General features: G+C 37.8%; 1 protein-coding gene across 1 annotated transcript; it reads left to right on the top strand.

The window, feature by feature from the left end:
• The first annotated feature begins 18,955 nt into the window (after positions 1 to 18,955).
• GYPC (glycophorin C (Gerbich blood group)) lies at positions 18,956 to 60,514 on the top strand. The gene is made up of 3 exons (XM_039321771.1): positions 18,956 to 19,172; positions 51,330 to 51,380; positions 57,879 to 60,514. Exons 1-3 carry the CDS (start codon positions 19,136 to 19,138, stop codon positions 58,073 to 58,075), a joined length of 285 nt encoding a protein of 94 aa, XP_039177705.1. The 5' UTR covers positions 18,956 to 19,135; the 3' UTR covers positions 58,076 to 60,514.
• The last annotated feature ends 11,575 nt before the right edge of the window (positions 60,515 to 72,089 follow it).

Genomic DNA, 72,089 nt, shown 5'->3' with positions numbered 1-72,089 from the left:
GTTGGACTAGAAGACCTCCAAGGTCCCTTCCAACTATTATTATTATTATTATTATTATTATTATTATTATTATTATTATTATTATTATTATTATTATTATTATTATCGATCATCACACAGTCAGCCAGATGTTCAGACCGGATTTGTCATTTTGTCTACCTATCGAGTCCTTACCCAGGACCTGGGATAGGTAGATGTTTATTATTATTATTATTATTATTATTATTATTATTATTATTATTATTATTATTATTATATAAAACACAAAGGAGAGTAACCTGCAAAATAGTTTATATTTTGTATTTATAATTTATAGTTGTATAGTGAATCTATTGTATTATATTTATATTTTATAATCTATTTTACAATAAATATAGGAGCATAAGGAGAAGCAGGGAGAGAAAACGACTAGTCAGCTCCCCACATTTTTGTTAGTTTCTTTGCTTACCAAATGAAAAGAAAATAATTAATTTTTTTTATAGGATAGGTACTCATTTTCATTCTATTCTTAGATTTGTTATTTGATGGAACTCCTGTACCCCAGCCTCACACTGCATCAGTTTGACTTATCAGTTTTACTTCAGTTACCAATTATGAAGAGCATTTGGACAAGGAGTATGTCATTTTTAGAAGTTGTGCAGCTTTGATGAACAGCGCCCTGACATGCATAACGATCTTCCACCCCAATCTATCTGCCCTTTCAAATCATAACATCGCAATGACAATTCATTTTAACCTTCAGAGGGCAGATCTGATCTCTCTCTCTCTCTCTCTCTCTCTCTCTCTCTGTCTCTCTCTCTCTCTGTGTGTGTGTATATATATATATATATATATATATATATATATATATATATATATATTCTGAGGTTTTCGCGGGTATTTGTATGTAGGTCTTTGGTTGTTCGGGTTTTCTCCCGCGTAAAATTGGAAGTGTCTTAGAGTAAGTAAGATCCTCCATAAACACAACATCAAAACAGCATTCTGCACAAACAGAAAAATATCCACCATCCTTAGAAACCCCAAAGATAAAATTGAATTAGAAAATCAAGGAGTATACGAAATCCCATGCACCACTTGTCCCACCACATACATCGGACAAACCAACAGAAGAATAAGTGCACGCATTGAAGAACATAAGAACTCAGTCAAAAAAGAGGAACCAACAACTGGTCCAACACCTCAAAGCCACCAGGACATGAAATTGACTTTAAAAATACCAGAACCATTGCCAAAAGTGAACATTTTAATAACAGAATAATCAGAGAAGCCATCGAGATAGAAAAACGCCCACACAGCATGAACAAGCGAGATGATACCTCCCGCCTACCAGCCATTTGGAAACCCGCCCTTATTGACAAACGACTCCCTAACACAAAAAATGATACCAGACCCACACTCACAAAAACCACACAGGAGGTCACCACCACACATCCACGCAAAAAACAAACCCAAAGCCACACCGATGATGAGGCATGACCACAAACCAGAAGCCAGACCACAGCTGCATCATTAGCCACTTTAAACCCCTCCAATCCATACATGAAGCAAACTGACACCCTCCATGAAGAGGAGGCACGACCACGAACACGAAGCCAAAAAATAGCAAGGCAGCCCAAAATCTTAAACCCCTCTGCAACTCAGACTAACCTGAGCACAACCAAACAGAACACTCCCCCAGCCAATCAGAGCACAGCCAAGCCCCTAACCATTCAGAACACACCTCCACCCAATCAGAACACAGCCAAGCTCCCACCCAATCAGTTCATACCCCCACTGGCAGTTAAAAGGAAGAAACAGCTAAGACCACACATTGCTGCTCAAAGCACGAAGCTGAAAACACCAGCCTGAAGATGACGAATGGGACTTCATCGAAACGTCGCCAAGACACTTCCAATTTTACGCGGGAGAAAACCCGAACAACCAAAGACCTATATATATACACACACACACACACACACACACACACATACACACTAGAAATAAAATAGTCCGAGCACCAGGATAATATTAAAACAAAAACTTTTAATACAAAAGCTAAAGCTAAGCTTTCGTCGACCTACACTGCTGACATCATCAGAGCACAATACAAGATTACTGGGTCCTTTTTATATTGCCAGACGGCCCTGCGCCCGGCTTCTCGATCTAGTCATCGGTCCGTCTATTTTCTCTACTTGGTTTGTTCTTAAAGGGCACGCGTCTCTTGCTGTGTTGGTATCTTCCAAGGTTACTATTTTCTTTTTCCTGGGCTCAATTACTTTCTTTCTGCTAGCATACGCCGATTGATGGATTCTCAGTAAATACCAGGCCAATTCCACCCAATCTCATTCCGGTGCCAGAATGATGGGTCAAATACAATCACTGACTTTATGTTCCAACATACCATGTTTCCCTGAAAATATGACCCGGTCTTATATATTTTTTGCCTCCAAAAGAGGCACCGGGTCTTATTTCTGGGGGATGTCTTACTTTAGAACAGCTGCAGCCAGGCCTCCCATGCCCTGACACTTGTGGTGCCCCTGCTCAAGTTCTTCTGCGGTTGCTTGGGGCCACATGCCACATATCGCATTGCACCACCGCTGCTGCTCATGTCTGGATGCCAAGAGGCTCATCTCACTGATCGCACTGCTGCCGCTGCTTGTCACAAGCAGCGGCACTGGCATGATCAGCATGATGCACTGTGTGACTCCTGCCATGAGTGGCAGCACTGGCACGATTGGCACGATGAGGCTTGTGGTCTCCTGCTGCGAGTGACGGCAGTGGTTTGATCAGCATGACAAGCCTTGTGGCCTGCACCAGTGTGATGCACCACATGGCATGTGTCCGCAAGCAGCTGCAGAACTCAGGCAATGACGCAACAGGTGTTGGGCATGGAGGGCCTGATTACAGTGGTCCTAAGGTAAGCAATCGTGAGGCACCTGGATCAGCTCCATCCCCCCCACCCCAGCTTGATGTTTACATGTGCGCCTCATCCAAAACTGAGGCTTCTTTTGGGGGTAGGACTTATATTGGGCGCACATGTAAAAATCACACTAGGGCTTATTTTTGGGATAGAGCTCATTTTCAGGGAAACGTGGCATCATTTAATCAAACAATTAATTCTTCTATCTTAACCTTAACTGATTATTGATTGATTTATCTTCTATAACTAGAATATCTCTATTTGTGTTTATCAGTAAGGCAAGCAAATTATTGTAATAATAATTAATGCAATGTTTAATGTTTCAAAGAGGATTAAAAACCTGAAGTGCACATTTCTCTTTAAACCATGGAACTATCTGAATTATATTAAAACCTACTCCCCATTTCTCAACTTAACCCACCACAAAGTTTTTTTGCAAGATAAAAATGGGAAAGGCAGAATTATGAACTCCTTAGAACATTAAATTCCCAGCCAGTAACTTAGTTGGGAATTAGAGGGAGTCCAATAATCTGAAGAATACCTGACAGGAAAGACTATTTTAGAGGAAAAATAAAATGTAACAATAATAGGTGCATATGAAAGCCAGCTGGATGATTTTGGGCTAGTCACTCCCTCTCAGCGCAACCCTCCTCACAGGGTTGTTATTCTGGAGAAAATAGGAGGAAGGATTATTGTGTGTGTTCACTGCCTTGAGTTATTTATAAAAATAATAAAGGTGGGATTCAATAAACCAATAAGAAAAAATATACAGTTTGGCCTAGCCTGGCCCAACTTTATACTGAGGAATTTTAACCTTCCTTTATAAAGTTTGGCCTAGCCTGGCCCAACTTTATATTGAGGAATTTTAACCTTCCTTCATAAAGTCTTATATATTTGAAGTACACTTCCTTCTTTAAAGAAGTTTTATCAAGTTTATTATTAAACTAATGTTTCTCTTCATATCAGATATAATTATCATGCCCAGGTCAGCTAATTAAATCATTTCACAGCGTATGTGCCTTCTCTCTTTAAATCAGTGCACTTCTGAGTGGCCAGATAAGATGATTAGTGCTACCATATGCACATTAGTAGATAATCTATTAATCTGTACTATAAAGTCTTTGTGATTACTGAGGTTAATGAGACTGGGCTGCATCTCTTTGCTGTCATCTTAGTTATATTATCTTATTGCCAGCAATGATAGTACTATGATTAAAAAAGTGTTGTTGTTAACTGAGTATACTTTCAGTCAAGGCATCCAGGTGGTTGACATATCTAGTCAATTTTGGCTGATCTAAAACTTCTAAAAGTTCCTATTTTGTGAAGAGTCTCTCCTGAAATTTCAAACAAGAACAGGGACGCTTTCAGGAATAAGCTCATGTGACTAGATTATCTGGCTGATTTTTATAAAATAAATTCATGGAAGATGGTTATTGCCCTCACACAAGACAACGCTTTAGTTCTGTGGTATCCAAAAATAAACTTCAGTGGGATTGCACTGTAACTCCATGATAAGGGTAAGGTTGTCATCAAGACTCATTCCATATGTAACAGATTTATCACCTCATTGTTTGACCAAGGAAAACAAAGTGGCCCTACTTTGAACAATTTCTGTGAATCAAATCTTATAGGATGAAAGACTACATAGAAAAAGAGTTAATAGATAATCCACCACAGGTATTACTAGCAAAAGCAGGTAGCATTGAAAAGGATTGCTAGAAGAATTAATAGCTTTTTGCATGTTTCTGACAAGGCAGATGAGGGAGAATGATAAACCTTCCCCCAGTCCTCCTTATTAGTATAATATTACCTCATTATCACTAATATATAAGCTATTAGGGTAACTTAATTTAATTAATTTAATTGTTGTCCTTGTCCAATCCCTTTAATGAGATGTTCACTTCTACATAGGCTGCAGGATATGAAAATTGAAATTGCCAACAAGACCAGTTACTGTATAACAGCCGCAAATCTAAAAAGAAAACACACACACACACACACACACATCCTGCTATATCACATCAAAATCAATTGAATTGAATTCAGCATCTGGTTTCCAATAGAGGCCAGCTCAATGCCGGAGGCCCTCATGTAACCCCAAGCAGAGGAAGAAAACATTTTCCATTATATACTGCTCACAAAAATAAAGGGAACACAATCGTATAGGATACTATATGTTTGTGCTCCCTTTATTTTTGTGAGCAGTATTAAGGTGACCAACCGTCCTCCTTTAGGGAGGACAGTCCTCCTTTTGTGAGTTCTGTCCTCCCTTGAAAAGTGACTTCCGGTGGATCTGCGCAGGCGATGGCGGCTACTTTGTAGCCGTCCTCCTGGGTAAGTGTAATGAATCGCTATGAACAGCGGACACCAGCTGTTCAGCGGTTCAAAATCCCCCTCCCGGGCAAAGGGGGGGGAAGAGGGTTGTCTGAATAGTGGTAGAGCCTCTTATACACCCCCAATATTTTGGGGGGGTGAAAAGAGTGCTCCCACGGAGTTCAGACTGTCTCCGCTTCCCAGCTGCTTTTGTCCTTAGGGACAAAACAAGCCGTTGCAACCACCTCCGCGTTTAAAGAGATCTGGTGAGTTTTTTTAGAAGCGGACAGAGTTGACTAGAGGATTAGCTTTTGCTTTCTTTGACTTTATATGGATTTTTAGTTTAAAGATTTATTTTTACGTTTATATTCCCTCTTTTTACTTTTTACTTTTTGCTGAAAGGGAAATGGCGATCGGCAGACTTCCCGGCGTTTTATTTATTTATTTATTTATTTATTTTCTTTTGGGAAGCTAGAATGGTGATCGGTAGGTTTTTTGGTGTTTTTCTTTCCCTTTCTCTTTTCTTTTCTTTTTAATGATTGGAATGGATGTTTTATTCTTCTTTTTTTTTTTTGGATGAAAGTGAAAATAAAATGGCGATCGGCTTTTTTTTTGGATTTTAGAAGCATTATTATTTTTGTTTACTTTTAAAGGCAGGCTTTCTGGTGTTTCTCTTTCCCTTTCTTTTTCTTTTTAATGATTTTTTTTCCTTGCTGAAAGGGAAAAGAAGATAGTGATCAGTTTTTTTGGATTTTAGAGGCATTATTATTTTTGTTTAACTTTTCTGTTTTGTTTTTTGTATTTTTTAAAAAAATGGAATGGATTTCTTTTTATTTAATTCCTTTTCTTTCCTTTTTTTCTCCCGTTTTTTATTATAATGATCTCCCTTTGAAGGATTTATTGATTTCTCTTCTGGAGTTAATCTTTCTTTTTCTTTTGTTTAATTTTTGTGGCCCCAAAGTGTTTAGTATTTTTTTTTTTTGCAATAATGACCTCCTTTTGAAGGATTTTTTGAAATTTTTTTTTGGATTTAATCTCTCTTTTTCTTTTGTTTAATTTCTGTAATTCTCAAGAAGGAGTAAAGATTTTTTTTTTAAGATGGCTCCAAAGCGTCCAGGGATTCCTACAGCTCCTAAATCAATAGCTTCACCTTCTTCCTTGGCTCAGCCAATAATGGTGAAGGATCTGCAAGATATGATGGGAAATGTTATATCTCAAATTAGGGCAGAAATGAAAGAGATTTTAGAGGAAAATAATAAGATTTTGAGGCAAGATATAGTTTTGGCTTTAAAAGGAGTTGCCTCTGTTTTTGAAAAGCTGAATTCCTGTGTGGAAGAGGTAGATGAAAAAGTGGAATTGATGGAGGAAAAATTTGAAAGTATGGAAAAAGAAATGGAAAATGAGATTCTTATGCTTCAATATGGACAAATGGAATACGCCTTAAGAATCAGAGGCTTGAGAGAGTCTTTGCAAGGAGATCTGAAAGAGATGGTTGCAAAGGACTTTGCTATGATTTTGAATAAAGAAAAAGAGGAAATACTTAGTGAAATTGAAAAATTATTTAGAGTTAATTCTGTGGTGGCAGTGCAAAAGAATTTGCCAAGAGATGTGGTAATTTATTTTGGGAAGAGATCCCTGCACAATGAAATTATACAAGCTTTTTATAAAAAGAGATTTCAAATTGCCTTACAAGACGTTATAATTTTAAAGGAGATCCCATCTAAAATTTTAAGAAGAAGAAAGGAGTTTGCTTTTTTAGCAGATGAACTTAAAAAGAGACGGATCTCGTTCAGATGGCATGTTCCGATTGGAATGGTGGTGAATTACCTGGGGACAGGTTATAGACTTAATACTGTTTTTCAAGCAAAAGATTTTTATACTTTGGTCCTGGGGGTATGTTCATCGCCATCTACTAAGTTTAAAGCCTTGGAAGAAAAGAATGTAGAATTATACCCTGAAGAGCCTATACTTATGAAAATTGGGGAACCTCAGCTTGAGGGGCCTCAACAAGTTCAGATAGAGGAGCAGAAGATAACTTGTGCAACATATAACTGTAAAGAGAAGCAGCAACAGAAGATGGTTAAGGAAGCCTCACATCTATTGGTTTCTAAACCTGCGGGAGAAGCAAGACTTATAAAGTTTCGGGAGCAACCCTCAAGGGTAAAATTGCTGTCTGAAGAAATGGAAAATGGGAAATCTCAAGCTGAGAGGAAGGGGCGGAGGACAACTTGTGCAACATATAATAGTAAAGAAAAAGACCAACAGAAGAAGGAGTTTAAGGAATCTTCACATGTATTGGCTTCTGAGCCGGTGGGAGAGTCAGGATTTATAATTTCGGAGCAACCTTTAAGGGCAGATCTCAAAGCATTTCTTTCGAGCCTTATGGATAAGAGAGACTGATAAGGATGGAGATCGAATGAAAATTTTACATGGACAATCGAGACTGATAAGGACTGTGTTTTTTGTGGATGGAACCTATTATTGGTAAAGATTTAAATGTTTAATGTGTTTATTGTGGATGGAATTTATTATCGGTAAAGATTTAAATGTGTATAAGGGAATTTTAATGTTTTAAGTTTTAAGTAATGTTTAAATTTGTGTTTTGGAGGGAGTTTATAAAGAATGATGGATAATAATATAAGTACGATATGAAAAGGTTTGGAGTATATTATAATGTGTTCAATGTTTGGGTTTTTTTTTAATTACTATTATTATTATTATTTTTAAGATGGAATCTGTTATTGGTAAAGATTTTAAAGCGTATAAGGGGATTCTAATGTTTTAAGTTTTAAGTAATGTTTAAATTTGTGCTTTGGAGGGAGTATAATTTGTTTAATTAAATGTATTCAGATTTGCCTATGATTTATATTAGATTTTATATTGTAGGTATAGATTTTTAAACAAAGTAATGTTTAAATTTGTGTTTTGGAGGGAGTTTATATAGAATGATGGATAACATTATAAGCATATTAGAAAATGTTTAGAGTATATTATAATGTGTTTAATGATTGTAATTATTACTTTTTAGAGAAGATAATCTATTTAATTTAAGGTATCCAGACTTGTTTAGGATTTATATGTGTTTCAAGTTTTTCTTTTCTTTTTCTGGAAAATTTTAATTAAGCCTGTACTCAACTCTGGGAAGGTTGGAGGAGGGTTTGGGAGGTTTGGCGAGGTGGGGGAGGGTAAGGGAGGGGGGGTTGGGGAGGGGATTTGTTTTGTAAAATTTAAAAATTTTTTCAATAAAAAGAAAAGTACATCCTACATATCCTCCTTTTTGATATTTGAAGACTAATAGGAATTGCTGAGTGCACCAAAACACCCAGCCAGCAAACTTTGCACGTGTAAGTTGTCTGCAGGAACTTTGCACCCCTCCCTGCTACCCAACTACACCATCTCCTAGTTACTCCCAAAGATACCTGGAGGAGACTGGAGTGACAACGCCACAGTAACTTTCTCTTGATCTTCGGCCCTGCTAGGGCAATGGCTGTGAGCGCAAGAGGCAAGGGCGGTGGGGCTGCTGTGGGTGGGGCTGTGAGCGGCAGCGGTGGCTGGCTGCCCCCTGTGCTGTGGGAGCCAAGGGCCTGCTCTACATGGGGCTGCGCAGGGTGGGCGGCTGCAGGCAGGGTGTGTCGATGGCAGGCTGCCCCCAGGACTGGAACCGGCACAGCTGGTGCTTTGGGAGCCATGGGGCCCGCTCTACACGGTGAGGCAGCAGTGCTGGCGGGGCGGCTGCGGGCAGGGGTGCAGCATATAAGCATAATTACAATATAAAATGTTATTGTTACAAATGTTTTTTATTATGCATTTATCATATTATAGTGTATTCTGTGTTATTGTTGCAATGAATAAAATGTTTCTTTTATTTACAATATTTGTTTTCTTCAATTTATTTGTGTCCTCCTTTTCATTGTAAAAAAGTTGGTCACCTTACATCTCTTCTTTAGTCAATGAATTCCTGTAGGTAGGACTCTCAGTTGATATTCTCACAATGATATGGTAAAGCCACACTTGGAATACTGCAACCAGTTTTGGTCACGATACAAAAAATATACTGAGATTCTAGAAAGGGTGCAGAGAAGAGCAACACAGATCATTGCAGGGGCTGGAAACTAAAACATGTAAGACTTAATATAATGAGTCTTCCTTCCTTTCAGAAGCTGTTGCACAGTCCAATGGGTTTTCTACAAAATGGCGGAAGGAGTTTAATGTTATGATATGCCAACTTGGATTCTCATCCTATCCACAAGGGCTACTTGCCAGTAAGATTCCTCTCAACCAATATCAGTGTGCTTTTTAGATAGCAAGCAGGAGGCAAATGAAGAGACAATTATTTCAGATCCTGGAGGGGGGCTGAACCTCTGAATCATTCCAGTGTTTGAAGTTAACTGGCTTGTTGAGTTAAATGGACAAAAGCAATTGAGGAAAAAAATGCCTTGCCAATGAATACAGTGAGAAAGTGCCCATAGGAGATGGATAGTTCAAATGGATATTTTGCCTGTGGAGCTTTTAGTCTTAAAAAGGATCTTACAAATATGTGTTCTGATCTCTGATTTCTCCTTTGTGCACTGCACTTAATATTTTCCCCTGATCTCTGACCTACATGAGGAGAAACATCTTATCCAAATTTTCTGTTGTTATTCAATTTATTTTCCATTTAACTCATGTTGGGCAGAGGGAAGGAAGGATAGGGTGGCTCTTTTCTGAAGGAGGCCAAAGGAAAGATTGCATGAGAGGGCCAGCATGTGTCATAAATTCCAGACAACTTGTCCAAGAGAGTCAAGATTGAAAAAAACATCTGCAACAGCAATACCTCCTTCCCCCATTTGTTTACTTCAATCTGCATGATATCAGAGGAAGGGCAGCCCAGATTCCATCAGGGAACAATCTTTACAATCTTTTATTTATAAATCCTAACATAACAGTTGGAACAATGAAAAGCCCGCATGTCTCCTTGCCTTCCAGTTACCTTTAGTTATAATCTAAGGATTATATTTCTGGCAGACACTTCCCAATTCTGAAAAGAGTTCAACCTCATCATGCAAAGCAACTGGGTGGCAGATCTACTGAAAACAAGACAATCTTTGGTCCTCATCTTCTTTTTCCCCTCTCTTCCTAGATGCAGAAAATTCAGCTGCACCTATGAAATCCAGTATGTTCTGAAAAAGCAGGGGAGACCTAATCTAAGTATTGTGGAGGGATATGTTATAGACAGAGAGGATTTGTGTGAATCAGAGCAGTGTTTTGCATTGTGCATTCCTATGCTATGTATGATACAGAATTGCTAAACTTTAAATAACTTTACTGCATCCTAGCTGTGAATGATATAAAGGCAATTAAAAAAAACAGAGAGCCATTTTTTTTAAAAAAAAAACATAACCATAAGAATTTCACTTTATGGGCCAATTGCTTTCTTTTCTTTTCTTTTTGACTATTTCACCTTCAGGATGTCTATGGAGATTCTTAGTCATCCCCAATAGCCTATGCCTGTTTTCAACAGTCAAGAAGGCTCCACACACATCTGCACTTCTCAGGTGACCCTGAGGACACAGGCAAACCTCCAAAATGGTTTCAAGGACTTAAGGAATGCAAATGACCATCTGTCTGCAAGCAATATAAATCCTTCCACTCCCCACCACCTAGTCAGAGCTGAAGAAGCTTCTTAGATGAGAAGCAAAACATCTTCAAAAGAAAAAAGTCCAGTTGCCTCCTGAAAAAAAGCATCTTTGGCATCTTCAGGATCCAAGGACAGTCCTTAAATTTTGGCAAGAATGTTGAACATGCTTTGGAAGAGCTTTTCTCTTCTTGCTAGCCTCAAAAAACTGGCACAATTCACTCTAGCAAAAGAGCCAAGTTAATAGGCGAAATCTTGTGGTCACATTGGCATCTCCTGTTCTTGGGCTGCTGCTAGAAAATGAATGCATAGTCTCACCCCTGCAGGCTAAAAACTACCCTCTCATCTCTTCCCAAATGCTGCTGATTCATAAAGTAAAAAAGAGTCACAGCAGGTTGCAGCATCCTGCCCGTCTCACTGGATCTTGAAAGAAAGTTAAATAGATTAGACCTGGTTAATATTTGGTTGGGAGATCTGTGGGAAGTCCCAGGGCTACAAACTAAAAAGTAACAGGAAACTACTACTTCTGAATTATTCCAAAAAATGACATAGATGTATTCATATAAAACACCAAGCTCAGCTCAAAGGAATCTTCCTGTATTGCAGGGCTTCCTAAATGTTTTGCCATGACACACTCCTTTAATTCCCTTAATTCCCCGCCCCACCACAAATAATCCAAACACCACAATGAACACGAATGGATAATGAAATCAATACAACGAAACTTTGGAAAAAGTGGATTTATTGTAACAAACAAAAGTTTCTTCACGCCTACGCTGGACTTTATCTGCACCTCCCCAAGAGACATACACTGACAGGTTGAGAGATGGAGGGGGGAATGTTAAAGCATGTGGCGTGAATCCTACTGAATATATGTAATTTATTTATTTTACTAACATTTCCATTCCATTTTGTTTTTGTCCTGGCTCCACTGACATCTTGGAATTGTAGCTCTTGGCAGGTCTCTCCTGGCCCCAAAAGGTTGCACAACCCTGTACTAAAGTCATAAACAATGTGCTCAGTGTTTTAGCAGGGCTTTCATTAACAACTGGAGTCAGCAGCTCTTCATCGTATACCAGATGAAAAACAGGAAGTTCTCAGAATTAATGTCCTCTAAACATCCACATCAAGAGAGGCCTGGGGTTGACTATTATGAATATTATCTTGATGCCACTAGGAGGCTGATTTGTTTTAGGCAGTGGTTATAAACACTCTGGGCACAGTGCAAAATTTTTGTTCTTGGGCTTCTCCAAAGTTACCGTGTCTTGAATGGAAGCCAATCTGATACAACTTGAATGTGCCTCTGCCTCTGGACAAAGAATGATCGGTATGCAATTTATTATTAGAAACCGCCCTGCTAACCTTTTACTTAAACTGCATTCAAAAGATATAGGTCTTTGGATGGGTGGGGGGGACTTCTGAAGAGACTGAAAAAGGACACCAATGTTGATCATGTTAAAGCTACAATATGCAAAGTTACAAAAATTGTCAGACATTAGCATGCTAAAGCAGTTCCATTTTATGTTAGCAATCATCCCTCTTCCTATAAATCTCAAAACAGTGCAGTTCTCTAGATGTATCCTTAAAAATCAGTCATGCTATAAGGTCTGTGGCAGGTAGATGATAGCAGTCAGTTGAGATGTTTCAAGGTGTCACAAGAGATCCTGCTATAGTTTCAAAATTACATATCATGAATGAAAAATAGACAAGTCATGGTTGTTCATTCTCTTTCAATTAGTTCAACCTCGGTTTAGTCATCTGAATATGTAAAAAACACTTAATAGCTGGAATAATTTCAGCTATGACAAGATCATGATTTCCATAAACCTTTTCCTCAGACTGACTAGAATGTACTGTATATAAGCAGTTCCACCAAATTATGGAAACACCTTCACCCAAGAGAAAGATATCTATTCATATTATCATCCCTTTTTCTCTAGCCCAACATAGATGCTTATTTATTGGGAAATTTGATGAATAGTCTAGCTGATGGTCATTTACAAATTCCCTCCCCATAAATAATCTTTGCCATTTTGTAGAGTCTCCTGGGAAAGGGCAATGCTCTTTAGGCAGAAGTTGTTTGATAACCATTTTAATCATCTCTTTTACTGCCCATAGCTTCTAACTGGAAAAATTCACACAAGGAAGAATCTAAGAATTAAAGGGCATGACACAGTCCTTTTCTTGTTTCCTCATTGTCCATTTCTTGCCTACCCTCAGGGCAGTTGCAAAAAGAAAAGAGGAAAATTAGGCTTTGCTTTGTTCCCAGTTCTCAACCCTCTTCCTGGTCTAGTCTAGGTGAAGTGACACTGTGAATATGCCTCTTCTAACCTTCTTTGTAACAATTGAAGAAGATCTTTGAGTACTGGGGAGATTCTTGCTGAATCTTTTTAGGGACAAATAAAGGAGATCCTTGATACTTTAAAATGATTAGAGGGACAACTGTATCTGTACTTAATGAAAGAGTTGATAGCTTATCATCTTTTGACAAAGTTAGGAATAGCAACATACTGTTACTACTTATTTTGTCCCATTTGCAATTTTTCTTCTCTACAAGTGAATGGAATATCCTATCTTCGTTCATTTGCAAAGGAAGTGGAATCACAATTTCAACACCAACAATAAAGACACAATTACATCACATATTTATGGCAGGAAGTAGGTTTCACTCCCACCTACCTGTTGTTTCCCTTAAAGAAAATAAATAGAATATTGCTTGCTTTTTTCATTTGCACTAGGAAAAGAAGATTTCTCCATCTACTCACATGGCTTACCTAGGTATTCTTTGTATCTCCATCTGAAAATCTGCACTGTTACCTTGGCCATCTATGGCCCCAATATGTGTCACCCCCAGTATTAGTGGCTGATGGATTAAGATAAGACCCCACCTTCTCCCGTGAGCACCCTGCTCCCTTCCTCCACATTTTTTAAAAATTTTAAATTACCGTAATATGTTTATGACTTTTTATTGTTCAATGTTTTATCAGCTTTTAATGTTTGTAAGCCACCCAAAGTTGCTTCTAACAAGACGGGTAGCAAACAAATAAACAAATAAATAATAAGTAAACAAATTAGTCCTGATATTTAGGCTGGGTTTCTGAGCTTCAACTGGAATCCAGTAAACTGAGCTTGGTAACACATCATGATCCCTGTTCACAGCAGAGATAATTCAGCCATGTCCCAAGGACCACAAATCTATTCTTCAGCTATACACAAACTGGAATAAAGTTATGTGTCAAAATCTACACTTCTCTGAATATTATGAAAGTAATATGAAGGAGAGTAGTGTTGAAGGTCCTAGCTAAATATTTTGTTATGTTCAACATCATGACCAGTACTTCAGTTCAAATGGTTACCCAAGCAGTTTCATTCTATTCCTCCCATCTATGCATATGTACTAGAGACTATAGACCTATTGGCCTCTTATCACTTTGTATTTTTTCCTCAATTTTAGAATCATGGGTGACATGGACACATTTATGTCCTAGGCTAGTGACCTCAAACAATTTTTTTTTTTTTACACTGATGTATGCAGACTGCAATTCATTCTCTCCTTGGGAGTATCCTGCAGAATATTCTTTGGTATGTTACACTGTATGAGCCCATGGCTTCTTCAAATGTTACGGAAATTAAAGGAGAACATTTGTAGGTCAGGGTTGAAATGAGGGTGCTTGATGCTCTCTGAACTTGATTGTTTTCTTGCAAATGTTTCATTAGGACTAGCACCGATAATGTTACCTAGTTTTGCTAATGAAATGTCTGCAAGAAAACAAGCAAACTCAGAGACCACCAAGGTCCCCTCGTTATGGAATCTAGATTTGAGTTAAACATCATAGAAACATTTCAGAAACAAGAACTACCATATCGGCAATGTGAAAGGAGTCAATTTCTTCCGTTTGCTAGAAGCATTTCAACAGAGGCCAGACAGCCTTCCATCACCAAAGAGGCTGTAGCAGCTCTCTGCACTGTAGAGCCTGCATGGAAATGCCAATTGGCACTAGATGACTCTAGAATCTCTTTCAATGTTATCTTTCTGGGCACTATTTATGCAGTGAATTGTGCTTACTTTCCAACAATGCCTACTCTCAGAGAGTTTGCGCTATCAGGCTGCACTGCATCCAAGCATTGTTGTGAGATTAGCATTTATTTATTTGTTTGCAGCCTTTTTAAGCTGTTCCACTTTACCCAGATTCTGGCAGGAAAACAAGAAAATAATAACAACCCTATTAAAACAATGAATACAGTAAAGCTCCTACGGAGTGGAGGACAAGGTGGGGTCATGGGAAGAAACACATCATGGCAATTCTATTTAGCTTGGGCCAAAAGCCCAATGAAATAAAATCATTTTAACTCATTTATGAAAACTGTAGTGCAGTGGAGAGATATAATACCGAGGCCTACCAGAGCCATCTTTTAAGGTGACCAACCGTCTTCCTTTAGGGAGGACAGTCCTCCTTTTGTGAGTTCTGTCCTTCCTCGAAAAGTGTCCTCCTACATGTCCTCCTTTTCGATATTTGAAGACTAATCTGCAGGGCTTTTTTTTCTCATAGAACGCTCAGAACGGCGTTCCGGCACCTTTTTTGATGTTTTTTTTTTCAACTTTTGCATGAGCTGTGCTACTCCCCCTATTGGCTTTCAAAAGCCAATAGGAATTGCTGCTGAGTGCGCCAAAACACCTGGCCAGCAAACTTTGCACATGTAAGTTGTCTCCAGCGAAGGCGAATTGGCAGGAACTTTCCACCACTCCCTGCTACCCAACTACACCATCTCCTAATTAGTCCCAAAGATACCCAGGAAGACTGGAGCAGCAACGCCACGGTAACTTTCTCTTGATCTTCGGCCCTGTTAGGGCAATAATGGCTGTGGGCGCAAGAGGCAGGGGCGGCGGGGCTGCTGCGGGCGGGAGTGTGAGGGGCGGCAATGGCCGGCTGCCCCCCGTGCTGTGGGAGCCTGCTCTACACGGGGCTGCACAGGGAGGGCAGTGGTGCTGGTGGGCGGCTGCAGGTGGGGTGTGTTGATGGCGGGCTGCCCCCCAGGGCCGGAGCCAGCATAGCTGGTGCTTTGGGAGCCGTGGGGCCCGCTCTACACGGCAGGGCAGCAGTGCTGGGGGGCAGCTGGGGGCAGGGGCGCGGCATGTAAGCATAATTACAATATAAAATGTTATTGTTACAAATGTTTTTTATTATGCATTTATCATATTATAGTGTATTCTGTATTACTGCTGCAATGAATAAAATATTTCTTTTATTTACGATATTTGTTTTCTTCAATTTATTTGTGTCCTCCTTTTCATTGTAAAAAAGTTGGTCACCTTACATCTCTTCTTTAGTCAATGAATTCCTGTAGGTAGAACTCTCAGTTGATATTCTCACAATGATATGGTAAAGCCACACTTGGAATACTGCAACCAGTTTTGGTCACGATACAAAAAATATACTGAGATTCTAGAAAGGGTGCAGAGAAGAGCAACACAGATCATTGCAGGGGCTGGAAACTAAAACATACAATGAATGGTTGCAAGAACTGGGCGTGTCTTGTCTAAGAGAAGAAGACATGATAGCAGTCTTCCAATATTTGAAGGGCTGTCATAGAGAAGAGGGATCAACTTAGTGTCCAAAGTGCCTGAGTGCAGGTCAAGAAAGATGGAAACTTACCAAGGAAAGAAACAAGCTAGAATTAAGAAGAAATTTCCTGACAGTGAGAACAATTAATCAGCAGAATGGCTATGAAGTCTCCTGCTTGACCAGGGGGTTGGCCTAGAAGACCTCCAGGGTTCCTTTCGTTATTCTGTTATCTGGGCTAATTCTATTATGGTAACGTATTGTCTGATGTTCTGGTTTTTGAAAATATTTTGAGTAATGAAACGTTTGGACAACACACCCTAGGCTAAAGGAATTGAGTATGAATCTCTTTACTACAGTGTCCTCTTTGAAACTGGGTAAGAAAGTGAGGAAAAAGGCCAATATGTTACATCAAAACCAGGGCTTTTTTTCTCATAGAACACTCAGAACAGAGTTCTGGCACCTTTTTTGGTTGGAACCTTGTAGGGTAGGCAAGGTGGGTTGTATGATGTGTGTGAGTTCCGGCACTTTTTTTTTTTTAGAAAAAAAAGCACTGATCAAAACTATCCTTGTTCAAAACATGCATAAAGAGTGCACCCTGAAGAACATTCTTAAACAATTTGGTAGCTTCTTTGACACTATGTGGTTCTTTGCCACTTCTTTGAGCAGTTATGAAATCAGTTTGCAGACTTCAAATGAAACAAAAAATGGAAAAAGCACCTTGTCTCATCATCCTGAAATATTTCAATCAGGCATCAGTTGTAGGTGGGGGGCTTGAACTTTTATATTATGATTAAGAGAACTGGTACAGTGGTTTTGAGTGTCATCTTTAAGGCTGGACATCTTTAACATCTGCTACACTGCACTGCATGGAATGTATGTGTTCAGGGATGGATGCATAGGCATTCTTTTTATACAGTGAATTTAATGTTTACCACTTGAATTTACTTGCCTTACCCGCCTCCCAGTAGGAAGTCAGAACCAATCAGCATGGAGGGAGCACACCTCCGCACAGTTGAAATTCAGAGGTTGCATCAGGCTGCCCATCTGCAGCCTGATGCAACCTCTGCTTACCCATCAACCTTTGCAGCGTAGGTATGTAGTGACGGCTAAAGGCAGATGCGGGCAACTCTAAATCAGCTTTAAACTGGACGTCTTAAGTCTCCCATTAGGCTTTTGTGCAACATGTCTCAGTAACTATCTAGCAGCCTAACACAGAGGTTTGTAAACTATGGATTGGCACCCCAGGAGGAAGGAGGCTTGCAAAGAACTTGTAGGGTGTTTGCAGTTAGTTTTTAAACCTATTTAGGTTTGCATAGGTAAAGTGACTATAAAAATTTTCTCTGGGCTTTGCTCCTCACTTGATCTGTAAAGGCTGAGACTTCCTGAGATTAAAGTGTAATTATTAAAAGTAAACAATGTATTTATTTCTTGCCCAATCCAGAGAAATGTGGGGATTGCCCACATTCTTTTATCATTTTAGGAGGTGGTTGTACTGCAGCCTCTGACCTATCTAATCTCACAAGGCATTTATATAAATAAAATGGATGAGAGAAGATTTGTGTATACTTTTTTGAAATCATGGATTGTGAAAAGAAAGGATGCATTAAAAATGGAATGGATTAGAATATTCCTGACAGGAAATTATGTCTTCCTAAATGCTAGAGAAAGAGAAGCACATGACCCAACATTATCAACTACTCGAATTACTGAGAGAACCAAGAACAAACAGAAGTAAACAAAAGGATCTCTGATATGTTTCCATTATCAGGGTAAAGTAATGTATTCAAAATAAGTTCCTAAAAACATGAACACAAAAATTTACTCATGATAACAAACGTTTTTAAACCTTACAGAACTATCTTCAGAGGGACTTCATCTTCTTTATGGTCATTGTTCATGATAATTATCTACACAATTTATTAGATTTTTAACCCACCTTATTGCAAGTAACTCAAGGCAGCAAATATACCTAATACTCCTTCTTCCTCCTGATTTTTTTCCAGAACAACAACCGTGTGAGTTGGGTTGGTCTGAGAAATAGACTGATCCCAATGTCACCAGGCTGGCTTTCATGCTTAAGATGGGGCTAGGGCTCATGCTTTGAAGTTCTCAAGATTTTAGATAATCCTCACATTTCAACCCATAGTATATATAGTATACACAGAATATTTCCCTTACTATCTTATAGGGGGAAGTATTCTTTGTATTATTATTACTGATTTATTACGGAGAGTACATAACATTGTAGATGACTTCAAGGCCATCTCAAGATTATACAAACTAGAAATTAAAATAAGGGACTTCTCATTTTGTGCTTCGTTTTTAAAGGTTTTTCTACTCCTTCTCTCATATATATTTTTTTTAAGTTTTAGAAAGATTACAAACCCTGCAAAACTTGTTGAAGCAGAGGCAAAAGAACAACGAAACTTCTCCGTATCCCTTGCTAACGGTGGAAATGTCCCACAGTAGATATTGGCAGAAGAGGAAGACTGCACGTAAAAAAAGAGAAGTTGGTGCTTATCTAAAAAGCAAGGCCCCTCCCCTTTTCATGCGAGCTGAATGTGCTGTTTCCTTTTCCAGTGGTAAATGGTCAAGAACCATGCTGGAAGCATCTGAACAAGCAGGGCTTTCTCCTGTTTGCTTCCCCAGTCTTTGCTGCAGCTTTGCTTCATTCATCTTTGGACGTGGATAGGAAGCACAGTCAGTGCAAAAAGCAAAGGGGGAACATTTCTGAATGCTTACAGGATGAATTTCCATAACAGTACAACAACATCTGCTCCGCGTGAGTACTCAAACCCCCTCCTTGTGCAAAATGACAAACGTACAACTCTTACGCTTTGTGTGTTTAAAAAAGGAGGGGGGGGAATCGCTGTCTTGCTCTCTCTCTCTCCAAAAACTTTCTAAAGTAAGTTCTGTAAACTTTATTCCTCTCTTGCCTGCATTTGGTGGGTGCGAAAAGCAAGCAGAAAAAACGAAATTTGTGCACGTGTGCCTGGGACAAGGCAGGAATCCAGCTACAACGCTCGTTTACAAAGATCAACCTTTATTTTTTTTTTCAATGGTGTAGCTGAAAGTGTAATTGAAAAGGGAGCTGAAAAAAGCGATTAACGGGTTGATTTCCTTTTTCACCAAAGATAAAGAAATGCAATTGTTTAACTGCCTTCTGCTTATTTCTCTGTGCCCCCTTTGAGGTGTTACCACCTGGGTCAAACACAGACAGGGAACTGTCTCTCGGTAACATGAGAGCCAAGCCCCAAACTGTCGGTCTATATTTAGCCACAATGCATTTTTGTTTTCCAAACCTTGCTCAGAATTGGTGTACAGCCGCTGAATGACAGCAGATTGAAGGGGAAAGTCGGTGGGCGTGTTTCCTGTTTCCAGAATGTTATGTACTGTAGTGAAAAGTTAAAGCAGGAACCGAGTTAGCCCTGGGAGATTCATGTGGGGGTGAAATACCAGTCCAACACTTGATACTGAGCCCGACCCTGAGAACCGAGAAGTTAGACCGAGATCATATTGCAAGCTAGAGAAGGATGGGGACTTGTCGGGAACTACTTTCATAACGTTCAATACCGTTAGTAGTTTTACCCATAATATCAGGCCAGTGTGGCTTATACAGAACTACCTTACACCAAAATTAGGCCCTGCCTTCCACTTTAAAACCAACAGAAAAACAAAATACAGGGGAAGAGTAAATCCATCGCAGTGCAGAGCGTCAGTATCTCTCGTTCCTGTCACGTGTTCAGGCCACAGACGGTGAAGGTCTATGAGAGCAGACATATTAACATAAACTAAATATCGTTTATTAAGTTTAGACTTCATCCAAAATTATCAGATTGCCAAATGATGGGATGGCATAGAGGCATCCTATGCTGCTTCAGTGCAAATAGGTAAACTTGTTTTCAGATTGTTAGGTGGAGTTTCAAAGGAAAGGATGTGAGATATTTTGCTGCACTTCCTCCTCTCTGATAAATATTTGCAAGCGCGCCACTTTTGCAGTTATGGCTTTGTTTTTTTTGGTAGTCCTGACTCAACAGCTTTTATTTCGACTTATTAAAGTAAAGCGCAAATAATTGCTATTCTGCGGTCCTATGGGTACACAAGCACCCTTGGACTAATTCCTAAATCCATTTGCATATAAGCAATGGCTCCAACCTGTCCCATTTCTAGAACTCTGCTGGATGTAAAAAAAAAAAAAAAAAGGGGGGGGGGGAGGAAAGGATATAGGTAGGGAAAAAAAAGAAACGGGAAATGGAGGATTTAAGAAGTGTCAGAGACAAGATGTACTGATGACCTCACTTTGGTATTGAATCCATCCACTGCTCACTTAAGCCCCATATTTCCAAATGAATGTAGCCCATGAGAGAAAGCAATTGGTTCACTTCTGCTGAAAATAGAGATTTTACTTGTTTTGGGGGAAAGAAGTTTACTTTGTTATGTGGGACTTCCATGGTAGCAGAACTACAGAATCACCAGTCTTAGGAGAGACCAATCCTCTATTGGATTTCCTCTTATTTTGCAGTGTTTCTTTATAGCTGATTGGAATCCAAAATAAATTGGATTGCACATTTATTGGAATTCAAAATAAATTGGATTGCACATTTTCAATAATTGTCAATGTAGCTATCAAAAGATTGTAGTATGTGCAAAATAATTCCCTAAGAGTTTGGATTGATTGAGAAAAAAGGAAGTACACAGGCTTCCTTTTAATGCAGGGGTGTTAAACTTGCAATGTCAGGTGACATGTCGTGATGTATCGTGACTTTTTTGCCAGTGCCAGCAATGGGATGGGCGTGGTTTTGCTATGAGGCACCTGGCCCATGGGCAGGCAGTTTGACACCTCTGTTTTAATGTAAGAAGGCAGCAGCATCCCCCTTAACACCTGAATTTCAGTGCTTGCAGCTCTGCTTGACAGGGTATACCAGCTGATATCACCCCTCAGACATAGCTTTTCTCTACTCTTGAAGCAGCTGTGTCAGCTCCAGGTTTGAAGAGATCCAAGCCAAGCTGCCTTGCTTCCCCTCTACCAAGTTGTCCTGATTTATGCCGACTTCTTGAACTTTGAGCACAGAATAGGCCTAGCAGTAGAGGCTTACGGAGGAGTGTTATGCAGCTACAGCAAGGGAACTGCCATTTGCCTTCCCCAATTCCTAAAGAACAAACTGCTCCAGAAGAGAATTGGAATTGCAGGTAGTTCTTGACTTAAGGCCAGTTACTTAGTGCTTATTGAAGTTATGCTGGATCCTGAAAAAGTTATTTAAGACTCCGTTTTGAAGAACAAACATCTGCTTCCTCTCCACCTGCCCCCTCTGCCTGCCATCAAATTTTGGACACTCGACCATTTGCAGTGCCTTATGGTTACATGACCACAATTTATGACATTTTTGCTAGAAACCGGTGTTTACTTGCAATATAGCAAATGTGCTATGTACTATGGAGCAAAAAAAAACGCTCCATAGCAAATAAAGCATATAAGGAACGGCTGCTGGAATTGGGTATGTCTAGTTTAATGAAGAGAAGGACGAGGGGGGACATGATAGCAGTGTTCCAATATCTCAGGGGCTACCACCAAGAAGAGGGAGTCAAGCTATTTTCCAAAGGCAAGACAAGAAGCAACGGGTGGAAACTAATCAAGGAGAGAAGCAACCTAGAACTAAGGAGAAACTTCCTGACAGTTAGAACAATTAGCCAGCGGAACAACCTGCCTCCAGAAGCGGCGAATGCTCCAACACTGAAAGTTTTTAAGAAGAGACTGGACAGACATTTGTCCGAAATGGTATAGGGTTTCCTGCCTGAGCAGGGGGTTGGACTAGATGACCTCCAAGGTCCCTTCCAACTTTACTATTATTATTATTACTTATTAGCAGCCAAATTCACTTTACAAGTGCTGTGCTCACTTAACAGCTGCCACCAAAAAGTTATAAAATTAAGTCTGGTCATGTTACCCACATTATAACCGTAATTGGGGGCTCAGAGGGTCAAAAAGGTTGTTCAGGCTTTCTCATGGCTTAACAATTCTTGAGAGGAAATGGGGAGGAACCTTGGAGTTATGATATCGCTTTGACCCCCCCCCCAAAAAAAACCTCATTTCACTAGGAAATGGGCCCTTTCAAAATACTGGTTTCTCTCCCCCCCCAGCTCCGATATAAGCTTCAGTATCTAAAGTGTCAAGATGCATCTCTTTAATCCTTCTACATTGCCTTCTCCACCTGCTGTGGCACTAACATTCTTTTGCTGCCATACTAAATACAGAATATTGGGAGGCTCAGGCTCTTGGCTTCCTTGCAAAAATGTGCCACTGATAGGAGAAAATATGCAAAGGGTCCCTCCCATAGATTATTAGGCAAATCTGTCTATGTATTCCAATATATAAAATAAAAAGCTTTTGCTAGGCCATGCCATGTACTGATGCCATCCCTTTGTCTTTGGAATAATTACGCCAGCATCAATATGATTAGGTGCATCATAAAACTGCAAGCACACAAAAGCACCGGAGGTCATCTAATCCAGTGTTTCTCAACCTTGACAATTTTAAGGCATGTGGACTTCATCTCCCAGAATTCCACAGCCAGCATTGCTGGCTGTGGAATTCTGGGAGTTGAAGTCCACATGCCTTAAAATTGTCAAGGTTGAGAAACACTGATCTAATCCAACATTATCTAAAATCCGGTCCATTTGCACTAAGAAGATAACATTCACCACAGCATACAGATAGTAGTCTTTGACTTACAACAGTTCATTTAGTGACTGTTTGAAGTTACAACAGCACTGAAAAAAGTGACTTATGACCATTTTTCACACTTGTGACCATTGCAGCACCCCTGTGGTCACGTGATTTGCATTCAGATGCTTGACAACAAGTTTGTGTTTATGATGGTTGCAGTGTCCTAGAGTCATGTGAATTGTCTTTTGCTACCTTCTGACAAACAAAGTCAATGGGGAAGCCAGATTCACTTAACATCCGTGTTACCAATTTAACAACTACAGAGATTCATTTGACAAATACAGCAAGAAAAGTCATAAAAGGGACAAAACTCACTTAACAAATATCTCACTTAGCAACCTAAACTCTGAGCTCAATTGTCATAAGTCGAGGACTACCTGTAGTCCTTATAATCAAAGATGGTCACGTACATTCATTTGGTTTAGTGCCAGAAATTTCACCATAACTGAAGGACTGCATCTAGAAAACAAACACAGAATTGATGCTCTGCTATTGTGGAAAGCATATTGGAAAAACATTTCTCTGCTTGTATCCATTTTTTAATGTCTATGAGAGATTTTATGTCTTGTCTTGCATTAAGGGAAAAAACAAAAGACCGAATAAAAATAATGACCTGGAGGCAATCAAGCTACATTTTTATGAAGTTTTTCATATGTTGGCTGTCCTCAAAAGAAAGCCCTTTAGGACATTTTGTTCCAGTGGGTTTTAATATATGTTTAACTATTGGTTAGTTCTTTTTTAAAGCACAAATATTCAAAATTACTGCTGATAAAATTCTGTTCTTTGGAAGGACCTCTTGCCTCACAGTTTGGTCCTAGCAGTGTGATAGCTCTCACCTCGCAACAGGATGCAAACAAAAGTTTAAATCAGCAAGGTGTTTTGTTGTGAATTGCTTTTTTTTTTTTTAAAAAAAAAAAAAACATTTTGAAGCCAAAGACAATATAGACATATTTGAGAAATATATGAGAAATCATTAAGAATTGCCTTGCTGGAAATGGCAAAAAATTCTGCTTATTTGAAGGATCATACACAAGAAAGATATATTATTGTATGGAGAAGATGGATAGATTATATTCAGAAAAAATATGGGACTATAAAGTTTCATTTACTTTATGAGTAAATTTTATAGTAATTGTTGTAGAGATTTGTTTATATGACTTAATTTAAGGGGAGTTAAAGGTTAAGTATGTTTTTTTTTGTTTTTTCTTTCTTCTTTCTTCTTTTCCTTTTTTTATTATTGTTAACTTTCTTATTAATAACCCTGTACTCTGCTCTGGGAAGCGAGGGGGGAGGGTTGAGGGTGGGTGGGTGGGTGAGTGGGTGGGTAATGATAATACAGTCATGGTAGTTTATAGAGAGGTGTCGCTTGGGCATTTCCCCTATGCTGCCATTCATGTGTGTGTGAGGGATGAGAGGGGAGGAAGGTGCAGGGAGGAAGTAGGATGGTTAGAGGAGAAGGGGAGGGGAAGAGAGTAGGAGGGGAGGAGAGAAAGAGGAGGGAAGTAGGGAAGGATTAGAGAGGGTGGATGCGGCCTGGGGGGAATGGGCAGGCGGTACCAATGGTTAGGAATTTATTTTATCTTGTGAATTGAATTGTATTTTGTATGAATAAATGGAAAATAAAAAACTTTTTATTAAAAAAAAAAAAGAATTGCCTTGCTGGATGGGACTATAGGCCTATCCAAAAGCCCACAGAGAGTTGCACATGTAGGAAACCATACTTCTTGCTGCCCTTTATCTGGTAAAAATGAGGGATGTTACGAACCCCACTTAGTGATGATACTATGTTGGAGGCAATTATTATGAGAAGTTTTTTGAATGATATCCTGCTGTCTCCCCCTCACTTCCTATTATTTAAAAACAAAGGGAGAAAAATAGTAATCTCATCCTGTCTCATGATAAACAGGAGAAGTCTAGATTCCTTTTGCTTCCTTTCATAAAAGGAAGGAAAGGAAAAAATATCTTCTCCCTCCCTCCCTGATTATTTCTCCTCCTTGAAAAATGAACAATTAGCTTGAACTTGTGGAAACAATCTCTGCCTTCTTGTCTGCCACCATTTCTCCAGATTTTCTCCAGGCACTACAGAGAAATGGAGCCATTTCTCCAATGGAAATAACAAGCTGTTTCATAGGATGTTTTTATAGGGAAGGAGAAAAAAAAGAAGAGAAAGAAAGAAAGGACAGAGAGAGAAAGGAAAGAAAGAAAGAAAAAAAAGAGGAAGGAAGGAAGGAAAGGAAGGAAGGAAGGAAGAAAGAAAGAAAGATAAAGAAAGAAAGAAAGAAAGAAAGAAAGATAAAGAAAGAAAGAAAGAAAGATAAAGAAAGAAAGAAAGAAAGAAAGAAAGAAAGAAAGAAAGAAAGAAAGAAAGAAAGAAAGAGAAAGCTAGCTGTGGGGACCTAATCCTGCAGCTTGTTATCTTGCCTCTGCAGTGCTATATTCTCATTCTCAGAAGAGCAGAGAAATACAAACCATTGTTGATGAATGTGGGTGTATTATAACAAACAAACATTTGCAGTGTTATTAAACTCAGATGTTTCATTGTGATTACGTAGTGCCATACATATAGAAATATCATGAATTTTTCATTTTAACTACATGTGTTTAAATTAAAGGATAGAGTGTTCTCAGTTAACCTTTGATTAGGCCAGTTATTGAATGTGTAGCATTCATATGTATAAAACAGCAAATAATTTCAAGTCACTTTGTCATACAACCCAGATAAAATGTTGGATAATACTGTACGTGTGATCTAGGATCCACAACTATTCATTTTTTGAATAAATACACCATATTAACAGATAGAAGAATCTCTCTTCTAAAGGCTTTCTAAAAAAAGCTTTCTCTATTGAGGTAGTCCTCGTTTAGTAACCACAATTGGGTCTGGCAATTGGATTATTAAGCAAGGTGGTTGCTACAGTAAGTGAAATTATGACTTACGATCTTACTTCTTTGGTTTTTCTTTGGTTTACAGACCTGAGATGGCTGTACATGGGAGGATTGGTTATAAAGTTACTTTTTCATCATGGCCTATATGGTCACTAAATGAGTCCCAAATGAAGACTACCTATATATTTAACTTGAGTGAAATGTCCTAGTTCCCATCTCTGCAAATCAAATAAAGATCAACGCAAATGCATTCATGATTTGCCAATGGCAGTTTTAACAAGCTAGTGAGGCTATTTCAAGTCTGATATGTACCAACCTGCCTTTTAAGCTTTTGACTTTCCTAATATACAATGGGAAAGAGAATTGGTGGTTAGTGTACAGCTCTTATAGTTTCATTGAGAGAGATTTCCATAGAAACCTGTTTCCCTAAGTCAAAGTGTCTCTTTTCTGAAGATATTATAGAGCCAAAGAAGAGAGTAGATAACACATTTTCACTTGCATAATTGGAATGCAATTATTCCTGATTAACATAGGACAGATATGAATGGTTGGATACCAGTTGGCTATGATTTGAAGAAGAACAGAAACACATCATCTAATTTAGATGACCTATTAGTATATTTTTTAAAATCCAGGCAAATGTACAGTATTGTCTGGTGAAGGAATAACAAAAGCTTTCTTGTAGATTAGGACTCTGTGAGGGTGGTAAGAGCAACAGAAGCAGCCATTGGGGAATGGTTTATTTCCACCTCCAACCCAGATAATCTCTAGTGCCAGCCACCTGGCATATAAAGCCAGCAGGAAACAATATGAGAACTCCATATTAATAAGCTATCCCAAGACATTGCCATAATTAACTGTCATTAAATCCGTTTCTGAAACAACGACTGTTTGCTGAATAAAGGTACATGGACATCCAGATAAGCCAATTGACTTTGCAAAATCTCTAAAGCAGGGCAGCCTCTCATATAATTTGTTCTGCAGCATATGTTTCGCCACAGGGATCTCTCCAAATTAAAATGACAAATTCTGCTGAAAATTGCTGTCTATAAAACTTTTCTTAAAAAAAAAAAATGCCGTTACTGCTGAAAAGTGGGTTTCCTCCATAAACATCATTTTCCATTTCTTTTTCATGTTAAGCTTACTTAGGGAGAGAGTCCTTCCTTGTCCTCCATCCCTTGAGCCCTAAAAAATGTTTTAAGTATCTTTATTTTTTATGTATTATTTAACTTTGTTTTTAGTTACGTTTTAATTTTTATTTATATTATTTTAAACTGACCACCTTGAGGGCCCCCTTTGGATAAAAAGATAGAATGTTAAGTATTTAAAGGGGGGAATATGCTTAGTGTGTCATAGTAACTTAATATGGGAAACATTATCACTAATGTTTATTTAATATTTCTACGCATGGAATTGAAAGTACATACACTTTTAATAGATGCCTATACTCTAGATATTTTCTTTAAACAGAAATAGATGAAATTATATTACGCACTAAAGTTCTATTGGGATATCACAACATGAGCGAGTAATATTTGTTTTTGCTAGAGTACACACTTCCCTTGGAAAGAGGGCTAGGTTAATGATGCAAAGTAGTTGGGAGCACGTCTTATTGAGCAGTATAAAGAAATAATAAAAAAGAAAGGCAGGGAATTTCTCTTTTTTTTCTTTTTCCCCTATTTGGGGGAACTGGGGATTTTGGTTTTTATTGTTTAATTTGCATTGGGTTAATTTGTTTAAATTTCAACTCCAGACTTCATGTGTTTCTCACTCCACAATGGGAGAAAACTGAACTTTGGCAATTCAATCTTTCCAAAGTTACATTCATCCAAAGGGCTGCAAGTTGCCCATCCTGGTTGAAGACATACAGTACATATTGATATCATAAATGACATTCAGTTCATTGCTCTTGTATGGAATAGTACACATTGCAAATCCAAGACCCTTATTTTCTTTCTAACTGACTTATTCTCTCCTGGCTTCAAATATAGATAGTAATTCCAACTTGCGTATATGACTGTCAGGTCACTGAGGAAACTAGAATAGAATATTAAAAGGCCACTCTTAATTTTTTGCTCAGAATAATCAATTGCCTATTTCTAGTTATACAGTTTGTGCCAGAATATATATATAAAATCCTTCTTAAATCATGCTATCTCCAGTTTATGAAAGTACTTATAACATATGCTTCAGAAGACACAAAGCTTTATTATACTAATATTCATCAATTTTGGTCCACATGAATTGTTGAACTATAGTTATGAGAAATGACAACATTGGCTAGGAATAAAAGGTCCTTGAAATGGCTAAGCAGGATTTGAACTTTAATGGAAGGTTGCTAGGAAATTCCAGGGCTTTGCTTTACATTGGAATATTTTTTAAAAAAATCTGGAGAAAGTAACTTCCCATAGTTCCGCAAAAATTTAAATGGTTATGTCCATGCTGTCTCCAGACTTAAGGGACATTTTTTAAATATTTTATTATTCTAAAAATCTGAGGAACCAAGACTGGTTCAGCTCTTGAAACTGTTTTAAAGTCTGCAGCCACTCTTCTGGCTCCCCAGTCTCAAAGGCTCACCTTTAACAAAGTTGGCTTGAAGGTTCTCCTACAGATGATGTTCTCCTAACTTCCAAATAATGCCAAAGGGTTTTTCTCTGCAATTCACTTACAATTTCAAAGATTTTCCAGACATATACTTTCATTCTTGAGACTCTGGGATTCTGTAAGATTTTGAAATAGGATTATGGAACTTTTTATAGGTTTACTTTTGGTCTTTGAATGATATGCTGCAGGCTGGCTTCAGGAGACCAAATCCATCAATTTTCAGCAAATTTGAAATTTCCCCTTCTTCCTTCAACTGAAGTTGGGGAAAAAGAAGTACCTCTAAGAAGAGACCATCAGAAGTATAAACAGTGTATTTTAATTTTGTAACATAATTGAAAGTGATTTTTGAATTCTAAAATGGAACAATGAAAAATATGGAATTGTACCAAGCTTTATTCAAGATTTTAATATGTCATAGAAAAGCAAGCAAATAATATTTTTATGAAAGAGTAAATGAGCAGGCATAATACATAGATCATAATCATAAGTAAAAGTGCTGCTTGATTCATGAAAATTCACTGGGAACTGTACTGCATAGAAGAATCACAAAAAGCAATCTCCTCAGACACAATTATCAACAAAAGAAATTAAATGACTATAAAATTCAAAACATAAAATCAGATGACCATCTTCCATCTTCAATAGATGCTAAAGCTGTCAAAAGCTTGGCTAAAAAGAAAACAATTTTCTGAAGGCTAGGAGCAAAGGGATAAAGTTGTATGGAAAATAGGAATATTGGCTATGCTTACTGTCTTGAGTTATTCATAAAAAGGTGGGATAAACATATAAAAAAGCATACCTTTGTGGGCAATGTGTTCCCTAGTATAAGTCAACTTCTAAGAAGGTCTGACTTCTAGTTTGTATCCCCTTTATTTCTTGGAGAGATGGGATCTGTCTATTTCATATGTCTCTGCCTATGACAGGATAAGTAGAATCTTTATGAACATGGTGATCACTGGGGTTATTATTTTACCTCATAAGCATATTGCATTGGGCCCAAAAGCCTAATGACAACAGTTACAGCCTCGAATTCATTTAGCAAAAGGACTTACAACTGGTCCTTGTATTATGACCATAACAGTATCCCCATAATCACATGATCAAAATTTGCCACTAGCATATATTTATAATGGTTGCAGCACTCCAAGGTCTTGTGACTGCCATTTGTGACCTTCCCACCCAGCTCCCAATAAAGTCCATGGGAGAAGCTGGATTCACCTAATGACCACATGATTCACTTAACAACTGCAGTGATTTGGTTAACAACCATGGCAAAAAAGGGTTGTAAATTAGGATACAATTAACAATCACCTTGCTTAGCAGAAATTCTTGTCCAAATTGCGGTCATGAGTCAAGGACTACCTGTAACTGGGATCTACCTACCAACAGTCTGAACTGTGAAGCATCCAAGGCATCTTCAAAGGTCCTCTCACATAGAATTCATAGTCTTATTCATTTCACTTGTACACTGCTAAAAGCTAACAATTCCCAGTGGCTGGTGATAATAAAATAAAAGCCAGAGTTAAACCCGTGGATATTGAAGTCAAACTTGGTTTAAAATGTATATTTTTGAAAGCCAGTGAAGAGATCTGGTTCATCAACTTAGCACTCCTATAATTAAAATTACATGTAATTAATAGAGCTGTCCTTCAGAAACCATTTGGGAAAGATGGTTTCCTCAAGGCACCCAGAAGTGTGAATCTAACATCTTGTCTGCATTCTTTTCCCAGAATTGCACAACTGGCCTATGCTGTTGCCAAATAATCCCAAGAGCAGACAACACTGCTTTAAAAAGTTGCAGGCAGATGCTACATTCATATTCCTACATGCCTTGAAGCCCTTTTCAGACCCAAATCACTGCACAACACTTGTAACTAATGTGATTTACCTTTTAGTAAATATCTAACCTGATTTCTTGGAATTCTCATTTTTAAAAATATATCACTTAGCAACAACATTTAGAAGTTTCTGGGTATGCATTTGAGGCTTTTAAGGGACACAAAGGTCCCTGGAGTTTGTGTCATTTTCTTTTTAAAGATAATTCGTGGTTAAGCCATCCATAGTAAGACAGGGTCATTACTGTTCTACATCATTGGGATCTGTCTGGAGGAGGAAAAAAAAAAAGAGTAGAACCCATTAAACATTCAAACTTTAGCCTGAGATTTGTGGCGCTTTCTCTCCCTATCTCCTGTCTTATTCCACTAAGCCCCACAGAGTTTCACTTTGAACATTGTATGCACTTTTTAAAACTGTTTCCTTTTCCTCCAAGGTGTTCTAGAAGTACAGTAAACAATAAGAAAATTAAGGAAGGTATTGCCACTGGAGAGGAAGGCATAAATCTTTTCCTTTTCAACTTACGGGCCTGAAGTGAGGATTTGCTTATTTGTTAGTTTGGGTATTTCTCAATCTGTTCAAAAGTTATTTGCTTTCTCCAAACGTATTTGCTGTAGATATTTATGATCCCTGACTCCTACTTTTGCACGTGTGTTACGTTTTGTCCCATTTTATGATCTTCCTTATCATAGTTGTTAAGTGAATCTGGCTTTCCCATTGAATTTGTTTGTTAGAAGGTTGTAAAAAATGATCACATGATCCCAGGACACTGCAACCGTCATAAATATAAGCCAGTTGCCAAGCATCAGAATTTTGATCTAGCGATCAGGGGGATGCTGCAAAGGACGTAAGTGTGAAAAATGGTCATAAGTCACTTTTTTCAGTGTAACTTCACATAGTCAATAAATGAACTATTGTAAGTCGAGGACTACCTATATTTCCATTGTAGACACTAAACTAAAATAACATAAAATAATAAAATAAAATCTCTTGTCTTTGCAAAGTCATCAGAATTTATCATTCTTTAATTTTTTCAAATTGTCTTGGTGAATTCATTTCCTGAATTGTAAGTGATCCACTTCAACTGGATCTTTTCTCTGCATTCTCTGAGTAGGAACTAGACCAGGGGTCTGCAACCTTGACAACTTTAAGACTTGTGGACTTCAGCTCCTAGAATTCATCAGCCAGCATAGACCAGACTCCTGAACTAGAGGATGAATAGCACTTCTACACTGCAGCCAGCATAACTACTTGTTGGGGAAAACCAACTTGTGATAGAAATTGTCCTGAGGCATAGGAGCTGAATGGAGTACAAATTAAAACAAATCCATCTGTCCTGAAAAAACAGCCTACTTCCTATTCTACTTTGAGGTCAGTAATTGTAGAGATTCCTGAGTGTCAAAAACCAGATAGCAGAGAGAGATACGAGTTACATAATTTCCTCTAATACCACACGAGTCTTCAATTTCCACATCGAGTGATAGTTCTTTTTTCCTGCTTGTGGGGGGAATGAATGTTCAGCTGAGTCCCATAACACATAAATATGTGCAGTCACTTATTCTTTACTGTCCTGGATAATTGCTTTTCATTTTTCTTGGCTGGGAAACAACAACTAAATAGGTGTACAATCCTTTCAAAAGCCACCCACGTTCTAAAACCTCAGATCTTTCAGCTAATGCAGAAATGTTGTAGTTCTTTGGGAATTCTTGAAGGCCTTTAGGCAGAAGTCTGTCTTCGTGAAGAAGGTGACAAGAATAAAGATCTATTTTTGGAACACATATATTCTGGATGACAGCACATCCCTGTTTTTCAGAAGAAAATTACTTCTGTGGAAACACTCCTTTCCATAGCCACTTAGTGTGTTACTGAGCCAGTGGACCCTGACCAAAAAAACAAAACAAAAGTAAAGATTTCTCTATTATTTCTCTTGAAGCTTTACTTTAGTAAAGCTTCTTTGCTTTGGTAACCTCAACTTTAAAATGTTGTGAAGATATTGAGGAGACATGCTGCCTGCTAATAACAGAACAGCAAATAGAGTATCTAAAAATTGTTTCAGGATTAATGCAAATTAATTCTGTCATGTTGTGGCAACTCAGATCCAGACTTATTCCTGCCCAATTGATTGTGCCTCTGTCTCTCAGTCAAGGATTAAAGGAAAACTAATGGCAATTTCCAGTGGACACAAGTCACAAGGACCATCAGAGAATCAGAATCAAAAGCTTTTCAGTCACTGATTAAAATAATACGTAGAGGAAAATCATGTGTTCCATTCATGGCTAAGGAAGGTCATGGCTAAGGCATTATTTCTGATTCCTCATTTTCCAGGGTAATTTTGAACCGTTTTTCTTAGTTTGGGTGGGAGGGGTCTTTAGGGGTAGGGATGGGAATGGTTTGCATCTCAGAGTACCCCTGCTTCTATTCTGTCCCTTAAAATTGTTGCTGATAAAATGTAACATCTTTGAATTTCTTCTTTTGGGGTACCCTTTGCTATCACCTCTGTTCCTTCCAAAGCTTAACCGTTTGAGACATGTGGGAGCTGGCACAAAAGTGATATGAATTCAGCTGGTTTTTCCTTCTATCCTGAATGACCAGTCACAAGCATAAGAGAAGAGTATGGGATGAGTTAAAAGACAATGCCCTGATATTCTCCATAAGCTTTCTACTATGACTGTGACATGTCTTTGGATTAATTATAAACACAGTTATATTGGTTTTCTGGAAGACCAGTAAACCCATCTACAAAAATAGCTTGGCTAAAAGGTTGGTAGGACTGAAAGATGTAGGTTGAAAAAAGAAGGAGGCTAACATAGTGCATTAAGAGAGTTCTCTCCCACCTCATCCATGCTTCCTCTGTTTCAGTGGCCTTCAGCTGCACTACATATAAGTCAGGCCATGAATCTGTCTCAACTAAACTAAAGAATTAACATGAAATAGGATGCAAGAGTTTCATACTGGTGATCTGGTCATTCAGATAAAATTGTTGAAGGTGCCATCCCCACACTTGTCTATATCTACCTCACATTGGTTAAAAAACGTGATTGGTGGTAGTTTCCCATATTACCTACTAGATCAGCGGTAGGCAACCTTGGCTCTTTTATGACTCATGGACTTCAACTCCCAGAATTCCATGAGTCATAAAAGAGCCAAGGTTGCCTACCCCTGTGCTAGATAATAGGAGATACAGGTAGTCCTTGACTTACAGCAGTTCATGTAGTGACCGTTTGAAGTTACAATTGCACTGAAAAAGTGACTTAACGATTGTTTTTCACACTTATGACTATTGCATCTCCATGGTCATGTGATTAAAACTTGAGTGCTTCGCAACTGATTTATATTTATGATGATTGGAGTGTCCCAGGATCATATAATCACCTTTTGTGACCTTCTGGCAAGCAAAATCAGTGGGGAAGCCAGATTCACTTAACAGCGATGTTATTAACAGCTGCACCAATTCACTTAACAACTGTGGCAAGGAAAGGTCATGAAATGGAGCAAAATTCAGTTATCAACTGTCTCACTTAGCAACATTCAGTGATGGTCATATGTCTAGGATTATCTATACTAGATAGTAGGAGAAGCAAAGCCAAGAAAATCCACCAATCACCTCCATTAAAATATTCCTTATTAAAGTTGTAAGGAGCCTTCTTGTTATTGAGGCAGATTAAAGTTTGGCATTCAGGGCAATGAAAATTACACAAGCTTACTTTTCTGCTGGCTCAAAGATCTGTAGAATGTGCATTAACATGATCTGCAGGAACAACCCTAAGTTGATTTTAATTGTAGCTTCACTGAGCTCTCCAGGTTTTTGTTTTGTTTTGTTTTGTTTTTATGGATACCTAAATATTCTCAAATACTTTCAGTCAGAAGTCAGTGTTGCCAAGGTTGATTAGGAATAATCTCTCAGATAATCTAGTTGGCCTGACCAATTTACTTCTCCCTGTAAAAAAAGCAGAAAGGGCAACAATTACTAATTTTGTTGCTGACGTTGGAGAATAGCTATTTCCATTTCAAAATTAAGTATTGATGATGCTTGGTTCTCAACTAAATTGTGTGTTTCTAGGTCTGGAGAATTCTGTTAATTGATGACAAAGGGGTATTGTAAACCCAGGGCTTTTTTTTCTCATAGAAAGCTCAGAACGGAGTTCCGGCACCTTTTTTGGATGGAACCTTGTAGGGTAGGCAAGGCGGGTTGTATGACATGTGTGAGTTCCGGCACCTTTTTTTTTTTTTTTAAAGAAAAAAAGCACTGTGTAAACCTTAGTGGAATTTGTATTGTGATATTTTTCCAATTAGCTTTATTGCACTGAATTGTCTTATTGTATGTTTTGTATGTGTTTGTTTGTACTTCTAACTTGTGTATAGTATGCACTGTGGACAGCACTTAATAAAGATATTCTATTCTATTCTATACTATTCTGAAAAAAAAAATCAGGAATTTTTCTTTAACAATGTGGATTATCCTCAGGATTTCCTGCATTCATTCATCATGAGAAGCTATTGTATTTCTCATGATGCCAAATGGACTCCTTCTCAGATATGATCTACACATCTCCTCCTAATGTCATTTTTGAAGACTTACCAATCTTTATCCTGCCTTAAGTTCTGTCTTTCCAATTTGAATTCCTCCACAGGTAGCCCTTGCTTAGTAACCACCATTAAAAGTTAAGATGGCACTGAAAAAGGATATTTAAGGCACATCCGCAAAGTTGCAGCTATCACAACCTCCTCTTGTCACATGACCACCGTTTGGGTGCTTTACAATGCTTTACACATACTCGTAATTTCCATTTATGATCCTTCACAGAGAACTTCTGACAAGGAAAGTGAATGGGGAAGATACAGAAAGTTGCATGTCATGGTCATATGATGTTGCACTTAATGACTGCAGCTGGAACTGATATTGTAAGTTAGTGTGGTCATGTTATGTTTTACTTTATGGCTGCATTGTTTAGCAATGGTCGCTGGTCCCAATTGAGGTTGTGAGGATTACTTGTATTTCTGTTCATGTAGCTGGATATACAGCAAGAGATGATAATAGAAGAATGGAAACCTTTACTGAAAACCTATTGGAAACATGGTTAGGACAAAATAGCAATAAAATCAGGGGTACAAGATATTAAAGCTATACAACTGTTCAAAGGGCTGTTCTTTTTCACTGAGTTCCTCTTCAAAGGATGTTGTAAAGCAATGCCCTGCTTTTGAAAATTGGATGTGAAAGCTAGTTCAGGCTAGGTCAAGAGTAAACAGACTGAAACCAGACTAGAATATTATCAAAACAATGGATAGATAGAAAATGGTCTTCCCACCCGCAGAAAAAAGTCACCTCATGGGCAGGAGAAAAAGATGCAGGAATTTGAACCTCGATTTCAATATAAATGAGGCTTGCACTTGATTCATAACAGTCACTGGAATTCTCTTTTAGTACTTTCATTATTTTTTTCCTCACAATAAAGTCTACTTATCAAAGTTTTGCCTCCATCAAGTTTTAGTTCTGATGCTAACTAAAAAAAAGCCTGACATTGCAATTTGGTGACTACCCCATTTAACAATGAGACTGTAAGAATAGCTACTGTGAGGAATCCACTCTTCCTGAATCAAGGATGCTGATTAAGACAGTTCCTAAAATGGGTCACAGAGAGATCTAGAAACTATATTTTAAGTTGCATAGATCAGAATGCTCTCGATTCAGCTTAAAGATTGGGAAGCTAGGAACTTGGGCAGTAGACACATAGATCCCTATCTTTTATTAAATAAAAGTTGGTCTTCAGCTTTGAAGGCCTTCTTCAAGCTGCCCTTGGCCATTTTAAGATAAGAAAAATAGCTTCTAAGCAACAAATGAGAGTTATAACTAGTTTTACAAGTATTTATGCCAGAACTATCTGTAAAATGGTAGGCATGATCAGATGAGTAAAGCTCTTTTAAAGTTTATGTAGTGCATATGTTACACATTGAAAAGAGGTAGATATTTGATTACCCAATCATATTCCCCATTGGAAACCAAAGACCATAACTATAGATAGTCATAGGCTTAAATCCATTAAAGCCATATTCATGCTTCATTACAATTAAAGAAAATAATATCTCTAAATCTGCAATTTTATGTATATACCTTTCTCTTTTGTGTGCTTTTTTATTTTGGGGAAAACTAAACTGCAAAACATTAGAAAAATAAATAGTCCAAATGATAACCATGTTCCAATGTGCGTATAAGTCCATGAATTCAAAAGTAGATTAGTAAGTTCTAAAACATGGCCCAAAGAAATGACTTTTTAGCACGAGACACAACTTTCTTATTACTTAGGCCTTTCACTGATTGGTAATTGGCTTTAAATATCATTTTATTGTTCAGCTAGATTGTAAAAACGTGTCATGGTCCTTCATTTTATGCAATGTTAATTGACTTGAATTCTCATGGCATACTGAGCCACAAAATAGCCAACTATATTTAAACCTAGCATGTTGTGTGAACTTACCTTCTGTGATTATTTATCATTTGGTGTATTTTGTGAACCTAGAAAATGGGTTAATTGAGTAAAGCATAGTTAAATTACCAATGAAGAAACATGTCAGGCAAACATATTTCATGAAATCCTAGCACTGTACTGCTTTAATATTAGATGTTTACTTGCCAGATTTATGAATCACAATGCACAGCAAATTAAATCAATCTGGTGTGCACTGAGCATATTGAAACTGTGTATGTCCAGACCATTATATGACCATATAGCGGTCATTCTCCAAAAATCATAGTCCCAATAAATCCAAATGGTATAAGAATGGACAAAGGCTTGTGTGTAAATATAGAGCATGACAATGCATAAACTTGTAAATGATTATCATTATGTGTATGAATGAATACTGGTTCCATATTGTAGTGCAGTAATGGCTTCTTATTGTAGTTCCTAGAATTTAATTTCAGGTTAACTGGTAGATCCATAGTTAGAAACAAACTACATCTGAATGTAGAAGGGAAAATAGCTACCAGAAAGGTGACATGCTATAGTATAAAACTATAAATGCTATAGACTCCAGAGTAATATCTTCCCCTCATGTAATACTGAAGAGAAGAACTTAAGCCTCAAGTTGACACATTATTCTCCCTCCAAATATCTTTACTGTTTTATTCCAAGAGCTTTTAGTTCAAGGTTCTTTCTTATCTTAACCATCTGAATTTGATTTCAGGATCTTCTAATCCTTAAGTATTGTTTAAGAATATATAAGAAAAAGAGTTCCTAGATCTTTAGTCTAACCAAGAGATCGGCAAGAAACTATATTATACCTGTTAAGGAAAATTCATAGTTCTATTTTAGTTATAGTAATTAATGGTTCCTAATTCAATCTACAGCACAAGACTCTTGCCCAATTCCCTCTGCAGCTTCATCTAGGGTTCCTGGGTATCCTAAATCCTTTATTTAAAGTTGCCCTCGGTTGGAAGAATTGTCTAGTCCATATCCAGGTAAAGATAAGCAGATATATGAAGAAAATAGCCGAGGTCTAACATAAGCAGATGTAAGAAGAAAATAGCAAAGATCTAACATTGTTCATCAACAGTTTAGAGCCACATACCAAACTGAACATGAACACAGGTCAGTCATAGTTTTTATGGCATTCATACATATGGCATTTCTATTTTACATTATACTAATAAATTAAAACTGCATTTATATGCTAAATTAGCATGTGCAACTTTTTCTTTGGTTCTGTATATTGCTTTTCCCCACCCACTGCATTTTTTTCCTTCCGTGACATCTTCTTAATCTTTTCATCCTTTTTGAAGGGGGAGGCAAGATGGGGGTGCAGGATATGACACAAGGATGATTGTAGCTAAACTATTATACTAGTTAGAAACAAATCAAGCCTTAAGGCTTCAAAAGCATCTGATTCTTCTGGTCACAGACTTGTGATTGACCCAAGGGCTTATAATGATCTTGAATGAATGCTTGCTTGATATGCTTCCTGTCTGAATAAAAGCATGATGGATGAGGCTTCAGCAAAGGAACCATCTAAGATCCCACAGAGAGAGGATATGTGAGAATGGTTTAAATGAGAAATAGCCTGAGGGGAACATTTCTCCTCTTTTCTTGGAGGCTTAGCCTTTCTAGAAAGAGAAGGGCAGTGTTTTCTATCTTGTGCTCTTAACAGCATTACCCAGACAAGGATTCAACCCTTATGTTATGCTTGCAGGCTCTGCTACCCAACCCCTAGGCTGAAACTGAGTGGATGAAATTATGAATTCCACATGACTCTTAACGGGTATTGCTTTTCAGCAAAGCCTTCTTTTAAATCAATGAGGTAGCGTTTACTAAGCACATTCTACCCTTGTTCCCCCTTTTTTAAAAAACAATGCATAGACCAGTGACTTACATATCCTGACAGCTGCCTGGAGGTGACCAATCGGTATGTGTAAAGGTGAAGTAGCTTGCCTGTCTGAAGCGTGACATGACTATTTTTGTCAGATGGGTAATTGTCACTATCACCAGGGCGTATCTGCTGCATATGTCCTGTAATTAAAGATCATGCTGATTATTAATTCCACCAGAGCTCCTCTACAAAAAAATTAACTTTTTGATTGTGCACCTTAAAAGAAATAAATAAAGCCAGCCATTGTTAAATTAGGACAAGGAGAGGCCATAGGAGTGTCTCAATAAATATGTCTACTTTAAGTAGATAATATTTTCCAGCATATGCATTTCAGCAAAATAATAGAATCTAATAAGCAGTATTGACCAAACATTGGTTTACTGTGACAACACAGCTCTCATTATCAGCATGAGGACATAAGGGTCAAGCAGAAGTCTATATCTTAGATAGGTTATTTTAATTGGACTGGCACCACCATTGGCTTGTATTGCAACAAACAGAAATATACCCTGGCCAATTTTTCTGGCCTGTTTTCTAGGTTTTTTTTTTTTTTAATGGATTAAGGGTGGAGATTCGGACAGGAAGTTTCCCAAAAGCAAACTTTTCCTCCAGTAATTTTCCCCTTCTTCCCCCAAACCATTTTTCAAGTGGTTTGAAGCCTTGAGGGTAAATGGTGGTAATAAGAATGAGAGAATCCCTTAAAACCAGGAACCTGGTCAGATGAGATGTACAGAAACCTAAGATGGCGACATTAGATTTGGTTCAGAATTTGCAGGTAGTTAGGAGTCTGAAAGATCCTTGAAAGGCCTCCATTAGAATGTTTAATGTCCCTATCTCTTACCTTATCCCAGCTTTGCTGGATAGACAAGTTGATGATTGATTATACTCCAATGACAATACTGGATCTGAGTTGTTCATGACATTGTTCCTTATCAGCAGGGATGTCTCGGTGCATATATCAGGGTTCCATGCCATAAAATAGGACAGAATTGGGAGGCTGCAATTTACAATTGTGCCATCAAAACATCAAGCAAGAAAGTCCATGGAGGAATCTTAATCATGAATGCCAACAAATAGAGAAAATAATAGGAAAAGGAATCTCAAAGCTCTTTTTAAAATTCTCAGAGGGATCGCAGAAGAATTTACAGCTATAATATATTTAAGAATAAACATGGAAGAGTCATGTGTTAGAGGTATTTGAAGTAAAAGGAAGAGGAAAAAAACTACTAAAATGAGATTATAGTATCACAGAAACCTCTCTATATAAAATGTAATCTGGAGTTGGGTGCATTAGAAAATAATGAACAACAAGCAATAAGTCATGTGTGAAATAGGAAATAGTACACCAGGTGCATTGAACTGTTTAAAGATGCAGGTGAAGATGCAACTATATATCAGCAGAAACCTGCATAGAAAATAGAGACATAAGACAAGGCACAAATTACAGAATCACTACGCAAATTCTTTGCGCAAGCAAGTTTTGTTTAAGAACTTTCAAAGAAGAATAGATCCCAACATGATGCAGGCATGTTTCAGGAAAGGCAGAAGAACGCAGGGTTCAAATGGCTAATTTAAGAGAGATAACAGAGAGACTATGAATATTTAAGAAGGAAGCTAACCTTTGTTTATTAACTATAGCAAGGTATTTTAATAGCTGATGCCAGCATGTGTGAATGTGTGAATATTTTAAGGCTAATCACTATGCTGATTATTATTCTTTGTGATAAACAAAACATTTCTGTAAGAACTGTAAGAATATTGAGAAACTGAGGGATTTTGAAGAGGAAAGGGAGTTAAACCAGGATGTATGTTATCATTTTATCTGTTTGACTTATAAGAACGGCAGGATTTATAAGAGATGAAAGTAGAATCAAAATCTGAGTTCAAAATATTAATACTTTGAGATATGTAGATGAAACTTTTATTAGCTGGAAGTAAAGAGGATTTAAAGGGTTTATTATGAAAGAAAAAATAGGTTACAAAAAGGGTTAAAGTTAAATATTAAGAAGGCAAACATAATCTCAACCTGCTTGATTATTGAACTTAAAACTGAAAAAAAAGAAGTGAAAATTATTAATAATTTGTGGCGAGCTCGAGAATAAATAGATATAGAGAGGGCACTAGTATAGCAAAGACAGTTAATCTAGGCAAGATAGCAATGACATTATTGAGAGAAGATAATGAATCATATTGTGATGATAAAGATAAAAAAATAAAAAATAATGGTCTTCAGGTATAAAAAGCTGAAGATATAGAAAGAATGAGAAGAAAAAAGACCCACACTTTCAAATGTGTTTAGCATGGAATGTAAGAAGAATCCGTCATTAGTCCAGAATCAAATATAAATTCTTTGTTCCCTGGAATAGGGAATAGAAATTCATGCATTCTGAACATATGCTGAAAACATGTGATGTGAGATGGAAAAGAGACTGGGTAGATAAACATGATTTAAAAAGTGGTTTTAAGAGCTAGAACCTATTGTGAGAAATGTCAGAATAGTAGGCATTTGTCCATACAATCCCTGATAGTATTCAAACTATGGTTTAAAAAGCTGAGCTGGTCACTGGGAAGCTGATAGCCTGGGTTCGAGAGTTGAACGCCACGCAAAGGGGTGAGTGCTCGCTACTTGCCCAAACTCCTGCCTACCTAGTAGTTTGAAAACATGCAACTGCAAGTAGACAAATAGGTACCATTTCGGTAGGAAGGTGTTCTGTGCACCTAGGTGTACAGTCATGCTGGTCATATGATCATGGAAGGGTCTTTGGACTACTCTGGCTACTTCAGCTAAGAAATGGAGTTGAGTACCACTTCCTAGAGTTGGATTTAACTGGACAAGGGAAACCTTTACCTTTAACCAATATCAATGCCAAGTATGAAAAAAAAATCTGGAAAACAAAATCAGGCAATGTACTTTATCTGCCTATTTAACAAAAATCTAAAATTTATCAAGTTTAAGATATGATTTGTAACAATTTGTCCAATATTTTTCCAGTATTGCCCAGTTCTAGAACTTTTAAGGATGAACTGACTTCCGAATATTTACAAAAACAAAACCCTAGGAGTCTATCTATACAGGCATTTGAAGAGGCAAGTAGTCATGATGATGATTTATTTTCCAAGTCAAGAATCATTTTTATTCTAATAATTAAAAAAATAACTTTAAAAACAATGAAATTAATATACACTATTTATCTTTTGTATAGGCACGTATGAGCTTCTGTTTATAGGAATGTGTGTGAGCCCATCATTAACTTAGTCCAGAAATAATGGATTGTTAAACTCTAAATTAATGATATATTAATTCTAACAAAACTTTGAGAATTGATACCATTGTACTTCTAAGTATGGTTTAAAAAAAGCAGAACCATAGATTAGTTTTTAAAACATAGTTCATATCTAGTGTTTTATTGCATTTCCTGTTTTAAAGCAATAAGCACACACACAGAATATATTCTGAAATAAAATATACCATGCCAAAGGCATTCAATATTATGCTCCAAATAAGAAAATCATATAACAGACTCTGTGAAAATGATTGGTGAACAACTTTCCCTGACTCTAGAAAAGGCAGCAATAATATTTGCATGTTAATGCCACGAGCTTGGTACAATAGTAGCATTATACAGAAAAAAAAAAACAATTTATGATCCAACAACACTAATTAAATTCAGTGGATTGTCAAGTACTGCAAATTCATATCTCAAATTGAAACTCAATAGATCTTGCATTTTCTTCTCCAACAGCCGTTCAATATCATGCGCATAAAAGGCTGGCATATTTTAGTGGTAATGTGAAAAAAATTAGTCTGAAATGAATTTGATTTCATTTTTGAATTGTGACTAGTGAACAGCAAAAATTTAAGAGAGATTTGTAATAGTGTAAGGAAAACAATAGGAGGCAGACATTCAGGATTTGCTGAACCCTTCTAGAATTTTTCAGAAGTAGTGCACCTTTGGAGATCCATGTCTATCCATCCACACCCCACCCACTCATTTGGAACTATCTCTTCCTACTGAACTGGCTTTCACTGTTTTAGTTTGCCAAAATGATCTTTGTAGCAAGATAAACGCACAACCTTTCAGCAACAAGTTAGACCATAGTGATTTTCATTTCTGCAGGTTTCAGTCTTTTTATCTATATCCAGGAAGCTACTTACTTACAAACAATATATGGGTGATTGGTTGCACGTCTCCTTGATGCCAGAGGAATTCTTGGAAGAGAGAAATCTTGAAAATAGTAATTCGGGATAACTACCTTCCAAGGCTAAGATCTATTTCATCAATGAGGCAGGTACTCAACAGGATGAGTAATATACACATCTCTTATCTGTAGTTGTTTTAATTTTATTTGGGGGTGGGGTTGAGTTTGAGGATCTGCTGGTTTTCTTCAGTAACAAAGATCCTGTCATATCGCACTCACACTTCTAGATATCTTTGCAAGGAAAATCTGCTTCACTGGGAAACACACCATACAATTTCAGTTTAAGCAGATATAGGAGATAGAGAGGCTAGGAGAGCACAATCTATTCTTCCAGAAGCCTGGAATTAAGATACAGCTTTGCTGTTTTCTTTTAAGATAAATAAGGGTGTTTTTGTTTATACCTATCTTCAAAGGACAGAGAGACTACAGAAAGATAAAATACTTCCTATTCAGTGCAACATTTCTCAGGAGATGTAAACCTGCACACCTCCTCGGGATTGTAAAGTTTTGTTTTCAAGAAATGCAAATTATCCCATAGGATTAAGCAAAAAGTTTAAAACTTCCTGAAGTATTTTTATGATATTGGATAGTAAGTTGAGAAGGATGTGGTGCCATTTCTCAGAGATGTTTGAATTAAGGAGTACTACAAGTAGTGCCAATTTTAGAATATCATATTGTGTTTGTATCCGTTTCTGTGTGTGTGTGTGTGTGTGTGTGAATGGTTGTGGTGACCAATCCAATGGCATTCTCCCCATTATGATTTTTAATATTTTCCAGTTCTTTTTACATTACTGCTCTACGCCTAGTTTTCTACTAATCATTTTGATATCATAAAGTATCATTGGTAATTTGCTAATCATTCCTAACAAGGCATGATTTACTTGTGGGAGATAAAGCCTGAGAAACATTGTCTCTTTGTGTCTTCTATTCCACTGATTAGGAATAGTGATAATAAAGCAAGTAGCTGCACCACTTTTTCCTAACTGGAAAATTGATACTGTTCAAAAGAAAGAAAAGCATACTCCTTTCCCCCATCATAAGAATAGATGACTCAGATACGCAGGCTTTCCAAGGGAGCATATAACCACACTAACACATTTTACTATTTGTTTTGGAAATCAATCATTTCTTTCAAAGTACATTATTTGGGCTTGGTTCTATCCACTTCTATGTGTCTTATTAAATATAGTCCCCACTAAAGGAGTTAAAGAATTCCAACTAAGGTTGGCACAACATTTTCTCAACAAGACAGTAGGGTGGTTGCAATGGGATGCAAAATGATACTTATAATTCATAATTTGTAATGACTTGAATTAGAAGTGAATCAGATAGAGAAAAGACTCATAGCAATTGGGGAATCTTAACATGAGAAGAGTACCTAGCAGCAGGAACAGAATAGGAGCAGACGTAAGAGAATGCTCCAAATGAATCTGGTAAAATGGTTAATGGCCAAGATAGTTGGAAGAAGTTAATAACTGCTGAGGTTTCGATGTATAGATGCACCAAAATACTGTTAAAGGAAACATGGTAATTGCAAATAGATTTTCATTCAATTAGATAGTTTTGAAGCTGTCTGCTATAATTCTCAATCTGCATGTTTAAGTATTTCTCTCCCTTTCTTTAATCAACTACTTATAATTTTATCAAGTTTTGCTTTTGTATTCTCGGATGTGTAGGATAGTAACAGGGTCTGCTTTTCATAATTGCAAGGTGTTCATTTTGGAGCATTAGGCAGAATGACTCCCGAAAAAAAAAAACCACCCTGAAAGCCACCATCAGAGATCTTATTGTACCCATAGAGAGAATCTCCATTTTTTTAATGCTGCTGGAAATAAGTCAATCCTACACTTTAGCTGAATAAAGTGAACGGATATGTGAATGTGCCCATTTTGCATTTACAGCACATTTTCTGTTAATGTCACACAAATCCCTTTGTCTGAACTCCAACAGACAGCTAAAGCCATGTGGTTGGCACCAAAAAGTATCATTTGAAAATCCATGCTATACTGAAATATGACATTTTGAAAGAAGAGAAAATAAAATAAAAGCAAGATATCCAAAATTCCTCTATGCAAAATTCCATAGTTCAAGGATATAGAAAGTATTTTGTGGTATCAAAGCAATTAAGTGGATTGCAGTCAAAGGGACAATAACATTTTTGCTTGACAAGTTTTACTAAATCATCAGAATATGTCTAGAAATGAAATTAAAAGAAAAAAAGGTAAGGAAGGGGTTAGAGGTCAAATATTGTAAGTGCATTAAAACTGCAGCCCATATCTCCAGTTTTCTTTTGCTTACAGAAAATACTTTATTACTGCATACATCAATATTATTTAGTGGAAAATAACAGTCAAAAAGAAGCCTTTGGCAATATATCAGAAGTCTTTTCCTGTTTTTTTTAAAGGAATAACTTTCCCTCTATAGCTTCTCTCCTCTCTTTCCTCATACCTACCAGTGTCTCCTGTTGCTGCTTTCATTTTATCTGAAACAACTTTTCCCATTTATCTAATATCACCTTGCTGATTTGATTTAGAATTTTGCAACATCTCAAAGAAGGGGTTCGTAGTGAGAATTGCCTTTGAATTTAGCCATTTACACAATATCTTCCAAATCATGGATTTGACCGCTTCACTTGGATGCCAATGGAAGAATATACTTGGACCTGCTCATGATGCTTTATAGCAGGAATCTTCAAACTTGACCCTTTTATGACTTGCAGACTTCAACTACAGAATTCCTCAGCCAGGCACGCTGGCTGAGGAATTCTGGGAGTTGAAGTCCACAAGTTATAAAAGGGCCAACTTTGAAGACCCCTGCTTTATAGCATCCAAAGGCCAATCAAACAAGGAAGAATATTGAAAGTCACTGGATTTCATCAAAGCTGGCATCTATAAGTATTAGATATAAACAAGAAACTACTGTTTTGCTGTTGTTTTCCTGACCTCAATATTTTTGCCTATTGTCATCTAACAAAAGAGCATCTGTGCTCCTGAACTATTTAGCAAACTACATCCTCCCGCCTGGATCAGTAAGTAATGGTACTGCATGGATAACAGTGCCATTGCAGAAAGCAAATACTGTTTTTTTTCTTTGATTTTAGAATGCATTAAGAAAACTGTTAATCCCTAGGTTAATTAACCTCCTCTTTTATTTTTAGACAAACTCATTGTTGTATTGCAGGCAGCAAGAATAAACCTAGGCAATTTCAAAGTATGTTAATGCCAAAGGTGAGTTGCTTAGATTATAGGGAGTGCATTAATATAATGAATTTAATTCATCAAACTTCTCACAGTTTAACTGTGTTGCTTTTGTGGAGAAACAGTCTATAGACATCCAGGATCTATAATTTTACTTGGTACAAATGCAATTAAATATTTGCATCTGAATGCAATTTGAGATCTAATCTAAATGATGAATACCAAGCCATTAATGTTTTGATTATAGGGCAGCTAGGATGTTTCACAGTGTTTTTCCTCATCCCCTTTAATTTCATCTTTTTAAGAAAATAACTTTAAAATCACCTTAATTATTGGTGCGGTTCAGTTGCCCCCTCCAAACTTCTCATTATCATAATACTTGCAATAATTATAATTGTTCCTATTATTTGGCATACATATGGACACCATAGTGTTCTGTCTACTATCCCAACTGACAGATATATTTTTTAAAAGAACAGTACAGGTAATCCTCAACTTACGGCCACAATAGGGACCCAAATTTCCAATCAACAGGTGACCAGACCTGATTATAACAACCATTTTTATCTCAGTCATGATTCAAGTCACACAGTCACAGGTCTGAATCCAACTTCCCCAATAGCATTTTTTTTTACCAGAAACAAGCAAAAAAAAAATATTACAAATCATGATTTTGGCATGATGCAACCAGTCATAAATGCAAACTGGTTGCCAGGTATCTGCATTGCAGTCATAACTGTGGAGATAGTGTAATAGTTGTAAGTTCAAATTTAGATTGTAAGTGTATCTCCCCCTCAGCCATTGGTAATTCAAACCATTGTTAAGCAAATGTTTGTACTTCAAGAATTATTGTAAGTATTAGTTTCAGCATCCCTATGGCAATGGGTTCTTCTCAGCGAATTGTGAAGTTGCTGGTATTGCTCCAATTATTAATGTGGGAATCAAATTCAGAACAAGTATTTAAACAGGTAATTGGTAAAGGGTTAACCTACCAAGCTTAACAGGCAGTTTCAACAAATAACTGTAATATTGGATAGAAATATTACGTAAATGTCTAATAGAGGGCTTGCAGGCTTTCTCCTCTAAATAAATTTCCCTTGGGTCATTTCACACAAGATGCCAAGTCCAATCTGAGTTTGCCATAGAGTGTGCAGCCCTGCAGTCAATTGTGTCTTCTAGCATCACAAACCAAATACCTCATGGTCATTATGTTTGTAAAGTATGTTTTTACCTCTTCACTTAAAAACATCTTTGCTACACTCCTGGAATGTAACAGGGTGAAGAGGTCTTTGGTGATCTCTCTGGCACTATGAATGTGAGTTTGAGAATTAAAACTGTACAATGGAATTAAATTAGTGTTTTCTAATGAAGGTCAGGTATTGAAAGAACAAAAGCATACAAAAGAAAGAGAGAGCAGATTGCAACAGTGTAACAAATATATTTCATCACTTAAGCTTATATTTTCCAACTATAGACATGCTACATTTACTTTAAGACACAGGGGTGTTTTGTTTTGCTTCCCACCCTTCTATTTTTCTTCCTAGGTATTGTGTAGATTGGGCAGCTGTTATTGTAAAGGTACAGTAGCTGTGTTGCCAGAATTCAGAATCTAAGTGATCAATGGGTTGGATCAAAAGCTGGCAGTTCGTTACACAAAACAAGTCAGTAATTGGTAAACATACTTTCTGTCCTGGTACTAAATGCAAAACATAATTGATAGGCCAAATTCCATGCATGTTTTTACATGCACTCATGTTATATAAATACTGGCCTCTACTTAGAGAAAAGGAAGTTTTCTGCTATAATTCTCAGAAAAATCATCTCCCTGAACTCCTTTTCGTTCATCATAAACCAGCCAATTTATCTGTCCAATAGGAGAGCCCATCGTTCCTTAATTAAGTTAGTCTATTCTATTTTCTAATAGCTCATGACAAGCTTCCAACTTTTAGCAGAAAACTTCGTCTGTCATTTCCACTTGTTAGATTTAGTCCTTTAGGCAACTACCAACTAGGAAGCTGCTTCCCATGTTAATCAGGGAGAACAGCATAATAGGAGAAAAAGAGTCCTTATTTGAGGAAGATGACCAGTTCAGAAATGTGAAAAATAAATATTTTTTTTTTAAGGGACATCAACAACTTCAGAAGAAATAGCTGCTTTATTTGTTTATTTAATGTATTTGTTTATATCCTGCCTTTATCTTTTTTTATAAATAACTCAAGGCAGTGAACATAGCTATATACTCCTGCCTCATTTTTTTCCCCCATAACAACAACCCAGTGAGGTGGATTGGGTTGAGAGGGAGTGACGGGCCCAAAGTTACCCAGCCAGCTTTCAGGCCTAAGGTGGGACTAGAACTCACAATCTCCTGGTTTCTAGGCCAGCGCCTTAACCATTAGACCAAAACTAACTTTCTGTTGAGACAGAATCCCAACAAGATCTAAGGTTTAATACCTTGGTTTGCTTTTTCCCCTCCTCTCCAGTATCAATATCAATCTCTCCAGAAAGTTAGCTTTCTAATAAATGGGTATTTTGTGACTGGCCCTGCTCACTATGACATCCCTTTTAGAACAGTGACACACCCTCAATGACAGTCTTTTGTGAGTGCGCCAATGATAAGCCTCTGGCCCTAGCAAATTGCTTACTCTTGTTGCACGGGATTCAAGAAGCTTTTACCAAAATGTAGTTATCTGTAGTTCTGGTTGCAACTGCCAAAAATGGGCAGTGATCCCATTTTTCAAATACAGTTTTCTTCAAGTACAGGAATCTTAATTGCGGCTATCACAGCAGAAAGAAAAGGGAGGTCTAAGGCAGGGGTGTCAAACTCAATTTCACTGAGGGCCGCATCAGCATTGCAGTTGCCCTGGGGGGGGGGTTGGTGTGGCCAGAGTGGGTGCAGCCTACTGGGTGGGCATGGCCAGAGTGGGTGTGGCCTATTGGGTGGGTGTGGCCAGTTCTACATCATTCAAATGGGGGCCTGGGCAGGAGTGGGACAGTTCTGAGGGTCTCTTGCAGACGGGGGTGGGACCAGGGCAAGTGCCAAGACATGGTCCACCAGGGCAAGTGCCAAGATGGCCACCATAAAATTGTACATTGGCTCCCGGCTGGCCTGGGCCAGGGCCAAGGCAGCGGGGGCTGTTCCCTCACTGTTTCCAGGATGGTTTCGTGGGCCACATGAAACCACTTCGCGGGCCACATCCAGCCCCCGGGCCTTGTGTTTGATATGTCTGGTCTAAGGGAATGAAAGACTCTCAATTTACTGATGCATTAAGTATCCTATTACTGTGTAAGATGGGAAAGAAAGGGGGGATTGTCTGAAATTTTCTCCCCTCCTTTGCTGCAAAGGCTTTTGCTTTTTTATCAGTTTGGGTTTCCCCTTTCCTGTGAAAATTATAATTAAGGTTGCGATTTCATGCTTTATTTTTTTTTAGGCACTAATAACTCTCTCAAACTAATTTCTTATCACTGATTCTTAAAAAGGCCATAGTTGGATTTTTCATATGCTTTGAAAATTGTGAAATTATCTATTCTGGCATTATTATAATCCAGTAGAGAGTGTAATTGGGGTTCTGAGAGTCAAATGCTCCTCTGCTGTAAAAGGAAGGCAAAGAAGAAGCAGAGCCCTGTGCAGCTGCTTACATCAAATGACCCAGATATGCATCTTCTTCATTGCTTTTCCACAATCAATTGAGGGAGGATTGTTCAATTGAAGATGGCATATCTGCAGTTGGACTGTTTCATTTCAAATTGAGGGGATCTCACAAGTTTGAGTGCTCTGCTAATAAAACTTGAATATGGAATTGGAAAGCTGAGGTGAAGGAAAGGTCTCAAGAGTTCTCCTTATTATATAGCCCAATTCAGAAGTTCACCCTCACTCCAAGTGCCTAGAAGTATGCATAGAGGCAGGCAGAATGAACTTCCCTTCAACCCTGCTTTCTTGGCCACTTCCTTCTTGCCAGTCCTCAGAGCCCTTCAGGAATTGTTTATTGTGGAAGCCATCTCTATTCTCTGTACTTAAAATTCTTGTCATGCCTGTCATTATAGGAGAAATATATAAGGAAAACATATAAGGTAAGGTTGATGGAATTGGGTATGTCTAGTTTAATGAAGAGAAGGACGAGGGGAGACATGATAGCAGTGTTCCAATATCTCAGGGGCTGCCACAAAGAAGAAGAAGTCAAACTATTCTCCAAAGCACCTGAAGGCAGAACAAGAAGCAATGGATGGAAACTAATCAAGGAGAGAAGCAACCTAGAACTAAGGAGAAACTTCCTGATAGTTAGAACAATTAACCAGTGGAACAACCTGCCTCTAGAAGTGGTGAATGCTCCAACACTGGAAGTTTTTAAGAAGAAACTGGACAGCCATTTGTCCAAAATGGTATAGGGTTACCTGCCTGAGCAGGGGATTGGACCTGATGATCTCCAAGGTCCCTTCCAACTTTTTTTTTTTATTATTATTATTACTACTACTAGTAGTAGTAGTAGTATAACTAGTATTACTACTACTACCACTACTACTACTATTATTAAATAAAGCTAGCAGGTTGGATTGCTGTTAGAAATGCCTTCAAGAATTTAGTGGGTAGGGCATGCCTGTTTATTTCTTAGATAAGTGCCTTCTTTCATTTAGTGTATAGATAGAACATAGGTCAGCAACCCGGCCATATACTATTTTCCCGCCTTGTGTTTCAGCCCCCCACCCTCAGATTATCATTTAGGAGGCTCAAAATGCCAAAAACTAAAGTTATCATGAGAATCTTGATATTGAAATGCTGTCTCTCTTATATTGTCTTTCTTTTCAGACACAATTGCACCCACAATTTCATAGGAGACTTATTGACTTGCAAAGTGATTGTTTAATAAATGTTTTCTTGGGTTGCAGACTGACTGCTTAAATATGGCCTTTCCTCTTCATATGGTATAATATTGTATAACTTCAATGTTTTTAATAAGGTTTTTTTAAAATAAATAAATCCTGCTCTTTGCCATTCCAATCCTTCATATTCTTAGGTTCACAGGAAAAACATGAAAAGAAGGGGTAACAGAAAGCTTTGCTCTATTCTGTGTAGAGTAGCTGTGATTATTTATCACCTGAAATCTCCTGTCTAATTAAATTTTATGTATTTTATTTCTAGGTGCAAATATTGGAAGCTCTCCAACAAGCACAGATATTGCAGTCATTGGAGGTAAGAATACAACAAAGACTATATTTCATCAAATAGTTTTTTGGAAGAAGTGAAGCAAGACTTTCCATCTTTAACCAAAACAAAAAGTATTCTCCACTGAATGAAGGTTTTTTTTTTTTTCCCTAAGAAAAATTAATGGTGTGTTGCTATGTAGTTCTATCAATGGAGTGGGAGATGAGTTTACTGGCACCACCCTGTCTATAACCTTATCACCGAACCCTGCTACCGTCCCCATATTATAGGAAAAGGAGTAAAATAGATAACTTGTTCCACAAAACTATCTCCTGGTACATACTGGGAGCCTCCACATAAAATAGAAAACAGATATGGAGGTGAAAGATATATTCTCTAGTTTTCCGTTACATCTATACGAACACTTAAAATTTCCCAATGTATAGTTAAATTCATGAAGACATGAAAAAGAGAGAGGAGCAATAATTCAGGCTTCAGATATTACAGAACAAATTGAGAAATGCCGCTGTAGTATGGAAGCTCAACTAAGACACTATGAGACATTTTATATTCCAAAATATTGGCAAACTATCCCCTTGAAAAATGGAATGTTTTAGAAATCATATCTATCTATCTCTTTATCCCCATATATTAGTAGAAATATTAGGAAATAAAGATCCTTTGAAATTACTTGTTGAAAGTAATGGAATGAACAAGAGAGAGAACATTGTTGGAAGCATAATCAGAATGCTATATACAGTTCTTCTTCCCTTAAGCTCTCAAGTGTGATACAAGTATTACATCATGCTCCATGTATGGGGTTTTATATGACTTCCACAGGATATTTATTTTTACACAGTGTATATCCTGTGTGCTATTTTCTGTTACATTCATAACCAGGAGGCACCATGTAGAATAACATTTTGGCTACCAGTGTCTGAAGAGTCCCAGTGAGGATGAAGGTGATCACACGATGGGCATCTTTTCAATATAACCAAATGTTTTTTGAAGGTAGCTGTAATCATCAATTCATACTGTTTATTATAGGATGGAACATTATGAGTTTCTGCCCTCACCAGGGGAATGAACAGCATTTGGAAAAGATTTTGATAATTGCATCCCTGAATCATACTAAGAAACACAGGTTATGTGAAAAAGGCATTTAATCAAGACAAGGCAGCTGGAGAAAAACAGCCAGTAGTGTAAAATAAATTAAGACTGCTGATTAAAAAAAAATGCTTGTAGATGGGGCAGCTGAAAAGCATAGCTAGTAAAAGAAGAGCAAGACAACGTAGACAAACAATTGGCTGAAAAAATGTTGTTTTTTTAAAAAAAAAGGTAAGATGGTCTAGAGCAGGGGTCCCCAACCTGTGGGCCATGGCCCACTACTGGGCCGTGGCTGCATGGCCACCAAGCCGCGTGAAGGCCAGTACACACGTATACACTCACACCACTCGCGCTAGCAGCGAGCATCCTGTCGGCACTACTACTGCCCCATCCCCGAGTGTCTGCCAGCACTAGCATTGCCCTGCTCCCGAGCGTCTGCCGGTGCTACCGCCACCCTGCCCCCAAGCGTCCAGTGTTTCCTTGCCCTCCCCTGAAAGGTACCAATCCAGCCACTCTAGAGTTGATTAGCTTTTTTCTGGAAATGGTTCTTTGAGAAAAGGAAGTGATTTGTCTTGTTCTGGTTGTTTTCTGGCCCTCAGATAGGTGTATTCTGAAGATATCATCAGTGGTAATGAAGCTTCAGGGAAATTAAAGAAGAAAAAGCAAATAAAATAGAGGACAGAAAAGTTTCCTATTTCTTTAATCCTAAAATAGTGGAAATCCAAGCATTTTAAAAAAGATACAAGAAACCTGTTTATACTTGTACCTTATATAATAATCTTGAAAAAGAGAGAGAACTGTTAATAGAAGAGTACTTTGTTGTTTGGTTAGAATATGACTAAAGAGTTGATTAGCTACTTCCATAAAAGGGACATAAAAGCTATAAAACCAAGGAAATGAAGGAAGGAGTAAAGAAGGATAAATAAAGTTGAATATAGAAAAAAAGAGGAAAAGGGAAATTACAGTATATCTAAAACAAAAGAAAAACGCATCTCTTGATAATCCCTTCCAACATGATACACATTCATCCTGTTATTAGGCAGAAGGAATTTTTCCAATGTGCCTCTTTAATAGTGAAATTGTTAAAAACATTTTTGTCAGTCAGCTTTTCCTCTCAACAATCAGGAGACAGAATACAACAGGGGTGTCAAACTGCTGGCCCATGGGCCGGATGCGTCACACAGAAGCCGCGCCCACCCTAGCTCCAGCAAAGGGAAAAAAGTCACAATACGTTGCGACACATCATGTGATGCGGCGAGTTTGACACCCCTGGAATACAACATGCACCACATCTCAGATAACTATGCTGCCAGGGAAGATAAACGAGAGAGGCAACGGTGTCATAATATATAAACTTCTAGCTTATTTATGTTGAGGTGCTAGCAGCAGTATCTTAAAGGATATTTATCTTGGGTATATCTAGTTTAACAAAGAGAAGGACAAGGGAGGACATGATAGCAGTGTTCCAATATCTCAGGGGCTGCCACAAAGAAGAGGGAGTCAAGATATTCTCCAAAGCGCCTGAAGGCAGGACAAGAAGCAACGGATGGAAACTAATCAAGGAAAGAAGCAACCTAGAACTAAGGAGAAACTTCTTGACAGTTAGAACAATTAACTAGTGGAACAACTTGCCTCCAGAAGCTGTGAATGTTCCAACTGGAAGTTTTTAAGAAGATACTGGACAGCCATTTGTCTGAAATGGTATAGGGTTACCTGCTTGAGCAGGGGGTTGGACTAGATGACCTCCAAGGTCCCGTCTAACTTTATTATTATTATTATTGATCATTGCACAGTCAGCCAGATGTTCAGACTGGATTTGGCATTTTGTCTACCTATCGAGTCCTTACCCAGGACCTGGGATAGGCAGATGTGGATGTTTGATGGTATTACAGATATCGTCGCAGGATGGAAGCAGTTCCTAATAAGGCTGCCTTTTGCAATTGACTAATAGCGAATTTGTCAATGCCAATGGTGTTCAAGTGGTGCTCCAGTTGTTTTGGGATTGCACCCAAGGCACCTATGACTATTGGTACTACCCTTGCTTGCTTTTGCCACAGTCTTTCTATTTCTATTTGTAGGTCTTTGTATTTTGTTATCTTCTCCAGTTCTTTCTCTTCTATTCTGCTATCTCCAGGCACTGCCACATCCACTATCCAGACTTTTTTGTCTTTCTTATCGACAATTGTTAAGTCTGGGGTGTTATGTTGCAGGTGCTTGTCTGTTTGAATTCTGAAGTCCCAGAGCAGTTTAATTTTATCATTTTCTATGACTTTCTCTATTTTATGATCCCACCAGTTTTTGCTTACAGGCAAATGATATTTTTTGCAGATCTTCCAATGCACCATTGTTGCTACTTTGTCATGTCGCTGCTTGTAATCAGTCTGTGCAGTCTTCTTGCAACAGCTTACCAAGTGGTCCACTGTTTCTTCAGCTTCTTTGCATAGGCGGCACTTACTGTCTGTTGCTGTCTTCTCAATTTTGACTTTATATGCATTTGTCCTTAAGGCTTGGTCTTGTGCAGCCAGAATTAGTCCCTCGGTCTCTTTCTTCAATTTTCCTGCTCTTAGCCATTGCCATTATTATTATTATTATTATTATTATTATTATTATTATTATTATCATCATCATCATCATCATCAACATCATCATCAACATCATCATCATCATCATCATCTATACCACAATAAACTAGCAAATCAAATCAAACCTGGCATAAATAATTATATATTACTGCTACAGCTGTGCTGGTTACTTTGGGGCAGATATGAACTATTTTTGAGAGAATTGGAATTGGAGATAAATAATTCAATTGTTTGGCTGAGCCCATCGGATGATCAGAAAAGTAGCATGTAATCGTTTCTTCCAGTCTTGCGCAATTCTTAAAACTCCTACCAATACTTTGACAAGCTCTCCTGCTATTGCTGATTTGCTAAAATGGGATGCCTCAGTCAATTTCTGGTCTATTTTGTTTCTGGTTTTACAGGACCCCAGATATTATTATCCCAAAGCTTTACAATGTTACGCCTCCTCTTCTTCTTCCTCCAGCTACTTCCTTCTCCCCACAAGTCACAGGAGACAAGGTTGATCAACTGTCTATAAAAAAAATTGTTCCCTGGTGAAAACTGCCAAGGCAGAATACAGCAGTTGAATTCTAATCTCATTAGCACCTTGTCATGATAACTGAAGTTGATTGCTCAAATTACTCCCCAAAGAAGTATTTGATGTGTTAACGTGAATGATTTGATTCTTTTTGTTTCAAATGCATTTGCTGATTTTTATGCTTGTTGTTTGCAGCAATTAATTTACCTATAGTAGTTCAGTTTAATGTAGTTCTATGTTCAGGTAGTCCTCAACTTACAACATTTCATTTAGTGGCCATTTGAAGTTAGAACGGCACTGAAAAAGGTGACTTATGACCATTTTTCACACTTATGACCATTGCAGCATCCCCATGGTCACATGATTTACATTCGGATGCTTGACAACTAGTTCATTTTTATGATGGTTGCAGTGTCCTGGGGTCATGTGATCCTCTTTTGTGACCTTCTGACAAGCAAAGCCAATAGGGAAGACAGATTCAGTTAACAACTGTGTTACTAATTTCACAACTGCAGTGATTGACTTAACAAATGTAGCAAGAAAAGTCATAAAATGGGCAAAACTCACTTAACAAATTTCTTATTTAGCAACAATTTCTGGGCTCAGTTGTGGACGTAAGTTGGGAACTACCCGTATTTCCCTTTTGGTCTATCCTCCAAAATATTAATTTCATCATTCTGTAAGTTATTAGGAAAATACTGAATTGTTCTATATTCCTGTGCAGTATCTAAAGAGCATTACAGGCTATTGTGTTTGGGGAGTCCACTGTAAACCTTAAGAAAAATGATGAATTCTGTGTGAATTGAATCACATTATTTTAATATAGTCAATATCTTAACAGAGGTTCTAATGTTAATTATTGTGAGCTTGCTTTGAGATCTCAGGAGAAAGAGTGTTTTAGAACCCAACATTTGGGCTGTGCAACCCTTTGAAAGCGTGTTGCACTCCAGAGATGCTTGAGCAAAGCACACTGCAAAGCAGTGTGTCTCCTGCTTCTGAAAAATGAAGTGAAGCTGCCATGGTGCTTAGATTCACATTGCTTCTGTGGGTTGAATGTGCCAGAAGAGATTTTGAAACAACACAGTGTTAAGCGATGAAGCACATTGCCTAATTGCTGTACCTTGTGAAAAAGAAACATGGCCACTTTGCACAGGCCTATTATTTCTAGCCTACTACGCCTGTTTCAAAAATCGAACTGCCCACATCTGGGAGTACATCACAACCAGTGAGCCAAATAAGAAGTGCTAGATCAATTTGTATGCAGGCTAGTTGGGTAGGCAGAAGTAAAAGAACTTGGTTGCTGAGCAACATCTGAGGAGGAAGACCATCTTTGCCTTTTGCAACATGCCTTATTTCGCTAAGTGTTTCTTACGTTCTCAACCAGCCTCTGATTTCCCACCTGGATTTTTTTACGATCCTCTGATTCACTCCATAAGTTGCCATGTATTTAGTCAGAGTTACGAAATGAGCCATTGGCAGGAATGGTGAAGAAATAAAATTGTATCAAATACCCACTATATCAGCAGCAAAATTAACGAGCACCTCCTGCTCATCTTCTACAAGCTGAACTGGGTTTACTCTCGATTAAAACTTGATCAGCTTTAACAATTTATGAATTTATTTCTTGAAATGAGTCTAAATTCTGGCTAGACAAGGCTTGGATTTCTTCATACAACAAAGTAGTTGGAACTTGCATTGGGTTATATAATCCTTACACAAATCTGTAACCAGTTCTCATTTAGACTTTTTTTTTTTTTAAGGCTCGGTTTTATACTGTAGCCCAGAAGTTCCCAACCCTTTGGGCACCAGGGAGCGGTTCCGTGGAGAGAGGTTTTTCCATGGACCGTAGGGTGCGTGGTTTTGTGTGCTGCCTGCATCCTGTGGATGGGGCTTTGCTTGTTTGTGTGGACCGGTTGCTGACATGCCGCGGACCGGTACTGGTCCATGGATGGGGGGTTGGGGACCCCTGCTGTAGCCTTCCTCAAGCTAGTCCTCTCTTGATGTCTTGGATAAGACAGTTAGAAAATATCAACATGTTTTCCCAAATAAGGATCAACTATAAGTTAACTAGAATGAAAACCAGGGCATCTTTGTGCTCCTTTGTTTTTGTTTTTTTGCAAATGCTCTTTCTCTCAGCCTATCCTTATCATTACAATATCAGGGCCCTTTGTTGATGTGGGGTTGTTATCTTTCTTTGAAAGTCCTAACAGAAGGCATCCATGTGGAATAAATCAAAACCGGGGCCAATGTGTTTGTGTATGTGGAGGGGGGGGGGGTGTTCTTAACATACTTGGAATTATTAATGGGAAAAAAAAAACAAATGTTTCTCCTTCCCTGTAGGTGTCATTGCAGCTGTGGTTTTAGTCTTGATTTGCCTCTTGGTGGTGATGCTGAGGTACATGTACCGGCACAAGGGTACCTACCATACCAATGAAGCAAAGGGAACTGAATTTGCCGAAAGCGCAGATGCTGCTCTGAAAAATGACCCTACCCTTCAAGATGCCATGGATGAGAACCGAAAAGAATATTTCATCTGAAAGCAAAGGCAGCACCCTTGAGACACCCTTTGTTTTTCTCTCCTTCACAAGGGTCAATGCATTTTTTTTTTTAAAAAAAGGCAGCAGGGTATGGAGATTACACAAAAGAGAAGAAGACGACTAATTGAAATATTGCTGTTTAACAACAGCAAGGACTGGATGCCAGATCTATAGCTGTTTATTTGATTAACCACATCGCTCAGTTCAATATCAGATAAACAGAAAGAAGTGTCTTAGGATGAATGATTTAACTGATAGCAGATAAAAGCATCAAATGTCAAATCCTGACATTTTGGAAAAATATCTGGGTTAATGGAAAGCCCCTTCATAGATATACTGATTCATCTCTATTGATATAATATCTTGAGGTGAATTTATAGCAGCAGGGGGAAAAAAACAAGCATAAAAAAAGAAGGTGGCCCAAGAATATTGGCCATCATTCATGTATCTTGGTTTTTCTTAACCTGCAAAAGCTTATCAATGTGAATATGCTTATTTGTTTGATCATTCTTTTTTTTTAAGAATGCCCTGAAGTTGTTTCTGCTTTGTTATGTTTTTTAAAACAATGTCCTAGCAATCCGATTCTCACAGGAAAAGACAGAGAAAAGTTTTAAAAATGAAAGAATGTCATTTCTGGATATTTCTTGCAGTGGTCATATCTAAGAGATAGGTTTATTGACTTCTTGACCTTTAATGCCATATCAATTATTTTGAACTTGTACTTTTATTTTAAATAGTAGAGCTCTCTACCTCCATCGGGTATTACCTGCTTAATGCTGAGAGTGATCTCAGTATTTAAACAGTAGCAGTTTAAATTCATTGAGGTAGTTCTACCTCAGCTGAGGGTGAGCTGTGGAAAAGAGAATTTTAGAAGCATATGCAAAACCAATCATTTAAGTTCACAAAGTCTTTTCTTCGACTTTGCCCGAAAATAGAATGAGATGCAGGAAAATAAAAGTGCTTGATTAGTATTAGTCTTACCCAAAATATTTCTCTCTCCTTCCCCCAGCAATCTGATTTTAAATTATGCCCAATTTCTGTGACTAATGTAATGTACTAGTCATTGTTAGCTGTCTGACAATTTCCCCATGATTATATTTTTGCTGGAGCTGTGGTTTACTAGAGGGGATTAGCGGTGTAGTTTTTGTAGGAACAATAGTACAATTGCAGTAATAATAGTTCAGTGTTTTTTTCTTCACTGCTCAAATTATAAGAAAGCCAGAGAGCTTTTATCTTTGAATTTACTGATGGCCTCCTTACTGTTGTTCTTAAAGAGTACAGGAGAATCATAAATTAGCAAAACAATGAAAGAACTCTGGAGCTGGGACATCTCTGGAGGGGATTGTGCATTTCATTAAATTTCTTTCTATATTTTGCCTCTGTTAACCAGTCCAGTCCAGTCCAGACTGACTGCTGTAGAAATTACTTTGGCAGGCCAATCCCCCCTCCCCCAATTCTGAGAAAAAGATCTAATTTTTATATGATGGGCCTTCCTAGTCTCATTTTAAAAATCCTGTACTAAATTATTATCTTCAGAAATGTTAGTTGCAGGTGGACAAATATGCTGTGTGACCAGGAAACTGTCAAACACATTAGATGCTTCTTCTCTTCAAGTTCATTTGAATTCAAGTGAGTCAGGTGGTAGCAGATTTGGGATCACACTGAAGTATGGATGGAGTTTAGATGTACATACAAACCCTTGTGAGACAAAACCATACAACAAGCTCAATTCCTGATAATATCAAGGTCATATCCATATAGCTTTCCTGGTAACTACTATTCCTCCTCCTGAGGTCTGTTTTCATCTTCCTGACTTAATCCCATGTTGGGATTTCATATTGATCTTATTTCTAGGCTTATACATAACCATAGGAAAATCAGTTTCTGAATGTGTATGATTTTTCAGTGTCCAACATGATTTTTTTTAATCACAGCCTCTTCATTTATAACACATTGCTGTTCTGTTGACAACTCTGACCCAGGGTCTGCATCTTTCTGGTGATCAGAATTATATTTAATTCCTGGGAGTGGCGAGAGTAATTAAGTACCATAGTGAATAAACAGAGATGGAAAATAGGAAAAACAATGTTATTCACTTTGGGAAGCTGTCATTTTCCAGATTTATTATTTTACTTCCCTCCTGATTTTGGTTTCTTTGTTTTTCCTAACAGCTACTCTTAAAGAAAAATTAAGCTTCTTATAGAGCTCATATAATGTTTTTATTGTGTTTTCTGCCTTAATATAATGAGAATCTACCTTGACGATTTTAATAATTGTGCCATCAAATTTATAACAGGATAGTTCAAGGAATTCCAAGTCTGCCAAAAGGTGCCTTAGTTAGCCTACCTCTGCTTTAACCAAAGAAAAAAGTTCAAATGGCTTAACTCTCTCTCTCTTGTCTCTCTTTTTGGAATATTAAAATATAGGTAAATAATTTAATTTCCATTGGTTTTTTTCAGACATGTTTTTAAAAACTTTTGTGTGCCACTGTTTGTTTCCATTCATGGTGAACAGTAGCTTGGGAGAGGAATCTTTCTCACTCCTTATTTTCAGGATTATACAACAAAAGACTAACCTCTATGGAATACTAAACACACACACACAAAAAAAAATCAAAACACATGAATTGAATTACTCCTATATAATAATCACATTTACTTATTAGCCAACAGGAAAATCACAGAAATATTTTTTTTCCCTTTTTTGGCATTTGGTAAAACATGGTTAAAATTCTCCATGCAATTGGTTCAAGAACTTTACTTGCACATCATTTTCTTTATCACTTGGTTTATTTTTAAAATAGTTATATAGAGAAGACTATATTTCTAATGTATAGATATACATTAATAAATAATTCTAATTTAAATAGAAATATAGTACATCTTACTATAATGGGAAAGGTGTTCCGGGATTATATACTGGAATCCTTTTCATCTCTGAAGTGTTGCAGTGCAGACATATCTTTTTCCAAATGCAATTAATAAGTAAGTATTAATTAATGCAGTACTCACTACATGTCTAATTATTTGATTTCATTTTTATTTATTCACTTTTTATCCTGACACAATCCAATGATTCTCAGTGCCCTACGTGATACAGTATGGAAAACTTTAAAAGATCTGTGATAAAACCTTGAAATAACACAATCTAACAATAGGAATTTTAAAAACCTAATAATTGATAAATAAAAAAGTTAAAGAGGGCCAATATAAGTAATATAAGTAGAACATTCTCTGGAACATACAGTATTTAAAGCCTCATCCTCAATAGGTTGAGCCAATTCTGGTTGGATCCTGCAGGTATCCGCATACCAAGACATGAAGGATTTTATTTTATTTTGAAAGTCAAAATCATACTTTAAATGTACTTGCAAACCAACTGAAATCATTTATAGGAACTACAGCCTAAGTGCAACATACTCTTAACCAGTGCTTTTTTTCTAAAAAAAAGAAAAGAAAAAAGCACACACGTCATACAACCCGCCATGCCTACCCTACAAGGTTCCATCCAAAAAAGGTGCCGGAACTCCGTTCTGGGCGTTCTATGAGAAAAAAAGCCCTGCTCTTAACATTAAAAGCTGTAGCACAGAAGGCACAACATCAGCGGTTCAAATCTCACCGGCTCAAGGTTGACTCAACCTTCCATCCTTCCGGGGTAGGTAAAATGAGAACCCAGATTGTTGGGGGCAATGTGTGTATATATATATATATATATATATATATATATATATATATATATATATATATATATATATATATATTGCTTACTGGTGTACACCGCTTAGAGAGTGCTTGCACTTAAAGTGGTATATAAGTCTCATAAATAAATAAATAACCTCGTATACAGTAGTCTAGTAGGGTGGTAATAAGACTTGCACCAGATAAAGTCACAAATATCTTTAATAATGGCTTCTATGTACTACTGAAGCAGAGCTATAAGTCCAGAAGGGCCCTCAAATTGTGAGCCAGTTCCTGGATAGATGCCTACCCATCCAGAAATAACACTAATTACAAGAAAGAATTCCAAAGTGCAAGCAAGTCTTGCTTCAGTTCAGGATAGGGTATTCAAGAATCTTCCATACAGTCAGCAGTAGTGTTTTAGATTGGGTAACAACTATATACCACGCTCCAAATTTTGGATAACTTCTCCCAGCAACTTTGTATAGAGTTGCTGAGAGTTGGGCAGCAGATACAGTGTTGTCGCTACTTGGAGGAATAGAAGACAAAGGGCTGACCCTGGCAGTACTCAACAAGATAAACGCCAGTAAGCTAACTTCTCACACCCTTTGAAATGGGAAGGGTGAAACAATGCCTCCAGTCTCCATTTGTAGGCAATCCAGGAAGATAGCATAGTCAATAGTATTGAACAGCACAGAAAACACACTACCTATTTAGCTCCTGATAAAGGTAATCGATTACAGCAGTCAATGCCATCTCAGTCCCACACGAAGGGTTGAACCCTGCCTGAATATGTCCAAGACAATATGCTTAATCTAGGGTGCTGTTTTGCCATCAAAATCCATCTCAACTTTCATACAAGACAGCCCTTTCCCACTCTGATTCTGTGATATATTCATATATTTTAACTGGGAGAAAGGTGCAAACACATCATAAACCACCTACACTGTTATGAAAAAAGTGGTGAGATTGCCATTTCAAATTGCTTGTCTTGAAGTACATCTATGCCAGGATTTTTTTAAAAAAAATACCAATCTTACAATGATTCACAGCTGCATACTTAGCAAAGAGGCACATTAAAAATGCCTTTTTAAAAGCCAAAATACTCCAGTTCCTTTTTCCACAAGCTGAAGCCAAAGAAATAGTAGGGGAAAAAACATGTAAAATACATGATGCAGTTTTAAAAGCATTTTTATCATTAGACTAGAAAAACTAGCTCTTCATTACAGCACAGTTGCAAAATCTGAAAAAGCATAACATAGGAGGAAAGAATATTAGTTAAATTCATCGCCTTGAGTTGTTTATTAAAAGAAATTAATAAAGGTGGGATATAAATAGGAGAAGATGGAATATAGAGGGTGAAATGGTGCCTGGAGAATAACTGGGGAGTGTATCAAGTGGGTATGAAGTCCCATTTCCAGATAAAATGATATTGATAAAATGTATACCTATTGGTAAAATCCATACCTAATGGTAAAGTTCATACCTATTCTGGGAGATGTTAAGAGACTGAGTAACTCAATTCTTTACCCTGAAACTGGGGCAGGACTGGACAACCTTCAGTTGGGGGGCTGGTTGATATGGATTGTCCTTTTTCAGTCCTTCAGATATCTTCTATAAAGCAAGAAACATGGCCAGCCTAATAAAACAGGTTAGCCGTGGTTTCCCTATCCATTAATCTGGTTCCATCTGGAAGCCAAAGGTTCTATTTTTCTTTACAGAATTTGTGCCCTGCTTGGTTAAAAAGTATGTCATTTGAAATATGATTGGGTTGAGCTCTATAGTGAATCCTTGGCTTGAAGTCATTTGAGCCATGTGGGTCATATATTTCTGAGGTTCAGTTTATCTTCATTTCCTCCTCTTGTCATAGTGAACTGACATGTTTGAGGGCTGTGAGCCTCAACAGAAGATACCGGTACGTAATTGGTTTTTAAGAAGGTAAGAAGTCCCTGGTGGTTAAGCACTTCCATTATTCTGCAGCTGCTCAATGAAGGAGAAAGATATGCAACTCAAGTGCCAAGGGCATTTCTGGTCCAGATGTTTCCAGCCTGAGGGAATATCATAATTGAATGTTTAGGTAAAGTTTAGGATTAATGTGTATAGAGAAAGCAATCTGGCTGGATTTTTGTTGCAGTGGATTGTTTTCCCAATGTTCGCTTTCAATGAACTAAAGAAAAAAAAAATCTGGTATCAGAGATTCAAGATTCCTAGTGCAGTGAAAATGAATGTCAGGAAAAAAAATAGACGTATTGGATTTTATTTCAATATGGCCATATATTTTTAGACCTTCAGTTAATCAGAGATTAAGAGAGCTTTGTTAACTGAGTAAACTGAGATCTGTGATGATTTCCTATTATTCTTTTATGTTGCTTTGTCTTAATCCAAAGTAACCAAATAGGCTGTGGAACTGAAATTTGCTCTGCGTTAATTAAGGGGGTAAAATAGAAACTAATGGCAATGATCAAATTCATGTGGATTTTTCTAAACCTGAAATTCCTGCAAATAGAAAGCAAAGGGAAAAAAAACTGGGCAATACTACTCTCTGATGTATTTACTTTTTTACTTGCAGGGAATTATTTGAATAAGAAAAATATTTAAATATGGTATCAGCCACCTAGGCAGTGTTTCCCAAACTTGACAATTTTAAGGCATGAGGACTTCAACTCCCAGAATTCCACAGCCAGCGTTGCTGGCTGTGGAATTCTGGGAGTTGAAGTCCACATGCCTTAAAATTGTCAAGTTTGAGAAACACTGAGTCCTAGAGGATGAAGTGATCTTACCTACCTTGCCACCTTGTGATCCTGTCACTCAGAATAAAACATTGCAATTTCTGAAGACAGAAGCCTGACATTTTCCCACCTTTTGGTTGAAAAATGTGGGGTTATTTTTCTTTTCCTTCAAAAGACAGAGAAAACAAAGATGTTAAAGTCAATAGTAACTCTTTCTAAAGTTGTTTTTAAGTTCCCTTGTAAATATTTTCCTTCCATATAACCAATAATTGTAATTGACCACTATATAAATGGCTAACACGGTCATTTGAAAATACTTGGTTTTACAGGGTGTTGAATATTTATATCAAACAGCTTTGAAAATGTCTCCTGTTTGGAGAAAATTAGAATTAAGGGCTAAATACAGCCTAAAATGAACAGTCTGCTATCCACCTACCCAGCAATCTTTCTTCCCACTGCTGAGATAAAGTGCTAACCTGTTGTAGAAAACATTATCAGCATGAGCATTAGTTATTTACTCTATTTGTGCATGGTCAAATCAATAAAGAATCATGACATTTTATAGCAATCCAGTAAAAATGTGCAACCTCTGCAGTAAGCGTTATTAAAATCAAAATTGTAACCAGTAGAAAATGATAACAATAGCAAATAACACACCTGAAGTACAAAACCCAAGTGAAACCCAGCTGCTAAAGGGAAATTTAAAAACGGCAGCAATTCAATCTGCAGAAAAGGCTCATCTTAAGCAGCTGCTGGAACATAGCATAGCGTGAGCTTTAAGTCTCAAGGGAGGCTAATTACTTAAATGTATTGGCCACCCGACTCCAATGGACTCTATTCTATCCCTCTGGAACAGCAACTGAGAAACGGCACCCCTTGCCTTGTAAAAGTAGAAGCAGAGGTTTAACCCAGAAAGGGCTGGTTCAGAGGAGAATTTATGCAGACAAAACAACAGGAATAGAAGAAAAAGAGATGTAAACAATAAAGAGACAAGATGAGATCAATTTGAAGCTTGTGTCATAAATAGGGATGCAGCTCAGGTGATGAGAAACTTGGGGGAAAATCTTGGAAATAATGTAATTAGATGCTACTATAATGAAAGCATTAAGCGAGAAATTCCTCCGAGGGTTTTTAAGATTCTGTTCTAATCCCAGAACTAGCATGAAAGATACTTTCCTGAAATCAGGGTCTTGCTTCCTTGATCTGGCCCAACCACATCAAGTGAGTGAATTGCCATCTAACTTGTTCTTATGGATTTTGTCTCCAATGCTGTTAGTTGTTATGTCCCGAGCCTTGCAAACGGGCTCGGGGCGTTTGCAGGCAGTCCCGGGCAGGTGCAAGCTGCCCGGGACCAGACAGGCTGTCGCCAGCGCCTGTGCGCATGCGCGGGTGCTGGCGCGGGAAAAGTAACACATTGACCCGGGAACTGCCTATATAAGAGGCTAGGAGCTTTTGGGCGTTGCTGAAGCCTTCACTTGTAAGCTGAACACAGAATAAAAGGAAACCTGAGAACTACAACTGCTTCTCGCGTCTGCTTTTCGCCAAGGACTCAACATTAGTTACTTGCCTTCTGACCAAACAAGCATTAGGAAGCTCACATGCATTACCCTGGGCTGCAAAGGGAAACAGCTGCTGTAACCCTGATACAGCCAAGGATGACTTAAAGTTGACTCATCTATGGATTGGGGATGAGATGAAAACACTGTCATTAGACCAAGGCAGATAATATTATCAGGTTATGTTAGTGCCGTGGTTATCTACAAATCAGAAAAGCCCTGTGTACATTTTCCAATTGGGATTTGTCTGAAGGAACACCCGAAAGACAAAAATTTATTCTGTTGTGAGACAAGAAAAGTTAGCTAGTAGGTCCTCAGAGCGGAATGGGACAACTTGCGACCAACTTGCCATGGCCAATTCACCATGGGACAACTCGCTAAGGACAACTCACTGAAGGACAATTCATCAATTCAATTTAATTATTTAAAATAATTAAAACATTATTTTAATTGTGGTCATTCACATTTCATTTTGTCCCTCCTTTGACATCCTTTCTTTAGTTATTCTGTTTCACTATTTCTTCAATGTTGTGTAACTCTTTTTCTTCCTCTTATAATTGTTGTCGGTCATCGGAAAACAATGCAAAAAGAGCGAGTGCGCTTTATAAATGCCTCCACCCATTTCCTTCATTATTTCATCTGCTTTCATGGAATGATTTATAATGCTCAGCAGGAATTAAAGCCATGTTTCTTGATTTTTAAAATCTCTAAGGAAATTTTTAAATAGTTAATTGTATTGGAGGTGTTGGGGTGAGAAATAGTATAAATAAATGTCGGCACCTAATTGGCAGAGTGCAATTCAGAGATATTAAAGCATTAAATAACCCCTTCCCTGCTTCAATTAGAAGGAACTGCTTGGCACAAAATCGGCGTTATCTGAAGCATTATTTGTTCCCTGGCTTTGAAATTCTGGCAGACATCCTGCCTTCTTTCCCCAAGACTGCTTCTGAAATCACTCTCTTTATGTTTCTCCACAGGAGACAACCATGAATCACTATTCAAAGCTGCTTCATGGTATTTATCACATTATGTACATCTGTAATTTCATCAGGGCATTATGAATGCCATAAGGCTGCCAAAAGCAGAGAGAGGGACACACCTTAAATGCCACCCTGTCACTCACATTAGAGCAAAATGACAGCCAACACTTTAATTCTATCATCTTTGATTGCCGAATCTGGATTTGATTTACATCGTTGCAGACACTTTCACTCTGTTTTCTAGCTCTGTTCATTTCCAATCATCAACCAGGCCATTCCAACACCCTGCCATCTAAGATTAGTGTATTCAGCTCTATATTGATATGCAGAAACATCAGGCTGGGTTATATTCTCAGTCCAACAGGCTGGGTTGCAAATGTTAAACGTTGTGCCTCTGTGGAAGGAGTTATAGAGAATGTTTTGTTGGAGAGAGAAAAATAAGTGCACCCTTGATATTAGTCATTTCTGATCTATTCAACCTACAATGGTGTAGCCTGCTATGTCCAGCAGAAGATACTATAATGATAATCTTGTCTCCAAGAAAAATGGCATTAAATACTGACAAATAAAGGAGAGTTTGTGTTGGGCTGGGTAACTTATGCCATGTCAAATGTTGCTGAACATCTCCCAGGAGACTTAGGAGCCATAGCAATAGTGAGGGATTGTGGGAGCTGTAATGGAACAACATAACATTAACACCTGTAAATTTAATAAATGGATGTTTACACAAAAGGAAATTGGACATAAGGAGGGAAACAGGGTTGTTCTCTCTACAGCAGTAATATGTATGTTTGCAGGAGGCGCATATGGAAGCAGATTGATTGGCAGTGAGTGGCCAACAGAGGGAAGACTGGGCAATGGGCAGGATAGCACTTGGCCGAATGGCTGGGATCACAGCAAAACAAGCAGCAGGCATAGTGAGAGAAAGAGCAGGGTTTGTGTGTAAAATCCATTTCATACGTGTGTGACGCTAAGTAAAGTTATGGATTTGCTAAGTAAATTATGGATTTGCTCACAGGTAAGAGATGGATACAGCATGAAGAGACATCTCTTTAATCTTATAGGAGATGAAGAGTGATTAAATTTGTTTATGTTTATGGGGATGAAGGTTTGAAGTCTCCTTCTTTCACTTGTTATTCTTTTTTCCATCTACTTTTCTTACTCTAAGGCACTCTAAGGTGTCAAACTGCCAGCCCACAGGCCAGATGTGTCATGCCGAAACCGCGCCCACCCCATTGCCGGTAATGGAAAAAAAGTCACAATACATTGCGACGTGTCATGTGATGTTGCGAGTTTGACACCCCTGCTCTAAGGTTTAGTTTATATTAGTTTCTACTGTTGTAATTAAAATTCTTAATAGAAATAGTATTTTTTTAAAAAATGAAATTGTTGTAAGCCCTGTTTCGGTTCTGGGTCTACTCTGGTAAAAATTTCCTCTGGATTTTTTTTTTTTTAAATACATTTGGTCCAAAGTGGACAGATAAATGGAATAGACGTATAAGACCCATTTAGTCCATCAGCCTACTTCCTAAAGACTTTTCAAAAAGATCATAAGCAAGACATAGGAACATTAATGCCCTCCTAATCATACTCCCCAATCAGTAGTCTTTAGAAGCATGAAGCCTCTGATCCTAGAAATGGTGTCTAATAGCTTTATGTTCCAGGTCAGTATACAATCCTGTTCTGTTTCGTTGCAGCTGGTTTTGTTAAAGCTATCTCTCTTTGAGAGGCCCTCCTCACCTCATGTGGCAATGACTTAATAAAAATAGGTTTAAATCAATAGCAAGAAAACCTTATTGCAAATAACAGTATGTCAATTAAAACATCAGAAGCAGTGCAGGGAATAGCAGCAGTTGGAATTTCTCAGCAGTTTCTCCTGCTGATATATTTTCTGCTCTGGTTATTATGTTCTCAGTGGTAAGTGCTGTAGCATAGATCCCAAAATGCTAGGATTAGCCATGGGGAGGCCTGAGAATGAAGTAAGCAAGGAAGCCATTCCTTACCATATTGCAAAGGTTGCTTTTGTTTGTAGGTTTGATTTGTTAAACTCCACTTCCACCACATGAACTTGTCAGTTCTGGAAAAGAAGTCAAAGTGTAATTTGCCAATCTCTCCCAAATTCCACTGTCATTCATGCTGCTACAGCATGATAACTATCTTCATGAATGCATGCGTTAAAGAGTACCATCTGTTTCTGAAGTGCTGATAAACAATTCTTCTGAAACCCTTAATAAACGGCATATGTTGCACACACACTCAAACACAGAGAGAGACATGACAGAATGCAACAGAAGACTGGATTTAAGGGTTTCCATTTGTTGCTAAATTTTATAAAAGAACTGTTGATAATGAAAATAAAAAAAGCAGTAATTGGAGGCTAGAGGTTCAATAGTCTCACACATCTCAGTATGAATGGCAAAAAAGGAAGGAAGGAAGGAAGGAAGGAAGGAAGGAAGGAAGGAAGGAAGGAAGGAAGGAAGGAAGGAAGGAAGGAAGGAATTGTACTTTTGCTCCTATTGGCAGTCATTCATTTTGATGAAAGCAAATATATTTTAGAGATTAGTGTTTTTGTACCTGTTGAGATATGTGGCAACCAGTATCTATAAATATTTTTTCCTTCATTGTATAGTCATCTATCCAATGGTCCCTGAATTTGAGGTTTGCCAAGCCTCAATTAAATAATCAAGAATGATATGGTAAAGAAACTCCTCCCATGGATTTCTTTTTTTGATAGGGAAGTGTAGCCAATCACAGAGGTGTCAGAATGATTGAAGGATATGTCATAGGAAATGACATTACTAGCAACAGCATTCTCCATCTCCCCATACTAATGTTTATTGCTACCTATAGAATCTCTACATTGGCATAGATCCAACATCCAACAGTCTATATCCCATATGTGGGCAAATTTAAAGGCACAAGGCAATCCTGTAATGCACATAACTCTATCTGCGCCTAATGGTGGTGCAGTGGTTAGAATGCAGTATTGCAGGCTGACTCTGCCCACTGTCAAGAGTTCAATCCTGACTTGCTCAAGGTTGATTCAGTCTTCCATCCTTTTGAGGCCAGTAAAATGACGACCCAGATTGTTGGGGACAATATGCTGGCATTGTAAACCACCCAGAGAGTGCTATAAAGCACTATAGGGTAGATATATAAGTCTCAGTACTATTGATATCCTCCAATATTTGGTTACTAAGAGAACTTCTGTAGCAGTAAGGTTCTAGATTAGGACCAGGGACACCAAAATTCAAGTTCACCCCTCAGTTATGCTCTTCACTGGATGAATCTGAGTCAGCCACTGTTTTTCAGCTCAATGTACCTCATAGATTTGTTGCTATGGGAGAAAAATGGAAGAGACTTCTCTATATAATACCTTGAGCTCCCTACGGAATGGTAAGTAGCCTGCTGCTCATTCATTAATTTGTCTGATGATAAACAATCTGCACTGCAATCATTCTTACAAAGCCACAATAGCATTCTCTGTACACAAGACATAATCAGAGCACAGAATGGGCCAACTCGCCATGGGACAACTCACTGCAGGACAATTCAACAAATACAAAAGCTAAATTAATTTCAATGGAACCATGGCCAATAATAACAAAATAAAGAAAATCAATCCAGAAATACAAGAGTTACAATAATTTTGACGAACACATTGTCACCAGTAATAAAAGTAACTGAATGAAATTATTAATGCAATGTTGAATTGTCCCCAGAGAGTTGGCTGTGGTGAGTCAGCCATGGTGAGTTGGCTGCAGTGAGTTGGCCGTGGTGAGTTGTCTTAGACCTATCAGAGCAATATATACACAATGTTTATTGAAATGCTTCTCCTGAGATGGCTGCCATTCTCTTTACTTGGAAATATTTTAGCAAGTTAAATAAAGCTCCATCCAATTCAAGACAATTTACAAATAGGACACCAACTCAAGAAGTAGGTAATAGCCTCTGGTGCTGGCCCCCTCCCTGGGCTGAGTATCTACTGTCAAAGAGGATACAAATTAATGGGTCCAATTCTCTCTATATATATTCCAAAAACAATAATTAGAAGTGCTGAGTGCACACAATGAGGACTTTATTTCCTTTAACAGGATCATCCACGTCTGAATGGATGAAGGCTGTATTTCCATGCATGCACCACCTCATAGGACAAATTTTTGAGATGGAGGTAAAAAAAAATCCAGCAAAGCTGTTTTATATCTCTGGCAGTCAACGCAATGCATGAACTCACCCTCTAGAAGTAATTGGTTAAATCCACACAGCTTGAAGACAACTACTCATGTTTCCCAAGTCATAAAAAATACAACTTGTGTTCTCAGTAGATCTAATTAGTGGCAACAAAAGGATGCAGAATACATGGGAATAACATATGTAAAATGAGGCATGTATGTATGCAAGCAATGTCACCTTTGTAACCTTTTTCTAAACAGCAAACACTCATGCAAACATAAAGGAAAATCCCCTTTCTTTCACTGAGCAATGTTGAAACATGAATTTTAATTTTGTCTGCCCTTGGTGATTAATTTAAATGGATTCTTCCTCTCTTTTATGCTGATACACAAAAAAAATCTTGCTTCTAAGGACTCCACACCATTTCTAAGTTGCCATAATACCACAGCTGTTTGGATGACGGTAGGAAGATGTCTGCTGATGTAGAAGAGACATTTTTGCTTTATGAATATATTGCCATGAAAGTACAGAAGTGTATACATTCTATCTGGCTCCTAAACACACACACACACAAATAAAGAAAGAAAGTTATATGCTAAACAAGAACCAGGCAAGTGGATATATTCCACTGTGGGAAAGTTGTTATACTTCAGTGTGAATAGTTATGATTGCGAAGTCTCTGTTCTCATTGTCTTCCATTAATAAAATAATCTTGTTTATTAAAAGACATTTCTCACAGGAATAATATATATAATATATTCATTATTACATGAATAATGCCCTTTGAAAGATTATGGCTTCCTCTGAGATATGACAAGATCTTGGCTCAGAAAAGAACTGATTTTTTCGGAAAAGATTTGCTAATAAATAAACAAACACTCAATCAGACTAGGGCAATT

The sequence above is a fragment of the Crotalus tigris genome, unplaced genomic scaffold (genome assembly GCF_016545835.1).
Source record: "Crotalus tigris isolate CLP2741 ecotype Arizona unplaced genomic scaffold, ASM1654583v1 scf7180000023829.5930981, whole genome shotgun sequence".
Lineage (NCBI taxonomy): Eukaryota > Metazoa > Chordata > Lepidosauria > Squamata > Viperidae > Crotalus > Crotalus tigris.
Note: the sequence above shows the minus strand (reverse complement) of the source record. Positions and strands in the feature narration are given on the sequence as shown.

Bases quoted from the DNA above. Each gene is read 5' to 3' on its own strand.
- GYPC (XM_039321771.1), top strand. From the start codon at position 19,136: ATGAATTTCCATAACAGTACAACAACATCTGCTCCGC. The intron at 19,173-51,329 runs GTGAGTACTCAA...TTTTATTTCTAG, and splicing joins TACAACAACATCTGCTCCGC to GTGCAAATATTGGAAGCTCT. The intron at 51,381-57,878 runs GTAAGAATACAA...CCTTCCCTGTAG, and splicing joins AGATATTGCAGTCATTGGAG to GTGTCATTGCAGCTGTGGTT.